General features: G+C 33.5%; 4 protein-coding genes across 5 annotated transcripts; 1 reads left to right on the top strand and 3 right to left on the bottom strand.

Moving 5' to 3' along the window:
* Window positions 1-9,030: 9,030 nt before the first annotated feature.
* Window positions 9,031-10,233, top strand: LOC140956072 (uncharacterized). Its single transcript, XM_073412243.1, has 2 exons — window positions 9,031-9,822; window positions 9,912-10,233. The coding sequence occupies exons 1-2, from the start codon at window positions 9,224-9,226 to the stop codon at window positions 10,231-10,233; spliced, it is 921 nt and encodes a 306-aa protein (XP_073268344.1). The 5' UTR covers window positions 9,031-9,223.
* Window positions 10,234-17,288: 7,055 nt separating this feature from the next.
* LOC118048645 (probable LRR receptor-like serine/threonine-protein kinase At1g29720) lies at window positions 17,289-28,614 on the bottom strand. Its single transcript, XM_073412670.1, has 25 exons — window positions 28,428-28,614; window positions 26,858-27,050; window positions 26,582-26,653; window positions 26,381-26,452; window positions 26,225-26,296; window positions 26,013-26,084; window positions 25,850-25,918; window positions 25,690-25,761; window positions 25,518-25,589; window positions 25,340-25,405; window positions 25,170-25,242; window positions 23,542-23,546; window positions 22,509-22,571; window positions 22,357-22,422; window positions 21,988-22,038; window positions 21,870-21,911; window positions 20,761-20,801; window positions 19,857-20,227; window positions 19,583-19,778; window positions 19,030-19,158; window positions 18,762-18,880; window positions 18,457-18,667; window positions 18,096-18,339; window positions 17,850-18,000; window positions 17,289-17,758 (listed from the first exon to the last, which is right to left on the bottom strand). Exons 1-25 carry the CDS (start codon window positions 28,597-28,599, stop codon window positions 17,345-17,347), a joined length of 3,108 nt encoding a protein of 1,035 aa, XP_073268771.1. The 5' UTR covers window positions 28,600-28,614; the 3' UTR covers window positions 17,289-17,344.
* A 3,555-nt stretch (window positions 28,615-32,169) lies between these two features.
* On the bottom strand, window positions 32,170-47,414 carry LOC118048646 (probable LRR receptor-like serine/threonine-protein kinase RFK1). 2 transcript variants are annotated; one of them, XM_035058416.2, is made up of 24 exons: window positions 46,961-47,414; window positions 46,087-46,261; window positions 45,658-45,729; window positions 45,481-45,549; window positions 45,322-45,393; window positions 44,984-45,055; window positions 44,787-44,858; window positions 44,626-44,697; window positions 44,446-44,517; window positions 44,266-44,337; window positions 44,093-44,164; window positions 43,086-43,154; window positions 42,523-42,588; window positions 42,326-42,388; window positions 42,181-42,228; window positions 41,926-41,969; window positions 35,360-35,748; window positions 35,083-35,281; window positions 34,413-34,556; window positions 33,741-33,859; window positions 33,422-33,632; window positions 33,080-33,317; window positions 32,836-32,989; window positions 32,170-32,749 (listed from the first exon to the last, which is right to left on the bottom strand). In XM_035058416.2, exons 1-24 carry the CDS (start codon window positions 47,055-47,057, stop codon window positions 32,372-32,374), a joined length of 3,039 nt encoding a protein of 1,012 aa, XP_034914307.1. In that variant the 5' UTR covers window positions 47,058-47,414; the 3' UTR covers window positions 32,170-32,371. The 2 variants fall into 2 exon arrangements, with proteins under 2 accessions (XP_034914307.1, XP_073268770.1); XM_073412669.1 differs by lacking the exons at window positions 33,422-33,632; window positions 33,741-33,859 and having other exon boundaries at window positions 46,961-47,413.
* Window positions 47,415-55,217: 7,803 nt separating this feature from the next.
* Window positions 55,218-59,131, bottom strand: LOC118048647 (large ribosomal subunit protein eL20). The gene is made up of 4 exons (XM_035058417.1): window positions 58,974-59,131; window positions 58,759-58,874; window positions 58,591-58,654; window positions 55,218-55,731 (listed from the first exon to the last, which is right to left on the bottom strand). Exons 1-4 carry the CDS (start codon window positions 58,986-58,988, stop codon window positions 55,390-55,392), a joined length of 537 nt encoding a protein of 178 aa, XP_034914308.1. The 5' UTR covers window positions 58,989-59,131; the 3' UTR covers window positions 55,218-55,389.
* Between the last annotated feature and the right edge of the window lie 3,899 nt (window positions 59,132-63,030).

Raw genomic sequence — 63,030 nt, 5'->3', positions numbered from 1 at the left:
GAATATGAATGATTTTTTTTTCAGGAGACCTATAATAATCGGTTGAGGGAAGAGATACGGGGACGATCCTTCAACCCATCTGGAATTCGATCCGGATTTGTGGATGGAGGCTGGATCGTCAGGTGGACCGATAAAAATCGGGTTTACGGGCTTCTCCAACACTACCGCCGCCAACTTTGCGGTCGACCGGTACTGCTTCAACCATTGGGAGCTCCCAATCTGTATTGAGCTCCCAATCTAAGGAGTTCGTGGCCTTGCCAGCAAAGTGCGCGACCAACCTATCAGAGGCGTACACACAACTCAAAAGAAAGAGCAAAGATTGGCAAACGACGAACAACACAAGAAGCAGAGTCTGAACAACAAAGAGTGGCCTATGAAGAGCTTCGTCAAATGGTCATGAACATGACACAAGGTGGAACATGTGCGCCTAATCCTTTTTGGCCGCCTAACCCCTAGCCTCCTCCTCCTCCTCCTCCACCTTTATATTAATTTTTAATAAAACATTATTTTACATTTAAAATTTGATTTAATGTTTTTTTGAAACACATTCATTTTGTAATGAATATTATTTAACTTTGAGTTTTTGTTGCTTAATTATAAATTTTATTTGCATAATTGGTTTTGTATTACCATTAATTTATATTATTTTTTCTAAATAATTAAAAAAATTAAAAAATAATTACACAGGGATTATCGACGGAATGACTCCGTCGGCATTGGACAGTGTCTGCCACCATCACCCGACGAATATTCAGACGGACAGATTTGGTCGGTTATTTCCATCCCATCACCGACATATTCACCGACGGAAATAATCCGTCGTATAAACTTACCGACGAATTTACAGATGGAAATATTCGGTCGGTATGAAATATCACCGACACTTTTTACCGACGGATTTAGTCCGTCGGTATATTCCAAGCGGAAAACTTTTTTTTTTTTGGTGTGTATTATAGAATAAGATTCTAATATAGGATATTGTAATCATTACAGTTACTCATGTATCTATCAGAATAGGATTCTAATATAGGATATTGTAATCTTTACAGTTACTGCAGTTCTTCTACTGCCTCTATATAAATAGGAAGGGCTAGCTAAGCACAACCCTAAACACCATTCCATTATTCTCAACTGCTATCAGAGCTATAAAACCCCTAAAATAATTAAACCTAATTTTCTCACAGCCTCCCAACCTCCCTTCTTCAATGGAACAGCCACCACATACATCTTCAAATTCTGCAGCACCAGCAGTCCAGCTTTCTTCTTCTCCGACAGTGCAGCCCTCTTCTCTTGCAGTGCCTCCTCTGCTTTCCTCTACTACGTCACCGCCTGGATTCTCCTCTGCCATGGCTGGTGAATGCCTCCTCTTGCAGCCCACGTTTGCTGCCTCTACTGCCGCAAGCATTATCTCCCTTTCTCATACTCATCAAGTCATCTCCCTCAAATTAACAAACACCAATTATTTATATTGGCGTATGCAAATGCTGCCTTATCTCTTAGGCCAAGGAGTTTTTGGTTTTGTTGATGGCTCCTACACATGTCCATCAACACATGTTCTTGCCCATGATGGTATCTCTCTTCAGGTAAATCCGCTTTTTCAAACCTGGAAACAACAGGACCTACTCATTCTAAGTGCTCTTCTTTCCTCCCTATCTATGGAAGTTTTGCATCTTGTTGTTGGCTGTCAAAGTTCTTGTTCAGCTTGGGGCACTCTTGAGCGAGCTCTCGCTTCCACCTCCAACTCTCGTATTATGCAACTTCACGGCTCTCTTCAGGATCTTCGATAGGGTGATGAATCAGTAACTCAATTTATGCAAAAAGCGAAGGCCTTATTTGATGAATTGGCCGCTGCTGGTCGGCCAGTTTCACTTGAAGATTTCAATTTATATGTGTTTCGTGGTCTTCAAGGAGAGTTTAAAGACTTAGTTACCAGTCTTATTACCAAAGCTGAACCTTTATCATATGCAGATCTTCACAGCCATCTCCTCACACATGAATTTCTTCACAAATCTTCGGCTGCCATACATGCTCCTCTGCTGCCCACACCCAGCATTCCATCTTCTGCTCTTGTTGCATAGCGCCAGACTTTTGGCAATTCTAGCCGTAGTAGGGGCCGCTTCAACGGTGGCTGGCGTCCTAACCAGTCCAACAACAGAGGTAATCGATTTGCTGGCTCCAGACCTGATCACCGTAGCTTCCAAAACTCCTCCTTCGGTGACAATAGGCAGGGCTCTTGGCAGCGTAATAGGGGGCAGAATCCACGCTGCCAACTGTGTCAGAATTTCGGCCATACAGCTCCCCATTGCCCTCAATTCCAGCAGCGAGGTTATGGCCAACAACCTACTGCCAACCTGGTGCAGCGCAATCTCTCCTCAACCGGTTCTGTTGATTGGTTTCCAGATACCGGTGCCAATCAACACGTCACACCTGATCTTACCACCTTGACCGCTTCAGAACCGTACCTTGGTAATGATAATTTGCATGTTGGTGATGGTAAGGGCCTTCCTATATCTCATCTTGGTCATACAAAAATATATACACCACATCGTTCTTTCACCTTATCTAATGTTCTCCATGTTCCTGCAATCACAAAACCTCTGCTCTCTGTTCAGAAATTTTGTCTTGATAATAATGTTTATTTTGAATTTCATCCTCGTGTGTTTTATGTCAAGGATTTCAACACCCATGAAGTCCTTCTCTCAGGTCAGAGTAAAGATGATCTCTATGCCCTGACCAAGTCTTCCGTCACGTCAGTTCCTCAAGCCTATTGGTCTCCCTGCACTTATGCCTCTGCCGATTTATGGCATCGTCGACTAGGTCATCCTACTTCACGTATCTTTCAATTGTTAATCTCGAAAAATAAGATTATTTGTAACAACAAACGTCTTAATTTTCAATGTCAAAGTTGTCCTTTAGGAAAATCATCGCGTTTGTCTTTAGGACCTACTAGTCACAAAACTTCTGCTCCACAAAATTTTTAGTGATGTATGGGGCCCTGCTCCTTTTTTTTTTTTCTTCAGATGGCTATCGTTATTTTGTTATCTTCGTTGATGCTTATACTAAATATGTATGGTATTATCCTCTAGTTGCCAAGTCTGATGTTTACTCTGTTTTTCATCAATTTCAGACTCTTGTCGAACGTCAATTTTCCTTAAAAAATAAAAATCTGTTCAAAACTGATTGGGGCGGTGAATACCGAAAACTATCCACATTTTTTCAGACCATTGGTATTCATCATCGTCTGATTTGTCCCCACACTCATGAACTAAATGGAACAGTAGAGCGTCGTCATAGGCATATTGTGGAAACAGGTCTTATTCTTTTAGGGCAATGTAAAGCACCTTTTCGATTCTGGAATTATGCTTTTGAAACCTCTGTTTATCTTATAAATCGCATGCCTACTCCTATTCTTGCCCATCGCTCTTCGTTTGATTGTTTATTTCAACGGTCTCCTGATTATCATTTTTTACGTACCTTTGGGTGTCTCTGTTTTCCTTTTCTGCATCCATATAATAATCATAAATTGGATTTTTGTTCCTCTCCATGTGTGTTTTTTGGATATAGTTCCTCGCATCTTGGTTATCGATGTCTTGACATTGCATCTCACCGCATTTATATTTCCTGTCATGTTCGCTTCTATGAACATGTGTTTCCATTTGATAATTCTGAACAGATTGCAAAGGTCTCCACCACAACCCCCACCCCACCCGCTACTGTCACCCTCCCAAATTTGCTAAACCACCCACCGCTGCCGCTACTTCTACCTCCACACGGGTATTGTATTCTCCCTCTTCTGAGCCTTTTGCATTCTCTGATGCTGACCGGTATGCAGTTTGGCATAATGTGTGATGAGATCGCCGCTTTACGCGAAAATCACACTTGGTCTTTGGTTCCATTTCATCCTTCGATGAACGTTGTTGGCAGTAGATGGGTATATCGGATCAAACGTCGTGTTGATGGTAGTATTGAGCGCTATAAAGCGCGCCTTGTTGCTAGAGGTTTTACCCAGCAGGAAGGTATTGATTATTCTGAAACCTTCAGTCCAGTTATTAAGCAGGCCACTGTCTGATTGGTTTTCTCTATTGTGGTTTCGCGAAATTGGAAGATTCATCAGCTTGATATTCATAATGCCTTCCTCAATGGTGTTCTTACTGAAGAGGTCTACATGAAACAGCCTCCAGGTTTCGTTGACTCTTCTCTTCCATCTCATGTGTGCAGATTGCAGAAATCATTGTATGGTTTGAAACAGGCACTGAGAGCATGGTACACTCGTCTAAGTGATTTTTTGCTCTCCATCGGTTTCCGAGCTTCCAAGGTTGACACCTCCCTGTTTATCTTATCTGATGGTACTAATATCTTTTATCTCCTGGTGTATGTTGATGATATTCTGCTCACGGGTAGTAACTCTGCTATGCTCCATCATCTTATACAGTTACTCAGCTCTGAGTTCAAGCTTCGTGACTTAGGTGCTGTTCACTATTTTCTGGGTATTGAAGTTCAGTCTACCAGTATGGGTTTAATGCTGCGTCAACATAAATATATTCTTGACATCCTCACCCGAGCTGGTATGACTTCCTGCAAACCAGTTGATACTCCAGTCTCCCCTTCGAAAGTCATTTTATTACCGGATCGTTCATTCTCTGATCCTACACGATTTCGTCAAATCGTGGGTGCTCTTCAATATCTTACCTTCACCCGTCCAGATATATGTTTTGCTGTTAACAGAGTCTGTCAGTTTATGCATGCTCCTACAGATTCTCATTGGGCCGCTGTCAAACGTATTTTACGCTATCTTAAAGGTACAACATCTTATGGTTTCCATATCACTCGAGGCACCTCTTTTGCTCTACATGGCTTTACAGATGCAGATTGGGCTGGTAGTATTGATGATCGCAAGTCTACGGGCGGTTATCTTGTCTTTTTTGGTCAGACGCCGATTTCTTGGAAATCCGGCAAGTAACGCACTGTTGCTCGCTCCTCTACTGAGGCTGAGTATAAAGCCCTTACTGATGGTACCGCTGAAGTCATTTGGCTTCAATACTTGTTAACAGATTTGCAGGTTCCCTCAGTCTCTACCCCTACCATTTGGTGTGATAATCTTGGTGCTACTTATCTCTCAGCATATCCTATCTTCCATGCTCGTACTAAGCATGTTGAAGTGGATTATCACTTTGTCCGTGACCGTGTTGCCAAGAAAGAAATTCAGATTCGTTTTATTCCCTCTCGAGATCAACTTGCTGATGTCTTCACTAAACCGCTTCCTGTTGCATCCTTTACTGCTTTTCGATTCAAGCTTCGGGTTGATCCCCCACCCTTAGCTTGAGGGGGCATATTATAGAATAGGATTCTAATATAGGATATTGTAATCATTACAGTTACTCATGTATCTATCAGAATAGGATTCTAATATAGGATATTGTAATCATTACAGTTACTGCAGTCTTCTACTGCCTCTATATAAATAGGAAGGCTGGCTAAGGCACAACCTAACACATTCCATTATTCTCAACTGTGTGCACGGTCCGTTGGTAAAAACCGTCGTAAATGTTTTTTTTTGTATTTCCGACCGATATAAGCGACGGAATGTGGAATCACCGACAAAAGGTATTCCAACGGGCGTATTCCGTCGGTAATATAGTCGGTAAATAATTTACCGACGAACTTTCTGTCACACACCGACGGAATATTTCCGTCGGTAAAACTGTGAAATCTTGTAGTGATATATATATATATATATATATATATATATATATATATATATATATATATATATATATATATTATCTTGGCTTGTATGTTTTGTTTGTAAAACAATTGGTTTTTTATTTTTATTTTTATCAACAGAATTAACAATAAATAATAAAATTACTAATGAATGTTTATTCCATCAAAGAATTAATCAGTAAACTTTTCACCAACAGAATAATAATCTTATGCCTACAAAAAATTATATCTGTAAAATTATTAAATATTGTAGTGATTGATTGCTTATGTATAAATATTATTTTATTGTTATTTGTACCGTTCAGATGCCTTTAAATGAACCTAATTATATAAAACAAATTAATATCGCATAGATGCTATTTTATATTAACCTACAGGAGATGAATTTTATTGATTTTGTTTGTGTAAAGTCAAAAATATTCCTGGTTAGCAGAGTTTAAATTTTATTGATCCTAGAAGTTAAATAGTATTTTTACTGTATAAAATAATTTTGCAACTTTTCCATGGTTAATAAATCAGCGTAAAAAGATCAATTTAGCATTATCTCGTAATCTTCAAACCTTTCATCAAGAGACATAAAGACAAATTTATTATAGCAATTTACAGTAAATTGAGTCTATTACTACAGTGAAGAATTCACTATGCATTTTAAAATCTTGGTTAATGTTGTTTAATTGGGCGACAGGCTACTCTCTTCAAGTTTAATGCAAGAAATACACAATCAGTAAACTTTATTTGTAAAAGTTATATATTCATATTATTTTATATACTAATAATTAACAAGAACTAAAAAATAAAAGGGTACTTCACTAACCCCTCCTTATATAGTTCATTGTTAATTGGAATAATACACTACCAGAAAATCGCTAAATACCAACGGACATACCGACGGAATTTTTTCTGTCGGTATTTTGCGGCCGAAATCACCGACGGAAAATATTCGTCGGTAATTACCGACGGACTATTTCCACCGGTAATTACCGACCGAATTACCGACCGAAAATTCAGAAATAATGAAAAAAGGGCGGGCAGTAGCGCGGAGGTTTTGGCGGGTGATTTTTCCGACGGAATCACCGACGGAATTAAAAACTGGGGCCCGTACGCGTGATGGGACCTATTCACCGTCAAAAAATACCGACGGAATCACCGACGGATTTGAAATGCCAGATCCGTACCAGTGAACGGAATCACCGATGGATTTGAACAGCAGGTCCGTGCGGTGACGTGTCGATTGCCCGTCAGAATTACCGACGGTTTTGCCGACGGATTCACCGACGGTATTAATGTCCGTCGGTAAGTCCGTCGGCAAAAGTTAATATATGGCTCCTCTGCCGACACTCTCTCCCCCATTTCTCCTTCTTCTTCCTAATCCTAACCCTCCCCATCTGCAAAATAACCAGCCCCCCCTCACCCCAAAACAAGAATTTTTCTCATCTCAGCACAACAAGTTGTATTTGTTTTGTGGTCACAGCATCCGTGTTCTGATTTACCGACGGATTTTATCATTTTTTGTAAGTAATTCTATCTTTTAAAATTTTAACATTTAAATGTTAATTTTATTGTTTTTTTAGTATATGTATTATTTTTTTTTAGTAGATGTACATGTTTTATTGTTATTTCTCAAACAAACTTGTAGTATATGAATGTATAATTTTATACTTGTTATGGTTTGTTTTTAGATTTTGTAAGATTGTATTTGTTTGAAAATTGTTAAAATTTAATTTGTAGAATTACCGAATTACATGTTGTGTTTTGAAATAATTAAGAGCTTGCTTAATTAATGGGTCCTTTTTATAGAGGTTCGATAGAAGTCATGGATGATCGTTCATGGATGTATCTAGATTCACCCCAAGGATTGCGGAGGATGGATTATTGTAACGGGGTTCAGGGTTTTATTAATTTCGCAACATCTATTCCCAGAAATTTTACTGGAGGCGGTATTAGGTGTCCATGCAGGAAGTGTCAAAATAAAAAGTATCTGCATCCAGATGTTGTAATGATGCATCTTCTACACAAAGGGTTTGTGGAGGATTACGAGTGTTGGTATGCACATGGAGAGGTATTTGTTAGTAATAGGAGAATGGGAGAAACGGTGGTTGGGTCAACTTCTAGTGCTAGCAACGTGCATGAAGCGGCAAATGACAACACTAATCCTTACAGAAACATGGTTTATGGATGCAATGAGAATGAATCAAGATAATGTCAATCAATGTCCAATCGTAGAAGAAGAACCTAATGCAGAGGCAGCTAGGTTTTTTGATTTGTTGAAAGATTCTGACGAACCATTATGGGATGGCTGCACAAACCACAGTAAATTATCGGCTGTGGCACAGGTGTTCACCATCAAGTCAAATCACGGGTTGAGTGAGCCGGGTATGACAAAATTATTGATTGGGCAAGAAGCATTTTACCAGAAGGGAACAGGCTCAAAGAGAACTTCTATGCTGCGAAGTCCATGATGAAACCCCTCGGTTTAGGATACCAGAAAATTGACATGTGCCCTAACTTCTGCATGTTATACTACCTTTGAAAATGCTGTGATGACCGAGTGCATGACATGCGGGCATTCCCGTTACAAACCCAGAACTGGCAGGGGAAGACTCTAGTGGCATATAAAAAACTTAGATATTTCCCGATCACACCTAGACTGCAGAGGTTATTTATGTCACCAAGGACTGCTGAGCACATGACATGGCACCAAACACACGATGTCGTTGATGGTGTGATGGTGCATCCTTCTGATGGCGAAGCGTGGAAACGCTTTAACAGTGTTCATCCTGACTTTTCTGCTGAATCAAGGAATGTTCGACTTGGGTTGTGTACAGACGGGTTCAACCCATTTGGGTCATTTGCTGCTCCCTATTCTTATTGGCCGGTCATTCTCACAGTTTATAACTTGCCACCGGGAATGTGTATGAGGCCGGAGTTCATGTTTCTATCTACTGTCATACCCGGTCCAAGCAGCCCGGGGCGGAATATAGATGTTTGTCTTCGACCGTTGATAGATGAGCTGGCGCAGTTGTGGTCCTCCGGATCTCTGACTTATGATATATATAGGAAACAAAATTTCCTTATGAGGGCGGCTTTGATGTGGACTATCAGTGATTTTCCAGCTTATGGAATGCTTTCTGGTTGGAGCACGCATGGGAAACTCGCATGTCCATACTGCATGGAAAACAACAAGGCATTCACGCTAGCAAACGGAGGTAAAGCTTCTTTTTTTTAGTGTCACCGTCGCTTCTTGCCACTTAATCACAGGTTCAGAAAGAACAGAAAAGATTTCTTTGTTGGTAGAGTTAAAAAAGATGTTGCATCCCCGCGTCTTTCTGGTGAAGAATTGCATCATGTTGTATCAGAGTACGGTGACATTGTGTTTGGCCTTCAATCAGGTAAGCAAAAGTTTCCTGGTTTTGGTTTGACCCATAATTGGGTAAAGCGAAGTATCTTTTGGGAGCTTCCGTATTGGAAGACTAATCTTCTCTGCCATAACCTTGACGTCATGCACATCGAAAAGAACGTGTTTGAGAATATTTTCAACACCGTCATGGATGTGAAGGGGAAGACAAAGGACAACATGAAGGCTAGATTGGATATAGCTTTATACTGTAACCGTAAAAATATGGAGTTGGTTTATGACGAGTCACGGGTTGCAAAACCAAGGGCAAGCTTCGTGTTAGAGAAAAACGCACAACTGCTAGTCTACAAATGGCTTAAGAGTCTGCATTTCCCGGATGGACATGCATCGAACATATCAAGGCTTGTTAACATAGAGGACTGCAGATTGTATGGAATGAAGAGCCATGACTGCCACGTGTTTATGCAAACACTCATCCCATTAGCTTTTCGTGATTTGTTGCCAAAGGGAATATGGGATGCACTAACGGAGATCAGTCATTTCTTCAGAGATATATGCTCCAGCAAGATGAATGTTGAGCACATTGAGATGCTTCAAACGAATATCATCGAGACACTATGCAAACTTGAGATGATATTCCCTCCTTCATTTTTTGACTCAATGGAGCATCTCCCTATACATCTACCGTTCGAGGCAAAAGCTGGAGGACCGGTCCAGTATAGATGGATGTACCCATTCGAACGGTGAGATATTACAGTTGCAATGGAATTCATATCTTAAAGTATTTTCTATGTTTTTTATTTGAAAATACTTGAATTGTACTTCAATGCAGGTACTTGTTTAATCTAAAAAAAAAGGTTAAGAACAAGGCGCATGTTGAGGCTTCGATATCTGAGGCCTATATTGTTGAAGAGATATCAACATTTATCTCGTACTATTTCGAACCTCATCTGAGAACAAGAATCAATCGCGTTCCACGGCATGACGATGGCGGTGAAGTGCCTTCCAGTGGGAACTTGTCAATATTCTCCAATACTGGACGACCCACACCTAAAAATGCCGTAAGAGGAAGATATTTGTCGGAAATAGAATTCAAACAAGCACACAACTATGTTCTATTTAACTGTGATGAGCTGAGACCATTTATTCAGTAAGTCTATATATGTGTAATAGTAATTAAACTTTGTCAGTAATATACTGTTAATTATATATTGTAATATCATACACTCATTATCACTTGCAGGCAACATCGACAATATTTGCTCTCCAATAAACTCGCAGCTGACCGAATCCCAGATCTTTCAATTACAAGATGAACAATTTGCCACATGGTTCAGAACACATGTAAGCACTATCACAAACTCATTCTAACGTATGCATGTCATTACGAGATTCTCGTTCATTTACCGTGTATTGATGTACATTTAATTACATATATTTACAAGGTTTATCAAATGGGAAGGAGTGCGCCCAAGTCATTGTCTTCATTAAGCCTCGGCCCTGAAAGAAAAGTTAAGTGCTACAACGGGTATTTTGTCAATGGATATGTTTTCCATACTGAAGAATACGGGCAAGGAAGAAAGACATACAACTGCGGTGTTTGTGTTAAGGGATCCACAAGTAGCCAGTTAGAAGTTGACTACTATGGTAGATTAGAAGAGGTCGTCGAACTGCAATATCATAGCGAGCAGAATAAAGTGTTTTTATTCAAATGCTATTGGTATGACACGACGGACAGAGGAATCAGAGTTGATCCGCACCATGGTCTGGTCGAAATCAACTCAAAAGCTAGACTCCGCAACATAAACGATGTCTTTGTTTTCGCAAAGCAATGTCAACAAGTTTATTACACATACACCCCTTCATTTAGAAAGGATCGTTCAAGAGTTGACTGGTTGTCCGTTTTAAAAACGAAACCACGGGGTCGTGTCGAGGTTGTTCAGGATGAGAACGAAGACACAAGTGTGCGAGATGAAGTCTTTCAAGTTCGTGAGTTGGTTGAACCATATCGAGTTGCTCCTTCGATTGAATTGGAAGAAAATTCAAATTTTCGAGTTCTCGATGATAGTCTTGTTGATATTAACGGAGAGGAGTTGAATGTTGTTCTCAGCTCTAGCGGACAACCAAATGTCGATGAAGAAGATGATATCCATATTGAAGATTGCGATGAAGATGATGACAATTCAATTGACGAGGAAGAAGAAGAAAATTCCGACTAATTATGAACATGAAGCCCTATGTAAAAAAATTTGTCTCATGTAATTTAGATTATTGATGATGTATTTTGTAAAACAAAATATTTACTGTTTAAGCAATGTGGTTATTGTGTTTATGTGATGGACAGTTTATCAGTTAAGTTTCTGCAGGAAGGTAAACAGGCAATACAAAGACAAACTTTCCTGCATAATGCCACAATCACCGACGTCCATGCCGACGGACTCACCGTCCGTCGGTATCTCACAGAGAGTTCGAAAATATTTACAACAAAATGCCACAATCACCGACATCCATGTCGACGGACTCACCGTCCGTCGGTATCTCACAGAGAGTTCGAAAATATTTACAACAAAATGCCACAATCACCGACGGCCATGCCGACGGACTCACTGTCCGTCGGTATCTCATAGAGAGTTCGAAAATATTTACAACAAAATGCCACAATCACCGACCGCCATGCCGACGGACTCACCGTCCGTCGATATCTCACGGAGAGTTCGAAAATATTTACAACAAAATGCCACAATCACCGACGGCCATGCCGACGGAATAACATCCGTCGGCATCTCACAGTAAGCTCGAAAACATAAAACCACCATCGACGGTATTACCGACGGCGTAGCTCCGTCGGTAATTTGTCGGTTACCCATTTTACCGACAGAATTACCGACGGACCGCGCGTTTCCCAAAGTGCGTTAATTAATGCGCCCCTGAACTTGTCAGATTATCGACGGAATCACTGACGGACTTCGAAAATTTTGGAGGGCTTTTAAAAATTCGGGGCGAAATTCGAAAAATACCGACGAAATTTTGACCTTTTACCGACGGATTTGTAACCTGTTACCGACGGATGTTAATTCCGTCGGGGAGTCCGTCGGTAAAATTGACCTATAAGTTCCACCCCCGCCGCTTCGCCTCATTTTTTCTTCTTCTCCCCGCCGCTTCTTCTCTTCTCCTACGTTTTTCAGCCTAGATTTTTCATTTTTTTCCCCCTCAATCCTTAAACACTTTCACCTTTAATCTCTAGCAAGATTTGGTGTTGTAAATCTTCATTATATTAAAAGGTATGTGTTTTTTTTCTAATTTATTTTATTTTATTTTATTTTATTTTTAGTTGTTTTTATTTTTGTTGTGTTGGTGTTTTTTGTTGCAATGTAGATAAAGTTTTGAATTTGACACATTATTAAGGTATGTATATTTCGTTCCTTTTTTTTTGAATATTTTTTTGAATTTGTTGAATATTTGTTAATTTAATTGTTGAATAATTGAATTTAATTGTTGGATTTATTGAATATTTTTTGTTGTTGTGTTGTTAGAATTTTTATTAGGTAATTTAACTTAGAATTAGTTAAAGTTGAATTTTTTGAATATTTTTTGAATTTTTTGAATTTGTTGAATATTTGTTAATTTAATTGTTGAATAATTGAATTTAATTGTTGGATTTATTGAATATTTTTTGTTGTTGTGTTGTTAGAATTGTTATTAGGTAATTTAACTTAGAATTAGTTAAAGTTGAATTTTTTGAATATTTTTTGAATTTTTTGAATTTGTTGAATATTTGTTAATTTAATTGTTGAATAATTGAATTTAATTGTTGGATTTATTGAATATTTTTTGTTGTTGTGTTTGTTAGAATTGTTATTAGGTAATTTAACTTAGAATTAGTTAAAGTTGAATTTTTTGAATATTTTTTGAATTTGTTGAATATTTGTTAATTTAATTGTTGAATAATTGAATTTAATTGTTGGATTTATTGAATATTTTTTGTTGTTGTGTTGTTAGAATTGTTATTAGTTAATTTAACTTAGAATTAGTTAAAGTTGAATTTTTGATTTTTTTTGAATTTTTTGAATTTGTTGAATTGTAATTGTTAATTTGTTGAAGTATAATTTGTTGAATTTATTGAATTTATTTTTTGTTATATTTTTTATTGTTTTGAATATAATTATTGATTAATTTGTGAATTGTAATTGTTAACGTTGAATTTATCTTAGGATTAATAGTTGAATATGTTGGAATAATTAGTATAGATTGGTTCGATTGGTTGTGGCTATTGTTAATATTTGCAGGTTTGTGGATTTGGGTAGTATCTTTTTTAACTTTTGAATTTTATTTTACAATTATTAATATAAAATTGTTTAGATGCGCAAAATGAAAACCAGAGCTGGTCGTCAAGTCGAATCAAGTTCGTCTAGCAGCGATGATGATGTTTCCTTAGGTGCCTCTCAAGAAGAGGCACCTACACCACCTGCGCCGTCAACCGATGCTGCCTCTTCCAGCGATGTTTCACATCGCAGACGCGGCATGCCTTTGAAGCGGAATCAATTTACCCGCCAGTTCGAGGCACAGTGGAAGGACGATCTTTCAATGTAAGTTTGTTAATGTTTTAGTTTTTTTTTATATAAAAAAAACAAATTTAAAACATAATTTATGAAGTAATCACAAATTAATTTCATTTCTTTTCAGGTTCACAAACATTGAGGCCGCCCGATTAATATCATCGGCGTTTAAAGCGTCGATGGAGATTCCATTGTTTCAATGGAGTCAGATATCCAGACATCCTGAATGGATGCCTCAAATCAATGCATGGTTTCGTAGATTTGAGGTTCGTGTTAATATATAATTTTCAGCTTATTTCTAATTATAAATTCATGTTATAATTGTAAATAAATTATTAACATTTTAAAAATTATTTTTTTATATACAGCATCGATTCTGCTGGGACGATGAACATGACAGTGTTGTGAGGAGGGTGAGGGAAAATCACGCGGCAATTAGGTAACATCGAAAACAATACGACTTTTTTTTACATAATTATTTATGTTTTGAAATGTAATTTTTTCGTGCGTGAATTAGGTTGCGTGATTTTTGGTATGACGCCCAGAAAAAAGCAAAAAAAAACAGCGAGGGATAAGGGGTTACAAGGCTGGAACGATGTTGCGGTTTGGAGGGATTTCAAACCAATATACATTCCGGAAGATATATGGCCGCACTATCTTCAGCACGTGATGTCTGAGCGGTTCACTCGAAGCTCACAGTCCGGTGCCGGCAACCGGAATCGGCAAATTCATGGCTCGCTTACAACGCACACCGGCGGCTCCGTTCCGTTTGTTGCACATGCGAAACGGATGGTAAGATTAATTTAAATGAAATATATCGTTCAATTAATTTGTTGTTAATACATTTTTTTCATTATATATAGGCTACGTCTCTTGGACGTGAGCCGAGCCCTATGGAGCTATTTGTGGAGACGCACGTGCGGAGTCATGACCGCCAAAAGGGGACGCAACAGTTCGTTGACAACCGTGCTCAACAGTTTGTGGTGTGTTTGTTTAACCATTTTATTTTGTAAGTTATTATTATGTTTATTGAATTGAATATGATTATTTTTTTTTTCAGGAGACCTATAATAATCGGTTGAGGGAGAGATACGGATTTATTCGGTCGGTATGAAATATCACCGACACTTTTGCCGACGGAGTTAGTCCGTCGGTATTTACATAACACCGACGGAATGTATTCCGTCGGTATATTCCAAGCGGGAAACTTTTTTTTTTTTGGCGCGCACAGGCCGTCGGTAAATGTGTTTTTTTTTTATTACCGACGGATTTCGCGACGGAATGTGGAATCACCGACAAAAGGTATTCTGACGGGAGTATTCCGTCGGTAATATAGTCGGTAAATAATTTACCGACGAACGTTCTGTCACACACCGACGGAATATTTCCGTCGGTAAAACTGTGAAATCTTGTAGTGATAATTTTTTTTATTTATTTAATTTTAATTTTTTTTCAATATTAGATTTATTAGATGTTTAGTTTTAAATCTTATAGTAAAATTTTGTTAATAAGGTTATTTATTCTAATGACCTGAATCATGAGTTTTGCATATTAATTTGATTTTTGTTTTGTCATTATTTTAATTGAATATTTTTTCAGTTTCTCCTTCGACATTGGGTTAATTGAAATTAAATTTTATAATTTGATTTTTTTATGGAGTTATTCTAACCTTGTAACACAAGTTTGGAAGGTTAATTCGAGTTGATTCAAGTTGTTTTTTTAATTGATTTTTTTTTTAATTTTATCATTTAGCATTGAATTTATTACAAATTGGGATTCATCAACTTTAATATGAAAATATTATAATTATAATTTTTCTGAATGCTTTTATTTTAAGAAAAAATTCAAGAGAAAAAAAAATAAAAATCTTAATTTAAAGTAAAGAAAAAAATAATATTTTATTTTATTTTTAGAAACATTTTTGAAAGGCAAAAACAAACATGCTTCAATAACAAAATTCAACCAAACTTCAAATGAAAAAAAATATCATCTATTTATTTTTTCTTTACCGTATGAGAAAATAAAAATAATAATTAAAGTCCTGGTGGCAGCAAGACCCAATGTCATCGGTCATGGTGCAACAACCCAATAACCCTTCTAATTTACAAATATAAAAAACAACGCTGCCCTCATGTTAAAATGTAGTCTATAATACAAACACTTTATGTCTATAATATTGTCTAGTGCAATAAATTTATGTCCACAGTAAATACACATTATTTTTCCCTCGTGTTTTAATATATATATATATATATATAACTTGAAAGAAAAAGAAGAGCAACAATAAAAACAGTAAAAATAAACTGTACAAGTCCGACTACAGGCTATGTTGAATGATTCACATCACTAGCGTCGGCTGCTAAAAAGCATTTTCATGGAAAAACTCTCAGATATGTAAACCCGACTTAGACCAATCAGAAAAGAAAGAAGGAAAAAGGATTTATCAATTGTTCACTAATTCAAAGTAGAATTTTCTGCTGTTTTTTTTTTTTTTTTTTTGCAAATACTGATTGATGTAGACATAGACCAATCTCTTTTCCACCTGGTCCTAAAGAACGACAAGCTATTTGAAGTTTATGATATACTCAATTATATAGCTCGTTGGTGCATGATTGACAGTTTCATACTTGCAATTATTTTTTTGTTTGAAGAATGGTTTTAGAAAAAAATTAAAATTTTATTTATTTATTTATTTATTTTAAATTAATTTTTTAATGTTTTTATATTATTTTAATATATTTATATCAAAAATAGTTTTTTTAAAAATAAAAAACAATATTACTTTAATATATTTTTAACAAAATAAAAAAACTTTAAAAAACACCTATTAGTATATCTTATAAAGCCGCCCTCGATTTTAATGCTTCTGTTAGCCATCATTTGCTTTGAATATTATTTCTACACTATCACCGTGAGCAAATTTATTTCCCAAACAAACACTCTTGTTATATCAGAAAAATAGTCTCGTGACACGTGGATTGTGCATTTATTATAAAAAATAATAATTATAATTGTCTACGTACCTACCTGTGGGTTGTGCATGTATTATAAAAAATAGTCTCGTTATTCTTCAGAGAATACTTTGTGAAAGTAAATTTTTTATCAGATGAACACACTCAATAAATTTTTTCAATTTCAATGTCGATGTCGCACCCGACATTACGAATGAAGTTTAGAACGTAAAAATGGATAAGAAATCACCATTTATGAAGGAGATGAGTTTATAGTGTGGGTTAATGGCTGGCTAAGGGATGATGGTGCCGGTGGAGAGGGCTGATTCGGCAAGAAAGGGGCTGGAATTTTTGGGTATGATTCTAGTTAAATGCTGGACACAATTTATGCCTTGTGTCTTGTTTATTTCTTTCTGGCCACCAAGCTTTATACACAGGTCTATATTTATAATTCAAGAGTCCGTAGTCATATGAAATTAAAGAATCTCATACAAAAACAAGCTGATTCCTTCTTTAAATTTAAATTTTATTAAAAATATTCATAATATCCATCCCCATAAATCGGAAGTAATAATCATTGGCCAGGAAAAGTGTCTGGGGCTCTGATTTCTCACAACCACGGAGATAGCTTCCATAGACCGTTTACATATATAGAATTATAAATCCATAAGCATACCAAGATGTGTAGACGTCTAAATATCGATCCTCAGTATCATCATTATATGATTACAAACGAAGCTCCAAGCATGTCTGTGGCTTTATTCAATTAAAGACGAGGTTTCACTGATGTTTAAATTTATGGACTCGGGATTGATGGGGTAAAGATCATGGGCAGATGTAGAGGAATTTCCAATCCATGATTTTTCAGATCGAGGAAAGAGGTCTTGTGTGCTGTTTAAACTCTGGTCCATGACCTGCTGATAGTGGCCTTTGAGATGTTTGGAGTGTAAATCATCACCATAAATGCTAGGATCTGAGATCATCTCCTGGATGCTGGTCTGTCCTTCAAGCATGCTCACCACTTCTGACATTGCAGGCCTTAGAGATGGAGATGCATTGGTGCATAAGAGAGCCAATTTGATCATCCTCTCAGCCTCTTCCTTGTTGAATTCAGACTGCAGCTTTGGGTCCACTATCTCCATTAAATTTCCCTTTTTTTGCAGTACATGGGCCTGTGAAAGCAAAGAGTAAAGTATATTGCAGAGAGTAGTGCCTAATGCATCATGGATTCAAGATAGCAACAAGAACAGACTCGTAACTTACCCAGTCAAGAAGACATACGAATTCATTTGTTGTCCTGTAGCTCGAATTGCTTCTTCCACTGACAATTTCTAAAGCAACAACTCCAAAACTATAAACATCTGCTTTGTCTGTTAAATAACCCCACAGCGCATATTCTGGAGCCATATATCCTCTGAAATCAGAACCATGCCAGATTAGTGACTCTACCGGAGTATATTGCGAACACTGAATAAAGGAAGCTGCAAACTAAGTCTGATTAAAACTTACATGGTTCCAGCAACACGAGTGCTGATGTGAGTGTTCTCCTCTTCATTGAGCTTAGCTAGTCCAAAGTCTGATATCTTGGCACTTAGATCTTTGTCCAGTAATACATTTGTACCTTTGATGTCTCTGTGAACAATCCTGATTGCAGATTCTTCATGGAGAAATGCTAAACCTCTGGCTATTCCAACACATATCTTATATCTTGTTGGCCAATCCAGCATCAGAAAACTTGTTTCTGAACCTGTAGCTAATCCAGTAAAGCAGGTTCACTAAATAAAATGACTTCAACTTTGCTAGTCGATGCTATTATTCAAAAAAAAAAAAAAGATTTTACTGGAAAGTAATCAGATGCCATTATGGTTACCAAAAAGTGCTTTGGCGAGGGAGTTGTTTTCCATGTATTCGTACACCAGAAGCAACTGATCTCCTTCAATACAGCATCCATAAAGCTTTACAAGATTGGGATGCTGTAAACCAGATATCATGCCTATTTCATTCACAAATTCTCGGTTTCCTTGCCTGGATTTAGGAGATAGCTGCTTAACAGCAATGAGAGTTCCATCTGACAATTGACCCTGCATTGAATTTATCGTAGACATTTTGCATGATCAAACAGAAGGTCCAATGATCAACTGGGATAATATGCAAGAGAATATTAGAGTGACAGACCTTGTATACGGAGCCAAATCCACCTTCTCCAATTTTTCCAGCAGAATCAAAATTGTTAGTGGCAGCTCTCAGCTGCCTCAAAGTGAAGGAACCAGTTTTCAGATCTAGCCCCTTGAGATCTGCACATAATTGTTGGTGACACAAGGGAAATGCTTCAACATCATCAATGCGCGGATGTGTTATATTCTAGATGTTTGCGTGTGTAATAGCTGCTAATTAACTAATTAAGGAAAAGGCTTTAGCACGCAGATGATTGATTTCAATGTACCTCGTTCTCTCATGAACTTGTCTCTAAAATAGAATTTCCAACAAATGACACCCATTACCAAGAAAACAAGGAGTAATGCTGAAGTGACAACTCCAACCACGATAGGTATTTTACTTGCTTCTCCAGGTTCTGAAATTAAACAAAGTTACACGTACAAACACAGAAAGCCAATGGGACAATAAATCACTGTAGGGCAGCAGTTCACTTCTCACCTGGACAATAAGTACTCCGGCCTGAAAACCACAAACCATAAAATGCTTCTTAGATGGTATAATTAATGAACCGAGTAGAAGCTTACATACGGTTATGATGAAAATCTAAGCCAGGTTCATAAGAAAGAATTTGTTTGGTAATCATGCAACCGGTGGGGGAAATGACCACGTTTAAAGGATAATGAGATTTAGACTCCTAACTATTTGGTCAACAAAGTTATGATATTATTGCTCGGTTTTCATTTTAACTTAATTGATAAAGGTTATTGTATATGAATGAAATCGCAAAGTCAGTGACTTTCAAATGAAATGCTGGGAATATATATATATATAAAACATGCCTGAGCATACAGTTATTGCAGAAATAAGAGGACCGTAATTTCCTCTTTCTGGAATGCAAGTAGTCCCTTTTCCATTCCAGTATAAACGGATCTCCAAAGTATTGTCTGTCACAGTGGCATTGAATTCTTTAGAATAAGCTTTGTTGGATCCATTAGCAGCCTCCTCAATATTAAAATTTTTTCTCTCTAGTTTCCCCTGGAAAACAAATCCCAAGTTCAAAGGATCTTTTTGAAAGAAAAAAAAAATCGTTTTGGATAATTTAATCTCAATTACCTGAATATAAATGTCAAAAAAGCGTTTTCCAACTCTTTTGTACAATTCGTCACCTGTGAATTGTATCTCAGCAAAGTGGAGTTTAACAGTGTACATCCCATTTTCTAGACAATAACCATAATAAGTGAGAGAGATGGCAGCTCTGCGTGCTGTAGAAAACAACGGTTCATTCGAGTAGGTTGAACGAAGTCTATATTCGGGGCTTTTAGCTTTATCATCCATAAAATCTCCAGTGTTGCTGAATCCCCAGTTTGATCTTTTATTGGAATAAATCGTAGCAGCATCACCTATAATGCTATCGTCGCCTTCATACAAGATACCCCCACTGGTTTCATCCGGTCCACCACAGTTTACATGGAAGGAACGATAACCTGCAATACGTCAAATTAGTACACCATTAGAACAGTTGCAAATATTCTTCTCATATCGTAGGGGCGTGTAAGTGTTTAGATTTTTGAATCCCTTTGCTCTACAACTAGAGCTATTACTCTACTATATAGCTTCAAATCGATTAGTCATTGGCTAGTACTTTTCCAAGTGGCTTGTCACAATCATTGTTCAACTCGAATCGATGGAGGTTGTTCTATCAACCTTTGGTTTCCGATTAGTGATATTGATGGTGAAAACGTGAGGTGCTCAAGTTCTGCTTGAGGCCATGTTTTGGTTACAGATAAATCCTTACTTGTCCAACGAAACTGAGAATGAATACATCCTTAATAGATCTGTGTGCAAATAAGGCAAAAAAAGATTTCGGTATGCTGATAAATACACAGACACTGATATTATAGTAGATGACTGATTTCGGTATGCTGATAAATTTGAAAAGATTATAGTAAGAATTAGTACTCTTTGATTTTAAAGAACTTCGTTACTTCTCATTTAAGGAGGGAAAAGAATATCATACTTTTGGGGCACTCATGTTTGCTTAAGCATGGAAGAAGTCCGCTTCTGTAAGACATGGAAATTATAGTAAGAATTTCAAATGGTTCTGCAAACTGCAATATAAGAATCAGTTATCGAAACCATGCTGTTCATTATAGTAAGAATTAGCATTATTTCACCCCCAAAAAAAAAATCATATTATTGAAGTAAAATATGATCATTTTATGTTTGCTCATTGAGAAAATCGGTGCATTGCCGTTCCCTCTTCATGAGTGTTTGTGCTTATATCTTGGGGTAAATGAATAATAAAGCATGTCACATTCTTATGTTCTTCATTCATTCATTCATTCAGCATTAATCAACAACATATATAATTGATGATTTCTATTGGTATTTTTGCAAGCACTTTACATAACATGATCTAAATTAAAAAGTTCAAAATGCACAAGATAGCCTATATATGTTTAACTCCTACGTACATGCATTTAAAAACATATAAAATTTGCGTAACTGATTTGAAATAGTAAAAATATTTTGAGCATAAAAGCTACAAGGACATGGCCTGGTATATCTGATCCTAGGATACCAAGTTTGTGCTGAGAAAGAAAATCAGGATAGGATTTAAAGATATAAATATAAATTGTAGATTTAACTCCAAAGATATTCAGTTAAAATCCTGCTTAGCATCTGATATATAATGTATTTTTGCCCCCCTGAAAACCATATATGAACATGATATGGTTTATATGTTTAGCAGCATATTCTGTTAACGCAGGTTCCATCATTGCAAAGATGTTTTTAGTTTACGGGAGTGAGTTTTTAGAAGGGATATTTACCTGCCTGTCTGCATTTAAGAAATCCCTCTAAAATATCCCAAAAGGGAATTTTGAAATTCTATCCTGTAACGGCTCCATTTCCAAATTAAGGTTATCCATAGGGACCTCGTTTCATCCTAGATTTCTGCTAAGCATATATGAGTTTTATATGTACCAACATATATACGCCTCTCTTACGTTGTATCAGTTGTGGTTCTTAATTTTTCCTTGGTATCATGACAACTACCAGATTGGATCTTCAACAACATGAAATACCAAAAATATCGCTCTCCAGAGTGTATAAGAGGAGCCTTACAAGTTATTCTTGATGAGTGAACTCCTGTACGTGTTTATATCCCTGGTTTATAGATTCAAATCATTAAGTTTCGCAGCAACCAGGAGTATCCCAAATTTAAGAAAATAGATATCCTTACTGGGCATCTTGACAGCTTGGCAGCCGTGAAAAGTTATTGTAGGAAACATCACTGCAAGAAGCCAAGGGAATCATAAATATGAATATGAACCTCAACAAAATTAATAATAAGTAGTGGAACAAATGAAATGCTAAGCAAGATTAAAAAAAAAGAAAACCCCACATATTTTCAGAGAAACTAGGCTTTTGTTGAGGCCCTATATATGGCTTGAAAATATATGTAGCCTTAGATTCACTCAGAAGACCACTTTATAAAATATTAATGGTTTGATCAATCATCAGCAGTTATATCTTCACAAGAGAGCAGAGAACTTGAACAGAATATCTAAACTGAAATAATTGAAACCTGTGATACATCTCAGAAACATACATTTTGTTGCCTGAGTTGATAAATGATTCTGGGACAATTCCAGTCAGCTTGTTTCCACTCAAAAACCTGGTTTTCAAAAGCCAGATTGATTCTTTCAGCATAATTCACTCTATCCATGGTCAGATTTCAAATATTCAAATTTAAATACTTACATAAAATCATATATTTTTGCATCTGGAGGAATTTCTCCTTCCAACTTGTTGAAAGTTAAATCCCTGCAAAAGATTACATTAAAAGATTTTCCAACTTTAGTTTTCGGAATATTCCTTGCGCCTTTGTAAGTAGTTTAGCAATAGACAAGCTGGAGCTTCTGCGAAATGCAAATACCTGCATTATTTTTACTTATGTTTCATTTGGTTCATGGTTAAACACAAACCAAGTTAAATGTCGAGGATGTAAAAGTGTTTAGAATGTGTGGAAGAAAGTTTAGAAATAAGGTTCTAAATGTTATTGATTTCTAGAAATTAGTGGAATCGGTCGACTGGTTGATAATAAGTCAATCAGTTGAGACAAAGCGATTGGTTGGATTAAGAAACGGTCGACTGGTTCAGTCATCATAATACAATTCTTGTTTAGATTAGGATTTCCTTGTATTAGTTTAATTTCTTAATTATTTAGGACTTTATGTTTATAAAAAAGCTTGTAATTCAACATTACTATAAATACAAAAGGAGAGAAAATAGCTAAGGAGGCTTAAAGAGAAACACTTAACAAAAGTATTCATTTCTCTCAACGTACTTCTTCTTGTTCTTCAGTTTTTCACCTTACATTATTGTGTTGATCTTATACCACACTTGTTTTACTTTCAACAAGTGGTATTAGAACTTAGGTTTGATTATTTGATATGGTCAATCCAAACTTCTCACTTCAATGTCATAGATTGACAAAGGACAACTATGAAATTTAGTGTATTTGAGTAAAAGCTTAACTAAGTTTCCAAATATATATGGGAGACATTTGAAAAAAGCTTTGAGAAGCCTATAGATGAAGCAACATTAACTTCAGCCCAAAAGGAGGTCGTGCAAAAGGCATGAAGGAAGAATCAACAAGCACTCACAATCATCTATCAATGTCTAAATGATGCCACTTTTGAGATAGTGGCTAATGCAGTCGCCGCCAAACATGCATGAGAAATTTTGGAAGAATCAAATCAAGGAGTTGACAATGTGATAAAGGTATGTTTACAAAAGCTATGTAATAACTTTGAAAAGGTACATTTGCTTGAATCAAAGAATATTTCAAAAATACTTTGCAAGAGTATTAGTCATATACAATCAAATGAGGAGATATGAAGAAAAGATGGAAGAGACATGTGTGGTACAAAAAAAAGTTTCATTATATGGTTATCATGGTAGAGGAATCACAAAATATAAATGTTCTCTCAATATAAAGTCTCATGGGAAAATTACAAGTTCATAAAAAAAAATGTCAATGAGATTCAAAAGGATGTGGATGCACAAGCACTTATTTCAAAGAAAGATGGTTTTGGATATTCCTAAATGGGTAGAGGACATGGACAAAACAAATAAAGAGGAGTAAGAGGCAGATTTGAAAAAGGAGGTCAAGACAACCTTAATAGATCAATCAGTCGATCGCATAAAACAAACTGGTCAATCGGTTACACCGAAAATGACAATCTAAGATCCAGGTTTGACAAATCAAAAGTTAAATGTTATAACTGTCAAAAGATAGGTCATTATGCTAGGGATTGCTAGATTCCAACCAAGAGGTTTGAGTAGAATGAAAATATTATAATATAAGAAGAGAAAGAAGCCACCTTACTATAAGTGCATAATAAAAGAATGCAAGACAAAGAGAATTGATGGTATCTAGAAAATTGAGCTAGCAACCACATGTGTGGAGATAAAAACAAGTTCATAGAGCTTGATAAAGCAATTAAAAGCAATGTCACCTTTGCAGATCATTCAAAAGTTATCATCAAAGAAAAATAAATGATTTTGATTAAATTAAAAGATGGAATTCATCAATGTATTGGTGATATCTATTATATACTAACAGTGAAAAGCAACATAGTGAGCTAAGGACATCTGTTGTAGAAGGGATATGAGATTAAGATGAAATATCATACTTTAACATTACTTGACACTAAAAGTGTTATGATTGCAAAGGTAACCATGGCAAAGAATATAATATTGTTGTTAAATGTCATAACTTATTTTTGGATTATTTTCCAAGTTTACTTTTTTTTCTTTCAAAACAAAAATAAAAAAAATAAAATGAAGACCGGTGACGCGGAGAAAGAAGGTCGAGGAGGTTCTCAAACATATAGGAAAATCAAGCTGTAATTTTGAATGAAATTCAAAGCTTAATTGTACTCATTATACCCAAGACTGAGGCAACAATGTAGATTCAATGTCAAATTAAATGATTATTGAACGAATCTGTATAGAAATTGTTAGAGGATAATAATATTAATTATATCTTGAGATCTCACCTAAAAGTTTAAACTATTGGGTTGAGATGGTTCTTTGACATGGTATTAGAACCTTGATAACCAAGCGGTCACGAGTTAAATTAGGGGCTTAACAAGTGGAAAATTAAATTTGAAAGCTCAATTTAGGTTTATTTAAGATTGAAATTTTAAGAAACTAAATTTAATTTTTACCAAGTTAGTTGATTGAAATTAGAGACAAAATTACAAGAAAATCAAAATTTTATAATAAATTAAAAATTAAATTAAAAAAATTCACAATTAATGACCATTTTGCTGTGTTATTAAAATATATTCATGTTTTTAACTTCTATAACATTACAGCACATATAAGGTGATGAGTGAAGGTGTTACGACTTACAGCGTTTTTCAGAGAATCCGATGTCCACACAGCTGTTGGGATCACTCCAGTTAAATTGATGTTTCGCAAAACCCTTCAAAGAAATTAAAGATAGGCTTAATTAGTTCTCAATAGAACATGTTAATTCTCAAGTTTATTTATTTTAGACATTTTACGGACAGTTGACGAACAATTTTTTCACTATGGGGGGGATGTTGGTTAAATTAAACTCTGGTCCAGACATATCAGTGATCCTCCTGCAGGTACATTAAAAAGAAAAAAATGTTATAGTTCCCTTTATTCTTTCTGTCTTCTTCACAGAAATTATTGTATTTATTGCTGTGCATCCCAGGAAGTAGTTTGACTCACAAGTCTCTCAACTTCTCTAAAGAAAGAATGGCACGAGGTATGGGCCCTTGTAGTCCACTTGCGTATAATTCACTTCGTAATTAGTCCAAAGAGGAAAAACAAAATATCAGAATAATGTGCAACATGTAGCAGAGAAATGAAATGAAAATCCCATGCAGATAGAGATCCTCACAGTCTATCAAGATTCCTCCAGTTCCCAATGAAATCAGGTATTCTGCCACTAAGATTATTATCACTTGCACGACTGCACATTGCAAAACCGAATTAAGGAAACCAGATGCTATTGCATTATCAAAAACTGTGTTTAAAGAAGAAAGGAATTGATTGCTTACAAATCAGTCAAGTTTAGCTTAGCAAGAGTCTTTGGCAAGGTTCCCTCCAACTGATTGGAGGAAAGTATCCTGCAACCATTAACTCATAGCACAGCATCAAAGATTGCAGCTAAAATGTCTAGCTTGCGTTGGTTTAATAATGATGAGCAGTTAAACGCCTTACAGGTCTGTTAAGTTGACAAGATCACCAAGCTGAGAAGGAATAGTACCAGAAAACTGATTTGCTTCAAGGGACCTTCATGTATTTGTTTTTTATTAATTGACAAAAAAATTAATAATTAGTGAACAAAGTAAGCTAGCATTGTCAAAAACAGAAACAGAAAACAAAACAAATGATAAATCGGCAGAACATATATTTATGACTTCAATACATACAAGTAAGTCAGGCTACGAAAACTTCCCAGGTACCCAGGAATATTTCCTGACAAGCGATTGGATGTAAGTGAGCTGCATGCATAAAATGTTATCTAGTTATGGTGAATTCTGCCTTGAGTATGAACTGGTAAGCAAAGATGAGTTGAATGAACTTACAGGTATGTCAAATGTTTCATTGAAGCCCATTCCTCGGGAATATTGCCAGAAACGTAGTTGCGAGTTAGGTCACTGTAACAGATAATGTAGCATCAATACTTGAGAATTTAACTTGTTCAACTTATAAATTAGTCGATAAAAGTTACTTTGAGATTCTAAAATGAATATGCAAGGTAAATTATATCCTGAAAAGGTTCTTACAGAATTTCAAGATATGCAAGGTTGGCTATTTCAGGCGGGAGCTTGCCTGGAAGACTGAGCGTTTTTATATATCTGTTATTGAAAGAGAAAAACACCATCAGTATATAAACTCAACTTTAAGACTAGATGATTGAAAAACAAACTCAAAAATTTACTTGTGCTAATTTACATCCAATTCCAAACACAACTTTAAGATTAGAGATATTTTCAGATAATTAATTTAAACATTGGAGCAAAGTATCAAATAAATATAGAAGGCAAAAAAAAAAATCTTACAATGACGTGATATGACAATAACTGTCATTATTGAGGTTGAGGGTGCAATTGCATACGAGGGTGCTATTGGCTTCTGAATCTTGTTCCGACAGATTCATATCATGCAGAGTTCCTGATTGGTTGCAAGCATCGCCCACGTCGAAGGGTTGCCCACCCAGCGTCAGTGTCTCGCCAATTTGTTTTAACGCCGTCACTAGTTCAAGGATCATGCATCCACGGAAAATTTTATCAAAATATATCCATATCCATAACATCGGTTAATATTAACTCTTATCACCGGAAAAAGAAAAAAATAATAATAATAGTTTTCGAGTGGTATTCTAACACAATAAAATGGTCGGAATCTAGAGTACAAATCCAGTAAAAATAGAAATGAATAGTGAAAATATATAAATATAATACAAATCCTTTTCAATTTGTTGCATGTATTTTAGGATAATTGAAAATCAAAAAAAACACTTTTTTATTAACTCATTTATATGTTTTAATTTTTTTACTCAATATATTTTAAAAATCATGTCCCATTTTCTTATATTCTTTTTCTTCATGTATTCTTTTTTAGTTCTTGATTTAAATATCTTTTTTTAATAATAATTAAGGGCATTTTTTTGGTATAAAAAAGGTTTCTGTAATATTTTCTTAAAAGTTAGAGAGGTTTTATTAAAACTTCAAACTTTTTTTCATACTCTTTGTAGTTTCCAAATACCTCGAGAATTGCTGTAATTTGTAGATAAAAGAAATCTGATACAAATAAAATAATTTATGCATCTTTAATACCATCCCCACATGAGCTACTTCCTGTTGGATGCACAGTTGACAGTTAATATGTACGGATTTGAGCCTTTTTTTCAGAATTTCCTTTTATGTTCTTACCCCATGAGTTGTTTTTCTGTAGCTGTACTGTAAAGTGATGACATGATTCTCCAATAAAGTAATTAATAAGCAATAATTAAGGGCATTTTCATATATTAATATAATTCATATATTGAAAAATCATGCCCCATTTTCTTATATTCTTTTTATCTAAGTCTTTTTTTTAGTTCTCGATTTAAATATCTCTTAAAAGTAATAATTAAGGGCATTTTTTTTGGTATAAAAAAGGTTTTATTAATTAGTTACTCAAACTTCTTTTCATACTCTTTGTAGTTCCAAATACCTCGAGAATTATTGTAATTTGTAGAAAAAAGAAATCTGATACACATTAAATAATTTATTCATCTTTAATATCATCCCCACATGAGCTACTTCCCGTTAGATGCACAGCTGAGAGTGAATGTACGGATTCGGGCCCTTTTTTTTCAGAATTTCCTTTTATGTTCTTACCCCATTAGTTATTTTTCTGTAGCTGCAGTGTAAAGTGAAGAAATGATTCTCCAATAAAGTAATTAATGAACTATAAATTTATATTAATGAATTTCTTAATCTTAAAGTATGAGGTTGTAGTTGTAAGCAAATATATCTGTGGATATGTGACTTAGCACACCAATGGAATGGAAAGTCGTGGAAATTAGTTAGCTCAGATTATTACAACAATCCATTATTGCAATAAAAACAAAGCTTAGTCTCTTACCTTCGTCTGGATGTAACTGATATGGTATAGCTGAACTGAAAGTAGCAGAGCTGAAAAGAGTGATCACGACCACCATAACTCGGCAAAACTGAAGAAGTCCATGCGGAGGCTGAAGCGTCGTGAACATGTTGGGTGCAGGAGTAGGGAAGAAGATTGAATAAGTACTTTTCATTTTATGAGGAACGTACTTGATTTATAGCCATTTGATTTGATTCCTTTTCATTTCTATCTCTCCAAAGCGACAAGGGTTGATTACAAGTTACCAACTGGTAAGTATCGCAACAGGTAATTAATTATAAGTTGGACAAATTTAAGCTGGTCATCTCTCCAGCTGATCAGCCTAAATTATTAATAAAATTAACTACACTGTAATACTAATTCTTTGGCCGAGTCCAATCAGACTTGTGGTATATACTTTATACAATATCTATACTTTCATAAATATTTCTATAAATATCTAGGATATTTTTAATGTATTTATATTAAATATTTTATAATTATAAAATATTTATCTTAAAAAAGTTTATATAAACAAATATCTCTTGGAGCAGAAAGAAAAAGGCTAGAAGGCCAGAGCCAATCTCTCTCAACAACATAATTCTAATATAAAACTTAAATAAAATTTAAGGAATATTGAAGTCTAGAGAACACAAAGGTTTTATTACTCTTTAGATAATAATATAAATCATATCTTTAGATCTCATCTAAAAATTTAAGCTATTGGGTTAAGATGGTTTATTGATATAGTATCAGAGTTTTAATAACTAAATGGTCACGAGTTTTAATCTTACTATCTTTATTTATTTGATAAAAATTAAGCACAATATAGTGTTGATCCGTGCAAATTTAAGTCTAAAGAATTTTCACTTAAAAAATTATTTTAAAAAATAATATAAATCATATCTTTAAAAAATAATATAAAGTGTGAATCTTAACCTCGTATTTTCCTTGGTTCTTCTAGTTGCAGGTTAGAAGATGTTGAAATTTAAAAGATAAGGAGGTTGTCACAAAATTAATGACTACAAGCTATGATGTTGAATGATTCACATCACCAGGGCCGTCGGCTGCTAAAAGGCATTTTCATGGAAACCTCTCAGATATTTAAACCCGACTTGTCAGTTTATTCACTTGAAACTTGCTAAGAACGTACTGAAAAGGAGAGAGATTCCAATCAGAAAAGAGAGAAGGAAAAGGATTTATCCTTGTATACATTGCTTGAAGTTCATTCCATACTGCTGTAAAAGTGCAAGCTAAGAACTTCATCATCACTTGGGGGTTAAATGCCCCCAAGCTCTATACACAGGTCTATATTTATAATTCAAAAATCTCATACAAAAACAAGCTCTGATTCCTTCTTTAAATTTAAATTTTATTAAAAATATTCATAATATCCATCCCCATAAAAAATTAAAATATTATAGGTTAGTTATTGTTTTTCTTTTTTTTAATATCCTAAGTGTCGTTATAATTTGTGCTTCTTCTGCCACCATTCACAATCTCAAGATTCTAAACAATAATATATGTTAAAAAAAAAAATCATAACCCATTTAACAGAATGAAAACCACGAAAAGTATTTATTGGCCTTTTAACAAAACAGCAACCACCAACCCAGAAAAGTATTATTCTACATGCAACAAGTAAAGTGTAATGTATTAAAATATAATTGCTTTCAACAGGTACAAGTAATCTTTCCTTCTTTTTACTTTTGATATATCTAACTGTTCGAGCAGCAAAACGAAAGGGCGTAGAATTTTCCGCAAAGACTTTTCACAACTTCAATGCATTCTTGAAAGTTGCAATGTGAACTCAAGTTATCTCATGGATGCATGGATCAATCAATATTGATGCTAGTCTTTCTCTCTCTGCAATAAAGACATAGGTAGAAAGAACTTGCTGCTTTTAAATGCTGATAGGTTGATTGATGCAGACATGACTTCTTTTTTCCACGTTGGGTCCTGTTAACCTCATGGACTTGATCAAAAAGATGCATGGATCGATCAATCAATATAGATAGTACGTGAAGTGTTGATTAATTTTAGTAATTCCCATTCCTGTTTTTCTTCTTCTTCTTTTATAAACATAGGTTCTTTAAATCTAGGTTAATTTGGTTCAAACCTGGTTATTAAACTTGGCTCGTCTGGTAGGTCACTCTAGAACTTAGTTGACCTAATGGCTAGATCAATCTAGGTTTAATCTATTCTTTTATCATAGTATTTTCATGAAAACTAAAAAAAATACTCCAAGTCAAGTAACACGCAACAAAGAATTTAAGATAATTTATTTTAATTTTTTGACTCTTTTAATAGCTAAATAGGAATGATTTTTCTTTGAAAAAAAAGTCATTTTGGCTCATGATTTGGTTTTCCCTGCAAAATCAATAAAGAACTGAAAAAATAGTTTTTATTTCTTTACAAAGAAAGTGAAGTAGATATGAAATTGCTTGCAAAATTGTGTGATGCTGCTGAGGTGTTTTGTTACTTGCAGTTGTTGTATGATTGTTAATAAAAAAAAGATCTAATTAATTAAAATTTAATAATAAAAAGATGTTGGATATAATTAACCCGGTTGTGCCACTTACATTATATAAGCTCTTTGTATTTAGATTAAAGGATGTTTTTTTTACAAATCAATTCAGAAGAATTTTAGTCTTTCCTCTCTTTTGTATTCGTATTTATTTTATGTTAATTAAATTGTTTTAACAGCATGAATCCAAAAAACAAATCTCACCTTTTTTCACCTAGTCGCTCTACTGGGACTGACAAAAATAATCAATGAATAATTTATGTGCAAGATACTAACCCAGAAAGACTCTAGGAATTTTATTTTTTATTTTTTATTTTTTATGTTGTACCATTCTTCTACGGTTATAAGTATCATGTGCTGTTTACCTTTGCCTCCTGGAGTCTATTTGTTCTCCTTATAATTTACAAGGAAAAAAAAATAGACAAAAGGTTGATTGGAGTAGACATTACTCACTCTTTCCACTTGATTCCTATCTTTATCATAGACTCAATTAAATGTGTGAAGTTGAAATGTTGATCATCTCGTACATGATTTTTAATGCTTGTCATTTCTGTCTTCCTGATTTACTGCATTTGTGTTGTATATAGGTACTTTAAACTATTTGATCAATATGGTTGGAACAAAATTGACCAAGCTACGAGACTAAATTCATTTGGTTTTGACCGAGTAGTTAAAAATGAAGAAGAATTATGGAGGGGAGGTGGTTCTGAAAAACACAAACAGAAAAGAATGAGGCAAGTTGGCAATTGGCAGGTCCTGAGACGATAAGCCAAAAGGTGAGGCTTGAATGCAGCACCGCTGCTGTAGAGGCCATATATGTTTACGATGGTGTAAAACAATATTTATATCTTAAGCTGTTCTTCGGTAATAAAGTTGCCTGGCGAATGTATAGAAACTCTTAATTTTGTCGGGTTTTTTCTTCCTCTAGTCCTTTCAATTTTTTACTTACTAATAAATACACCTAACAGAGAAGTCATTAAGAGGTCGGTGGTGGCAACGTCAATGCTATTCATCAAAGGAATTGCCATCATATGGAACCATTAATGGCGGCAAGACTTCAGCCGCTTATCTTTGATGCATCCCACCAGTTCTGTTCAAAGTCATCTTGGAAAATGGAACAAAACATGATCTTTACAAAGTTTTCCCATTGAACTGGACAGCAAAAAAACAATCAGGAATGAGATTCGAAATTTCCAGTGTACATACAGATCCGTCTGATAAACTTGAAATTTGCAGTTTTATATAAAAAATAATTAAGCCTCTCCCTCTCAGAACTTGGAAGAAGAAAAAAACTGTAGTCACGCTGAGTTAAATTTCAAATAAATAGCAGAAACCCAACATCACAACAGTGAGAGAGCCAGTGCATCGTTTCCTCATGTCAAGGACTCTTTGAGAACCCCATATGATCTGGGGTACATGATTAGAGCTTTGGTTCCGAGCTTATCTCATAACTGCTGTTCTCAGATATAGATGAAGAGCTTAAAGTTTGAATAGAGGTTGACTTTTGTGTTTGTCTCCCACTGAATCTATGACTTTGCTCGTGCTGACGGAGGTCTCTCATGGCTTTGAACCTCAAATCTTCAGTATATGAACTCTGTTCTGGAAGCGTGTCAGGAACAGCCATTCGTCCTTCAAGCATGCTCACTACCTCAGACATTGTAGGTCTAAGTGTAGGGGACGCATTTGTACACAAGAGAGCTACTTTAACCATAGTTTCTGCTTCTTCTATGTTAACTTCAGATCCTAACGTCTCATCAACAAGCTCTATAAAACTCCCACTTTGTTGCAAATGGCAGGCCTGCGATGAAGTAATTTAAAACTTCAGCACTAGGACTTGCAACCAACAATATGAGTGTAACGTATCAAGCACAGAAAGAAGATTACCCAATCTAAGAGACAAACACAACTGCTGTTGCTTGGCATGTAGTTATTGTTGTTCTTCCCACTAATAATTTCCAAAGCAACAACCCCAAAACTGTAAACATCTGCTTTGTCAGTCAAGTAACCCCATAGTGCATATTCTGGTGCCATATATCCTCTGCATGTCAAGATAAAGAACACTTGTAATTTAACATTGAAAAGTAATACCAAAAATCGCAGCTTTTATTAAAAGCATGTGGTGACTAACATGGTTCCAGCAACTCGGGTGCTGATGTGGCTCTTCTCTTCTTCATCAAGCCTAGCCAATCCAAAATCAGATATTTTAGGATTCAGATTCCCATCAAGTAGCACATTTGTAGCTTTGATGTCTCTGTGAACGATCTTAAGTCTTGATTCTTCATGGAGAAAAGCTAGACCTCTAGCTATCCCAATACAGATCTTAAGCCTTGTAGGCCAATCCAGATTAAGCTGAATGTTTTCATGACCTACAAATCATCCGATAAGAAAACAGTGTTATACATATGATCATTTCAATTAGCATTATAATATTTTAGGTGAATATTCTCATTTAATATTGATGAACACTCACGAAACAGAGCACGTGCAAGGCTATTATTTTCCATGTACTCATAAACCAATAATAACTGGTCACTTTCAATGCAACATCCATGCAGCTTGACAAGATTCGGATGCTGCAAACATGAAATCATGCCCATCTCATTTAAGAATTCACGATTTCCTTGCCGTGATTTTGATGAAAGTTGCTTCACTGCTATAACAGTACCATCAGGTAATTGACCCTGCACGCTGATCTCTGTTAAGAATTTCACATAGTTGTGACATAAAAGAGAAAGAGGAGGGGGCAGAGGATACTCCAAACAGGATAGTTGAGATCTTTTGCAACGTACCTTGTATACAGGACCAAAACCACCTTCTCCAATCTTATTAGAAGCATCAAAGTCATTAGTGGCAGCTCTAATTTGCTTCAGAGAAAATGTTCCCTTCGGAAAATCAAGTTCTTTAACATCTGTTCAAGTAGGAGACAGGACATAAAGTGCCAACAAATTGTCAGTCTTTTGATATATTTACGAGTCAAAATCAGTTCTGGAGAAAAGTAGACCATGAAACTCTATTGAAAAGAGGCATTTTTCATTCTCCAACATAAGCATGTCTACCCTGAACTTTCCTCCTCCTCAGGAAAGCACCCTTACTACATACAATGTCAATCAAACTTGTACAATTAATAATTGTGTGTAATCATCTTGAGGTGAAATATCGCAGCCACTTGTATCAGAATAAAAGATAAGCCCATGAAACTTGATGCTTCTTTTGCTTTTCTTTTCCCTAAATGTCCATGCATAATTTTAGCAAAGAAATCTCAAGTTGTTTCCATCTAGTTCATAATCTCATACTAGAAACAAAACCAAATCCATAGGATGCTGTTTGAGGCTGCAGTGTTTGGGCAGCTATGTAAATTATACCCACATACAATTTTTCCTACATCTGGCAAACATGGATGCAGCGTGGAATTTTATTAGACTACTAACACAAACATGGGTAAATAATATATATGGCGTTACCTCTTTTCCTGTACAATTTTCCTGGCAAGTTTCCTTTCCACCAAAGAATTACCAGTATAATGGCAACCAGGCATAATGCTCCAACAGCTCCAACAACCACATAAACAGTTCCCTTCTTTTTCCCACTAGCACAAACTTTCAAATCTGCCCATTAAACACAAAAATTAGTCACAATCACACACACAGATTGGATATTTAAACTAAAATGACACTTCATTAAATTACATGAGTTTCTCTGTAATAATTTACCCAAATGGGACTTAGATGCCAGAATCTGAATAATACTCACTTGAGGTACCAAACTATTTTATCATAATATTGGAGAACTTATAAATAAAATAGTTGTTTCATACTATCCACGCCTTCCTGAGTCTCTGTTACCCTACACTACATTTACATTTACAGGGGAAGGAGAGGAGAGGATAAGTGACCAGGAGAGAGGAGAGGAGAGGAGAGGTAGGCATATTGTTGTGGATCTCAACCCATAATTTAAACAGAGACCAAGTGCTATCCAGCAAGGGAAGGTCAAATATAAGAAACATATCAAAATTTGTTATGCAGCCCTAAAATCTTCTTCTTTAGCACAGTGGTGCTGATTTTAAATCAATCATATGTACATGCACTGCTGATAATTGTATGATCGAGAATAAATGTCAAACAGACAACTTACCAGAAAATACAGAGATGGCTGATATGATGGGACCATAAACTCCCCTATCAGGAATCCTTGTTGTCCCTTTTCCGGCAAAATAGAATCTGATCTCCAACATATTATTGGTCACATTGACATTCAATACTTGCTTAACTAAAGGCTTTTCAGCACTGCCAACCTCATCTTCAATATTGAAATCTTTCGAAACCAATCTTTCCTGTGACACAGTAGTCCAGCTAAGTCCTTGCTTCCAACTTCAAAAAAAATTAAGTTTCAAATTAGAGTGACTACTTACCTGAACATAAATGTCAAAAACACGCCTGCCTAAGCTGTTATATGTATGGTCATTAGTGAACTGTATCTCTGCAAAGTGAAGGTTTACTGTGTAGTTCCCATTTTGTAAGCAATAATGGAAATAGGTAAGAGAAATTGGGGATATGCGAGCTGTTTGGTATAATTCAGGGATGGTTGATGATTGCAGAGATACAGTATAACGAGTATTTTGGTAATCATAATCATCCATAAAGTCCCCAGTGCTACTGAAACCCCAGAAGCTTTGGTCATTTACAAAATATTTAGCTGCACCACCTTCTACTTGTCCATCTCCTTCATATGACAAGGTTGTTTTGTTTTCATTGATAGTTATGTCCTTTCCACCACTGTTAACATGTAAACAGTTTGAATCTGCCCACAAAGAAATAAAATGAGAGCAGATAAAAGACATTTGAGCATTTTATTTAGTCCAATGTTCCAGTCTATGTTAGTTGATTGAAGTACATTGTTTACTTATTACAGCCGCATGTGTTATTACACCTGTGCAGGCTGAAACAGTAACTATTATACCCAGTTTATTAATGAAAAAGCGACCATTTTTTGCAGTTGTGGTTAGGACATAGACAATCCTATATGTCATTGTAGCTTTTCTGCATGAGATATAACACTTTTAAAGGAAAAACACTGCATTTACTATGAATATAGAATCATTGCACTATGGATCACACTATAGACATAGTGTGTTTGCACTATAGACGACACTGTAGTGTCATGAAAGCATTGTCTTTGCTGTTTTATAGTCAAAAAATATTGTTAAGAGCGTTGTCTTTTTTGTTTTCTGTGCCAAAAGTTGTTGGGTCTAGCTAGCTAGACCCAACGCTATTGGGTCCGACTTTTAGCAACACCCACCAATCTTAGGTCTGGCTGGGCAGCCAGATATTTTCAATTTTCAAATGTTTTTGTATTATTTTGATGTGATGATATAAAAAATTAAGTTAAAAAAAAAAATATCTCAATACATTTAAAAAAATACATATATTTTAAAAAATAACCTTTAAGTAATAATATGATAGCTAGCATATTGGCTCATGCTCCGTAACGAGTCAATAACAATTTCTTTTTCAAATGTAAAAATATTTAAGTTAAAAGCACATAAAGTAATTGCACCATCACCATCTTCAAAAAAAATATTTTCTACAATAGCACCATGAATAGCACATAGCAGAGCAACGCCTAATATTCAGGCAACTAATTTCTTTCCCTTTAATTTTTTTTTCCTTTTCAAGATATTTCCAATTTCATTTTTTCCCTCTTAAATTTTTTTTCTTCTCTCATTGAATTCTTTTTCATACTGTAAAGAGAAGATAAATTGATGTGACTTTTTTTATAATGTACAAAAGTTGGGTGATGATAATTTTGTCATTTAAGGTTGGGTTGAATTTTCTTAATAAAACATGTTAGTTTTTGCATTTCAAAAATGCTTTTAAAAAAAATTTAAAAAAAAAATTTTCTTTACTTCAAATTAATATATTTTGATGTTTTTGTATTATTTTGAGATGATGACTGACCAAAGGAGCCAGACCAGCACAGCAGTGTCCAATACACTGGCAATTAATTTCTTTCCCTCTCCTTTTTTTTTCCTTTTATGATATTTCCAATTTTAGTTTTTTCTCTTTAAATTTTTTTCTTCTCTTATTGAATTTTTTTTTTTTTTCATATTATAAAGATGAAATAAATTGATGTCAACTTTTTTATATTGTACAAAAGTTAGGTGGTGATAATATTTTTTTCATTACAGGTTGGGTTGAATTTTCTTATTAAAACAAGTTTGTTTTAGCCTTTCAAAAATGTTTTTAAAAAAACTTGAAATTTTTTATTTTTTTTCTTTACTTTAAAATAATATTTTTTTTATTTTTTTGTATTATTTTGATGTGATGATATAAAAAGTAAATTTTAAAAAATCAAAAAATATTATCTCAATTTATTTTTTAAAAACAATATTTAAAAAAATAATGTTGTTGACATAGACTTATTGCACTGCAGACCACACTATGGACATAGAGTGAATGCACTATAGAAAACAATGTACACCTAGGTCTAGCTTGGCAGCGGGTCAATAACATAGTTTAAAAGAAAAATATTTGAAAATAATCATTACATAATAATATGATAGCTAGAATATTGGCCCATGCTCCACAACGAGTCAATAACAATTTTTTTTTCAAATGTAAAAATGTTTAAGTTGGGTTAAAAGCACAGAATGTATTTGTACCATCACTATTTTCAAATAAAGTACTTTCTCCAGTAGCACCATGAATAACGCATAGCAGAGCAGCGCCCAATACATCAACAATTCATTTCTTTCCCTTTAATTTTTTTCTTTTAAGATATTTCCAATTTTATTTTTTTTCCTCTTTAAATTTTTTTTTTCTCTTATTGATTTTTTTTTTTCATACTGTAAGAGTTATATTGTGCGAAAAATGGGTGATAATAATCTTTTTTCATTTTAGATTGGATTGAATTTTCTTATTAAAACATGATTGTTTTAGCATTCCAAAAATGCTTTTAAAAAGAATTTGAAATTTTTTTATTGTTTTCTTAACTTCAAATTAATATTTTTTTATTTTTTGTATTGTTTTGATATGATGATAGACCCAAGGAGCCAGACCAGCACCTAATACATCGGCAACTAATTCCTTTCCCTTTTATTTTTTCCCTGTTAAGATGTTTCCATTTTGTTTTTGTTTTTTTTTTGCTCTTGAATTTTTTTTTCTTCTTTTATTGAATTTTTTATTCATGCTATAAAGAAGATATAAATTGATGTAACTTTTTTTATATTGTATAAAAGTTCGAAGATAATTTTTTTTCATTTCAAGTTGGATTGAATTTTTTTATTAAAGCATGTTTGTAGCGTCATGGGGGCATTGTCTTTGTTGTTTTTCATTCAAAAAATATTGCTAAGGGGTGTTGTCTTTTTTGTTTTCTATGTCAAAAGCTGCTGGGTTTGGCTTGGTAGCAGACCCAACGCTATTGGGTATGGCTAGGCAGGCATACCCAAATCTTTTCCAAAAGGTGATGGGTCTCGCTTGGCAGCCAAACCCTACGTTATTGGGTTTGACTCGCAATCACACCCATCGATCTTGGATCTAGCTGAGCATGCTGATCCAACACTATTGGATCTGGTTGGACTACTAGATATTTTCAATTTTATTTATTTGCCTCTTTAGATTTTTTTTTTCTTCTCTTAATTAATTTTTTTTTCATACTATAAAGAGAAAATACATTCATGGGACTTTTTTAATAGTGTACAAAAGTTGGGTGGTGATATTTTTTTTTTCATTTGAAGTTGGGTTGAATTTAATTATTAAAGCATGTTTTTTTTTTGTGTTTCAAAAATGCTTTAAAAAACAAAGAAATTTTTTTTTTAATTCAAAATAATAGTTTTTGATGTGATTATATGAAAAATGAATTTTCAAAAACAAAAAAAATATTATCTTAATATATTTTTAAAAAATATTTTAAAAAATAACCTTATGTAATAATATGATAGCTAGCATATTGGCCAGCGCTCCACGGAGAATCAATAACAATTTTTTTTTTACATGTAAAAATGCTTAAGTTGGGTTAAAAGCATGGAATGTATTTGCACGATCACCATCTTCAAATAAAGTATTTTCTACAGTAGCACCATGAATAGTTCATAGCGGAACAGCACCCAATACTCCGACAACTAATTTCTTTCCCTTTAATTTTTTTTCCTTTTCAAGATATTTCCAATTTTATTTTTTCCCTCTTTTAATTTTTTTTTTCTTCTCTTATTAAATTTTTTTTTTCATACTGTAAAGCGAAAATATATTGATGTGACTTTTTTATATTGTGCAAAAGTTTAAGTGATTATAATTTTTTTTTCATTCAGGTTGGGTTGAATTTTTTTATTAAAGCATGTTTATTTTTGTGTTTTAAAAATACTTTTAAAAAAATAAAATAAAAAATTATTTTTTTCTTCACTTCAAATTAATATTTTTTGATGTTTTTGTATTATTCTGATATGATGACAAACCCACGTAGCAGAGTAGCGCCAATACAGTGGCAACTAATTTCTTTCCCATTAATTTTTTCTCCTTTCAAGATATTTTCAATTTTATTTTTTTTCCTCTTTAATTTCTTTTATTTTCTTTTATTGATTTTTTTTAATACTACAAAATAAATTAATTTGACTTTTTTTATATTGTATAAAAATTGAGTGATGATAATTTTATTTTTTTTCATTTCAGGTTGAGTTGAATTTTATTATTAAAATATGTTTGTTTTTGCGTTTCAAGAACGCTTTTAAAAAAACTTTAAAAAAAAATATTTTTTTCTTAAATTCAAATTAATATTTTTTTTTATTATTTTGATGTGATAATATAAAAAATAAAATTTTAAAAATCAAAAAATATTATCTCATATATATATATATATATATATATATATATAATAGTACCATTGACAGACTCATTACACTGTGAACCACACTATAGACATAGAGTGTTTGCACTGTGGACTACACTGTAATACTTGGGTCTGCCTCTGGCTGGGTAGCCTAACCCAATGATATTGGGTCTGTTTGGCAGCCGAACCCAAAACATGACTGTAGACCTCATATAAAGGAGAGGCAGTGATTAATGAAGTGATTAATGAAGAACAGTGAGAGAAGATTATTGGGTCCTGCTCCAGCAAATGAACATTAACTTTTTGTGCTTCCATTGGAGGGCCCTTCGTTTTATATTCTAAGTAGATCTCCCTAACAAGTGTTTTAATTAGGTTTTTTACGGGGTAGTACAGGGAGCAATATAATAGCATTTATGGTTACTTGTGGGAGGGGCTAAGTGGGTGGAGGTTTAAACTTCCTCAAAAATAGGAGGTTTGAGCAAACACTTGTTTCAACAGTCATTGCAAGTGGTTTTCTGTCCATTACGTATAGTATTATGGAGAATGGTTACTGTTGCTAAATAGGTTATAGAATCAATAATTCACTTTACTGGCATGATTGAGTGCAAGTTTTTATGGAAGCCCTGACTTTCCTTGGAATGTTGTACTGACAATGAGAGATTTATCCAAAGTCATGTTTTCCTCCTTTTTTTTTTTATCAATAATTTTTATTGTGTTTCAATAGAGATTTTAAAACCATTCTAAAAATAACCAATTAAGAAAAAATTAAAAGTCATCTCTAAGTTATTTTGTGTTAAATTTTGTACCATCTATAAGATAATACATAAAACAAGCAGGTACATTAGTTTAATTAAGGTCAAATCAAGTAAATAATAGCTATGGTAAAAAAAAGTAATAAATAGCAAATCTTTTATTAGAAACATAGACCAGTCATATTTACTGTCCAAATAAAATTACATTATTCTTTACTCTTAATGATAGGAGTCAACATATGTTAATTAGGAAGTTTTTTTTTCAAAAAAAAAAATCTTTGAGATTCCAATTAATAAAAGAAAAAAGAAATTTCCTAACCACCTCCTTAACTAAAGGATCTCCCACTTTCCCTTTACAAGTCAAGTGTTTTATTATAAATATGGAGCAATCAAAACAAAAATTTAAATAATAAATTATTTTAATTTTTCAACAATCAATCAACGATGATTTTAATTATGAACATATTGGGAAATAGAACCAAACCCAAACCCTTTTTTCATCCTCACAAAAGTTTCAACGCCCAAAAATTTATTCTACTGTATATATACCTCTAATAGATTTCTACTTACAACTCTTTTGAAGATTTTGAGTTAAGACCATGCATGTCGGAAAATTGGAACTTTTTTATAATGACATGGATTTCTTAATATAGTAAATTATTTATTTTGAATCTAATTATGAGTTCTAGTCAAAAGTCAGGTGAAGTTTGTAGCTTCTTTGGTCTATAAATGGCACCCCCTGTGGTGCCTACTGCTTGCACTTACAGAATCTATTCTTATCTAAATACTTACCAATCCACTAGTGAAATAACGAAAAGAAACCTCAGGTTACCAAGAGACAGGCCAAAGAAATATATCTAAATAGCTTCGGAAAATAGTCTTAAATCAGGATGCTTCTACTTCTTGTTTTTTTTCTTCTTTTTGTTCTGTTGGCAAGGGATGTCAGCTCTGCTGGACCATTCGGACCCAACCCAGACTTTTTTTTTTTTTTGGATTCGAGGAAACCCCATCCCCCGAAAAGCGCACTTTGTGGGCCCAGGTGAGGGAGTAAAACCCTGGCTATTCCAGGCTCTTACAAAAGGTGCACGCCCTGACTCGAACTCGAGACCTGCTGTGCAGGTCTCCAGCCCTAGTCTGAAAGATCTGGTGTTTGAACCCTGGTTGTCTACAAGTAAACCAAAACCTAAACCAATCAAGCCACCTTGTGGGGTTCTAAATCAAAATGTTTCCTCTGAAGCGAAAGGGCAATTTTGGTTTACAATCTCTATTATTTATATAAAGATTTTCAGTAAGGAAGCACCTTATGGTAGTCAAAATTTTCTTGTATGTAGTTTATAGAATTCAGAAGGAAATTTAGAGCAATAAAAATCAACGGTTTGCAAACTTCATAATAACATGTACTTACATTTAGGGCAGCGGAAAGTCTTCATGCATGGAAGAACTCGCCTTCTATTAAAGATAGGGACAAAAATAATTTAGCACAACATATGCACAGTTCTTCTGAAAAATCTATATGGAAGAGCAAGCATGAAAATAACTTAGCATAACATATGCACAGTGGATTCTGTAATATCTATGCTAGCTTCTGGAATTTCTCCTTCATTTTCATTTTGCTAGCAAACAGAAAAAAAACTAAACAAAACTGGAGAGAGCATCTTACGAGCTGTTTCCCATTGAAGAGCTACGGAACAAGTTCAGGTTTAGATTCCTAGTAAGATCAAAAGAACATGAGAAGAAGAAAAATCAAATTCTAGATTACATCAAACTGGAAGTATTTAGTACAACTTTTAGAAGAGTATTCTCACATATTTTCTCGACAAACAGGTTGCCCAGGGCTTTGCAATGCAAAGTTATTATATGACAGATCACTGCACACATGCATTGCAGTCAATCTAGATTGTAAGAGCTTAGAGCAATAAAATGCTAAGCACCTTGATCAAAAACTGAACAAGTGATAAATGATAAAGAATAATCTGTAACAAGCATCAGATAAGATACATACACGTTGCTTCCATCCTTCAAGATTGACTCTGATATATCTCCACTTAGCAAGTTTCTAGTTAAAAAGCTGATAAAGTAACAGCCAATATTAGTATGCTATAACTCTACTAGAATGTGGAAGTAATTAGAAAAGATTCAATATAAAAGTCTAACTGTTGCATTCTCTGGACTATCATGACATGTTACTATTATTTTTTGTTTCATGCTAACATTTTTGAGCTTGCAACTACAATGGTGGATATTTCACACGTAAGTGTATCTATTTCATGTGAAAACCGCTGAAGAGAAAGGATTGACTCCCAATCTCCCTTGACAAAGTCGTTATTCGTGGGAACATAATTAGGTAAGGGGCTCCTTTTTTAAATAAAGGATCCAGCCTCCGTTATCAGAGAGCAGATATGATCATGAAACTTTGTTAGATATGTTTGATTGTGTGGGCATTTCTGAGTGTATGTACATCAGCTTTGTACTTCTCCTATCAAGGGACAAGTTCGACTCATTCTTTCATTAATGAAATTCATTCCTTAAAATTTCAATGAAACCTGAAATTTGAACCTGACTTACATGAATCGCAGGCGATCTGCACTTATGCTGGCAGGAATTTTTCCAACTAACTTATTGAAACTGACATCCCTATAATGATCATAACATTAATAGGTCAAAAATTTTCATTATGGAAAAGAGCAGCCAGAAGTAATCCAAGAACAAACCAAACATTTTATTTATTTATTTGTTTGCATTATGTTAGCAGTTTTCCTGCTCCTTACAACAAACATCAACTCTTTCAGCCATATATAATATTAAACAAACAATAAAAAGAAGAAAATGTTGCGATGATATCATGTGCGATGTCTTAAACCAATTCATAACCATATGCAAATAGAAACAAACAACAAGAAAACATCAATATGCTATCTGGCCTATTGAATTCAATGAAGAAAACACGCACACAGATACCAGGTTCATACTAACATTTTTTTCAATTGACAACGACAATAATTTAGACCTTCAGTCTTCTCATAGTTCTAAGTTCTGAAAGTCAAACTAACTATAAGCACCCATTGTTTTAATGCTTAAAATACAAATAAACTTTACATGAAACAGATATGTATGACATACATGAGTGCTTGTATGCACCATTTTTGTGATCATATTAAAAGCTTATGGCACCACTCGCTCATTTATCTTACTATTAAGTTTGCAAGCACCACTCCATGCTGTCTATTTTCCTTCCACCGAAACATTTAGAACAATTTTCCCATCATAATTCCAACCAATCTCCCTGTTTTCTTGCTATTAAGTTCCAAAATTGATAACACTTGAAAAGATTTACACAGGAGTACATGAAACAATAATTGAAATAGTCAATCCTGCTTTAATTTTCGAACTAAAAGGGTTATCTAGTTGGCAGGTTTTCTTTGTGAAGCATATTGATAGATTCAAAAACTCAAACAATTATGGACAATCAGAGGAACCTTGTGTGCATACGTAGTTGACAATATAGAAGAAGACGATGCAAAAACTGCAAGTTTAAGAAACTTCATGCACCAAACTTCCCATGGGTTACTTACAATAATTCCAAACTCTTCATTGTCCACAGGTATGCAGGGATCTCCCCCGAAATGTTACAACTCCTCAGAGTTCTAGTATACAAACAAAAAACAATGTTAAATAGACATACTTCAATGAATAAAGGTAGAGTTCACCCCTTCAATTTCATTGATGATATGATCAGTCAACATACAATCTGATCATGCCTGTCATATTCTTGAGCATGGGGAAACTCTGGGTTGGTCCATTTATATCACTTATTCTCCTGCATATTGGCATCCCACCATGAATATAACTGTTAATCGATTCAATAGACAAAACATATTAAGTCACCTAAGACAAATGGATGAAAGCAAGTAGACCTTATACTTACAACTCAACTAAATTATTCAAAAGATAAATGTTCAATGGAATAGGTCCCTCCAGTCCAGTTGCATGCATTTCTCTTCAATCATTCAAATTCAAAAGAACAGCAATTAGAAAATGAGCATGTATTTATGGTTATCTTTTTCAAAACTAAAAATTGAAAGTTATAATAAATTATGTATCTTACAATCTTTCAAGCTTTTTCCAATTCTGTATGAAGATAGGAATGGTTCCACTGAAGTTGTTATCGTTTATCCTACTGCATTATACAATCAGAAGCTGTTTAACTAGCACAAATACCGCGTGAATGTTTAAGTTTAAACTAAAGGAAAAAATTACAAAGCTTACAAATCTGTTAGATTTATTAGTCCAGAAAATGACACTGGCAAGTTTCCTGTAAAACGATTGGAGGACAGCATCCTGAAAGTACAATATTAGAGAAACAAACCATCAGGATGCATGCTCTTTCATCCTTGAGCAACCTTTTAGAATCTAAATAAAAAGGATGAAAGAAGTAACATAACAAGGGAAGAAATGAAGTGTACAGTGTCTGCAAGTTGATCAATTTTCCAAGGTCAGGGGGGATTATGCCAGAAATTTGGTTCGCTTCAAGGGACCTGAATTAAAAATAAAGATTATACCCAAAATCAAACTGAAGCTCTTGAGATTTCTAAGCCAATGTAACAGAAATACATTATTACATCTTTCTATTAATCTCTATGAAATAAAGATTACTAAGCCTGGATGGTGTATCAAATAATCCAACAACAGATAAAAACATCAAAGCTATTGCAAATTTCATGGAAATGCATGTAACTCTAGTCTGTATAATAATGTCCAGATAATGAATAACAAAAAATATCAACACAAGTTTGCAACTTACAGGTAGGTGAGAGTGGTAATATTTCCCAATTCCTTTGGAATCTCCCCTAACAAACGATTTACGAGAAGAGTGCTGCATGATTATATGTTAGTGATGTTTATGGAGGAGACTATAATTGATTCCAAAGGAGAGAGATTGTGTGAGTTGACCATAGCTTACATTGAGGTTAACTGCATTGAGGCCCATTCACGTGGTATCGTACCACTCAGGTAATTGTACGCAAAATCACTGCACTTGAAATGAAGGTTACTTGAAATGTAGCATTGTCAAGTATAAAGAACTGTGTGGGAATACTAACATCAAAGAGAATAGGGAAGAACTTTAAGGGGCGCTTACACTACTTGGAGGTGGGGAAGCTTAACAAGTTGAGGTGGAAGCGCTCCAGGAAGATTATAATTTTTGAGCTCCCTGAAGTATATGAATAATTGATACTAAAATCAGGATAATGGCAATCAAGAAAGTACATTACTTATAATGTCATTCTAACAGTTGTATATGTGATGTGTGTAACAGTCATAATATCAACAGCAGTACCATGTTAAATACATCAAATAAACAATGCTGCATAATAAAGCATACTTCTCATTTGCAACCTTTCCATAAAGTAAGTCTGGACTTGGCAAAGAACATGTAATCAATAATGCATACGTCTTCTAACCATAGCAACAACAGAACAGAATATGTATTTGAATAAAACCAAACCCTACTATCAAAAAGAGGACCATTCAAGTAATATTTCTTCTGAAGTGAGAGAGAGAATTATACATCCATGTGACGTGACAATCAGTATTGTTCCCATTCTTGCATTCACAATCTATCCTTTGCTCTGCGTTCTTTGGTGGGACTTGAGTTACTCCAACCGATTCAATCTTGCAAGTGTCAGCATTGAACTTCCAGTATTTAGAGCCCAATGTTCGTGCAATTTCTTCAAGTGCATCAACTACTTATCAACCATAGACCGATAAGCATCATATGAGCAGTTAATGTTGTAAGAATTAAAATACAAGCTGACTGAAAGTAAAAGCTATGCATTCATTAATTCCTATATTTACGAAGTTCTGCAATGCAAAAGTGCATTGAGATCCAATGCACTCCCAAATTCATCCCGTTTTTATTTGTTCACTTTAAGAGACATTAGGTTCAGTTTTCAGGCTACATTTTTGCATGAGGATTGTTTCCAGCGTTCTCATGTATGTATGCACATTTAATTGCCGAGAAAAAATTTAGTTAAAAAAATAAAACAGAAAACTTTACTAAAAATGAAAAAAGGACAATAAGCTTAGGCTTAGCCAAGCAGTCTAAGCGATTCAAGTGATTGAAGAAGCGACTCTCGGTTTACATGAAAAAACCCAAAGATCAAATTTCCAATTTCCTTCACTTTCCCATATTTTCTCAGTAACCATCAGAAAGCAGCCTATATATCACAAAGAGCCCAATACCCAAGATTCAAAGTTGTACTCTTTTTTTAATTATTATTTTTTCTATACCGTTTTTCCCCACATCTTCTCCAAAATACCAAGCAAGTGGTTCCATCAATAAATCCCAGAGATCAACAAAAGAACCCAGAATCCAAAAGGTCCCATTTCAATTAAAAAGAAAGAGCACTGCAACAAACTTAATGAAGGAAATTGTGACTTACCTTCTTCTTGAACCAGCTTTGCCTCAAAAAACGCCAGCAACCCTAAGCAACTAGTAAGACTAACAGTCAAGAAAACAAAGAACTTCCCAGCAAGCATTATCAAGAGTAGAGATAATTTGGATTTTCTAATTCTAAAGCAACTAAGATACACAGTTGGGTTTGCAGTACCAAGCAGCTAATAATAGTGTCTGGTTTTCAAGATGAGGTAACAAAATTCTGGCTCCGTGGATCAAAAAAAAATCGAGGGAAAAGAAACGCATGCAGTGGACAAATCAAGAAGGACCAAAGACAGGTGAATCTGGGTGGAAAGTTTTGCCTGTCCCAGTTGTGTGCGGAAGGTGCAGCAGCAGATAATTTAATACAATGTAACAATGGTATGATATTGACACTGTGTACTCTGACTCTTAATAATTAAAAGCAACTGTTTGAAATACTTTCAACTTGTCGTGAACTTGGTTTTGAATTTTTTAATTTAATATTCATAGCTTCCTTCCTTTTTGATTTTCCAATTTATATTTTACATTCTTCCAAGTATAAAACACGCACATTTGAGGTGAAACTAGTTTTCCACATTCCCGTTCCACCATGAACCCAAAATAACAACAAAGTTAACAATAACAACAAGCTTAATCCTCACATATTTGATATCATTAACAATAACATATGACGTGGCAAGATGTTATTGATTGGAAGACGTGGCCTTTGACAGAGGTTACGCCTGCTAGGGGGTGTAGAAAAACACACCGGGGTTGAGATATTTGCTTGGTGACGAAGCGATGTTTATCGGAGTAAGACTAGCGTATTAGCCCGGGATATTTTTTATATATATTAGCAGGGATACGCAGCGGTTTAATATTAATTTTTTTCTAATATAAAATTTTTTTAAAGATATGAGAATATTTTAATAGTATTATTAAATTTAATTAAGTGGGTTAATTTTTAAATTGTTACTCAGTTTTTTATCAGACCCAAGAGTGTTATATCTGGCAACCATATTAACCCACGCAACCTGGATCTGGCATATCTTGGCTACTAAACCAGACCTAAAAGTCTTGGGTATGGTAGGCAGTCACGCCAATCCAGGCAACTTGGACCTGGCATGACCTGGCAACAATGTCAAGCTCAGGTGTCTGGTCATGGAAAACATACCAGATCTAGGTGTCTGGGCTTGACAACCATGTCAGACCCAACCATGCTAGACCATAGTTATCAAATTTGGTCTAGAGTTGACCTGACAAAGGGATCGGGTCCTAGGTCACACATGTTGGACCCGGGTCAGCACAGAAAAATTTTAAAAAAAAATATTTGAGATTTTAATATTTCATATGAAAAAATTAAGAAACAATCCATATGAATATAAGATAAAAGATTATTTCAAAAAGTTTTTTATCCCACATTGAAAAAATATTATATTATCCTATTAAATTGAAGTATTTAAACCAAAAATATTTTTTGTTATCTCACATTGAAAGAACACAATTTTTTTCTTGTAAACATAATATATATATATATATGAACATCAAATCTAACATTGAAAAAAGAAAATATTTTTTCTAGTATTTATCTATATAGTGAAACTTTATATGGGTTAGTAACCAATTGAAAATGATAAAAAGGGGGGGTGTCTCTGGGTAGGATGAAAAACACATTTGAAAGAGAGAAAAACGAGTCTCTATTAGGTTCTATTAGGTCACCAAAGTCTCGGGTTGACCTGTCAGGCCGGGTCGAATCTGATAACTATACTTAAACAACAAAAAGTGAGCTTGATAGTGTTAATTATAACTTATTCCCTTCTTCTCTTGTTTAACAAAACCAATTAATTGATCCTCGAAATTTTAAAATATAGATTTACGTTCGCTTCTGCACTATTTTTGAATATTTTTAATTTTATTTTTAACCCAAACATCTAGCCTTGGCAATCATGTCAGACCCATGCATCTTTTTTTGAATGTCAAACTCAAAGCGTTTAGGTCTGGCATGGTTGCCAAATCTAAAGCTCTTGGGTCTGGAATGGTTGTTAAACCTAAGTATCTTAAATCTATTGCGATTTTCAAATCCAAATATCTTGGATCTAGTGCCTTGGATTTACATAATTTTCGTGTGCAAGGCAAAGATAATGGTTTTTTTTAGTACCAAAATACTCATGCAAATGTATTGAATGGTCTTAGGACATCTAACTAATAATTCATTGTGAACTTCTAATGTATTGTTAAGAAAAAAGCAACATATACCTTTGCCAAACACTACTAAATTTCAATAAATATATACAAAATTTAAGCTAAATTATGCTATGTTGATACCAATTGCTAGATACATGCATGTGCTCTTACAACTTTAAGAAACTTCGATCAAGAACAAAGAAAAATTACTCTTGCAAGCTTCTCTTGTTAACAATGCAAGGATATACTTACTATCCTCCAATAAAAATGTTGATTCAACATACTCAAAGTTCCCATGTTCTGTCCATTAATTTGTTGTCCAAACTTTCTGTTACCCATCTCTAATCATACTTGGGTTTGACGTGGTTGTCGGGCCCAAGTAGCGTGGGTCTGGCGTGGTTTCCATACCCAAGTAGCTTGAGTCTAGCAACCATGCCAGATTCATGTGCCTTTTTAAAAAAAATATAGGAATTTGCTTATAATTGTTTTAAAAATATATTTATTTTTTATTTTTCATCTTTTTTTTAACCAAATATATTTTTATCTTTTCTATTTTTGGAACATTAATCATGCGCATCCCTAAAATTCGCTCAATATTTTTTATTAATATCTAATTTTAGTAAACAAACCATCTATAAAATTGCACAAATTAAGATGGTCAAAAGGACAATAAGTCTTTTACATATACAGTATTTCCCTTTTAAAAATTGTTCAACACTTGTATATAAACATAAAATTAATATTTTCATCCACAATGCATACAAAAAAGGAAAGTTTATTTTTGAAGACTTGAAATAAATCACTTAAAACTCAACATGTTTTCCATTTTTTCCTCTTCAAATATAACAAATTTATAATAAATTGCGCAAACAAAAAAGAGTTTGTAATTAAGTTATACTGCATATAAATTAAAAATCATGCTTGAATGAGACAATGTTTATTTTTGCAGTCCAATCATGCTTTTGAAATTTTTTTTAATTTTTTGACCTAGACGCGCGAGGCTGGCAACCATGCCAAACCCATATGTCTTAGGTCTGGCAAACCATGCGAGACCCAATGTGCGTGGGCATGGTAACCATGCCAGACCCGCGCGCCTGGGTTTGCCAGACCAGCACCTAGGTTTGGTAACCATGTCATACTTGCGCCTGGGTTTGCCAAACCTGCACTTGAATCTGACAACCATGTCAGCTTGCACCTAGGTATGATAAACATGTATAATATGACAAACAACAAACAAAAAGGATAATTATGCGCTTTAGTTGTCAAGAGAGAGAAAAAAGAAGAAGAAGAAACACAAATAATCAATCATTGGCAACAATCCAACCATTATTTGTCTATATGCGTCACACCATGGAGAAAAGGGCATGGCTGCGTAGCTAGTTAGATGACGAATGGCCAGATTTAGTCGCCAGGAAGCATCATACACGCCTTTTTAATGTCGCAGGTGCCACCCACTCCTTGGAGCGTGAGAATCACGCGTCCATAGCTTTTCGATTAAAAATAACAAATACATCATGAAAATACTAAAACACCTCCTCATAGTCCTTTTAATTACACAAAATGCCCATGTAAAAATATTAAAATACCCTCAAAGGCAAAGTTTTTTTTTTTTTTTTTTTTGCCTTTTCTGAGGCTAAAAACGTTATTTGACTATACTTGAAAATTGAAAAAACCCAAATAGCCTTGTGGAAGAAAACCAAAGAAATGTTTATCCACTAGCGAAAAGATGAGAGATTAAAAGTGAAACTACTATTATAATCCATAGTAAATTGTCTCTTAATCTATAATGATTTCCCACACCATTTAACTTTTGTTATAATTTGTTATTTTTAAAGTTAAAATTTTATTTAAAATAAAAAAAAATTAACATGAAATATTAGTATAATTAAAACAAATTATATATAAATAAGAAATTGATGTCAAATAATCTATGTGTGGCATATTATCGTGAAATCCAAAAATAAAATTGTCCCATATAAAAAATTAAACTTTATTATAGTTTATATAGTGAAAAGTTGAATGATCATAAATAAATGTTTTAAAATAATAGTATGAGTTTAACTTACATGTAACGATGGAGCTATTGGGAGCAAGAGAAGAGAGGGCAATTGCCCCCTTAATTATTTTTTAAAATATTTTTTTTATATTAAAATATTAATATAACATCCTATATCTTGCAAAAATAAATAAACATAAAAAGAAAGAAATAGAAAATGGCGTGGCTAGAAAAAAGACTATAACTTATGGGTTTATATCTCAACAATTTCTATCTTCTCGTTATTTTTTTCTTATCAGTTTAGTTGTCTTCTTTCATAAAGATTGGTCTCTCTTTGTTTTGTCTTTTTCTTTCTTCATTTATTTGTATTAACTGAATATTTATCATACCTACCTTTTGAAATTTCAGAATTGTTATGATTCTTGAATTTTTAGTGTTAGTTTCTTTCCTAAATCTCTAAATAACAAATTTAGTTTGAGTTATTTTACTTTTTTTTTTCTTTTTCAAGAAAGTTTGAGAATTTTGGATTTAAGTTTTAATGGATACCTAACAAAAATCAAATTTATAGGGCTTATATGTTTTAGCTAAGAGACTAAGTAGTCTGCCAAATAAAAATTATATGGATGACTTGATATTTTTTTAGACACATATGTGCTTCAATATATTATGTTAGCAATTCTAAAATTACTTAATCACTTATTATTTCATTATTCATTAATTAGGGACCGAAAAAGTAATTGCCAAGTTTATAAATAGAATTCAATAACTTGGATCTGAAAAAAAAATTTGATTAATCTCTACTTTTTGCATATTATCGTTGCCAATTATTTATAAAAAAAAGTTACTAATTTGAAAATATAACCTCAAAAAAATAATTAATGATCTAAAAAATATTGGTTACATATTTTAATTTACATTGCTACTAATTTTTTATATAAAAAAATACTACTAAATAGGAAATTTGTGTAAAAATATTATAGTAAAATATTAATTATCATAATTTTTCTATAAGAACAAACCCTTCATGCAATATATTTCACCACATTAGATGAAAACAACTCCATGCTTATCACATGTTTGGTATATAATTTACCTTATTATCATCAAATAAAATAAATTGTACTTAGATAAAAATATAACGCTGCCATATATATATATATATATATATATATATATATATATATATATATATATATATAATATGAGGGGTTAATACTTTTATAATTAAATATGATTGAGATTGTTTAAAAGTCAAGTCGAATCCATGTAATGTCCTAATAATTATCATGTAACTCAATTGATTTTTGTTTAAGAACAAATTATTGTTTAGTTATGTTAATTATTTAACAATGTCATTGACATGCAACCTAATGAGTTAAGATCAAAGACAACTTAATTATGTTAATTATCACTTAGGTGAGTACGAAGTTACTATTAACAATCATACAACAACTACAATAAGCAACAACATTATTTCTCCTTCATCCTCATACGACTCCATAACACCGCTGCAGCAGCAACAGAAGAAGATAGCAGTAACATTACAACACCTTCATCCTTGTCAACAACCAATCTTAATTAAATCATATCACGCCAACATTCAGGATTGTTGGGACAATTACTCCAACAACTACTATTCAGAATAATAACCAATTATACATGGAAACTATAGTTGTGGCAGATCAAAGACAAATCAATAAGGAATCAACAATTATCTCAAAGAAACCAACGAGTACTTATCATACAAAAAAACTATAGTTGTGGCAGAACATAAATAAATCAATCTATATAAATAAGGAACCCTGTAATTATAGAAAGAAATAAAGTTATGAAAAGGTAATTGTTACTACTTACTTCTATATATATATAAAGCGCATCATGTACAAGTAGTAGAGTGTGCTCATGTTTGTATTTTATTGTAATAGCAGTAAATCTATCTTTTTCATCTACTATCAACTCTTCATTTTTCTCTTGCTATCAGAGTCTGAGTGAGCACACACAAAACAAACACAATCATATATTCCCATAATGACTTCATTGTCTCTCAATGTTGGCAACTTTATTACTCTTAAACTTAATCAAACAAACTACCAATTATGGAAAGAACAAACTCTAGCTCTTGTAGAAAGTTAGGAGCTAGTTGAGCATATCACCAATGAAGATCCTACACCAACAAAATACATCACACAAAATCCAATCAATAACCCACACATAGAAAATACAGTACTAGTCCTAACAGAAGCCTTCCTCACTTGGAGAAAATCTGACCAACTCTTTTAAGGTTGGATTATTGGAACCTTGTTTGAAGAAGCACTCAGTCTTGTTGTTGGATTGGAAACAACATCCCTTATTTGGGAAGCACTAAAGAATACTTATACTAAAGATTCACAAGAACGTGAATTTACACTTCATCAACAGGTTACTTACTTTTGTAAACATGAAAATCAATTTATAAAAAACTACATCCACACCTTCAAAAGCTTGTTTGACAGCTTTGCAGCAATTGAAAAACCAATTTCAGACAATGAAAAGGTTTTTTTATCTTCTCACCAGCTTTGGTCCACAATATGAAAACTTCACAATAACCATGTTGAAGCCTCTAAGACAATTCAGAGTTGGTTTCTCAGCTCCAAAATTTTGATCAACGCTATAACTGGTTCTTCTCTCACACAGACATGACAAACATAATTATCAACCATAAGAATAAAATTTTGATAGGATTAATTCAATTGAGAAGTTCATATAGGAATAGTTACACTGAATCCAAAATCCTAGGATCTACTTTATCTTGATTTCAACTTATTTTTTTAATCACTTGTTTGCTTTCATATAATTTTTTATTCTAGCAATCTTTCATATTTGATTTGTCAAATAAATTGTGATTTAATAAATTTTAGTATTTATTGATAATTTTTGCCAAAATGATTGAGTTATAATGCTCTACGCATTCACTTTATTATTTATTATAATTCATGCATTTGTGATTTTGACCAATAAAAATACAGAGATCTTCTAACTCATTACCTAAAAAAATTAACCTATCTACTCTGCATTCACATGATTGTTAAGAATGTGAATAAATTTGTAAAAAGTATCATCAAACTCAAGACTAAATTGTATCTAGACAATTTTAAAGTCATGTCCTCACATTCATCCAAGTCTATTCAAAAGAATAGATTCTCTTAAAGTTAAAGCTCAATAACCAAGGGAATAAACAAATCTTTGGAATGAGTACAAATCAATTTGTAATGGCTCCATGTTTAAAATTTAAACTTTATATAATGTTATCAATCAAATTTTCGAAGGTCTTCATCAATTTGATAACTTATCGATTGTTTTATTGCAAAAGTAAAGATGAGAACGCAAAGTTATTGAGAGATCTACCCCTGTAAGTATTTTAAAATCTTGTATAGATACATTCCGTATGAATGGATAGATTAATTGACCAAATTCATGGATTGCCGCCTGCTATAAAGGTGCCGGATGAGTGGGCATCAATATTTTTATTTAAAAATATATTAAAATATTTTTTATATAATTTTAAAATTATTTTTAATATTAATATATTAAAATAATCTAAAAACATTTTAAAAAAATTAAAATAATATAATTATAATTATTTTTCAAAGCAACACATCAAAATAATATAAAAACATTAAAAAATAATTTAAAATATATAAAAAATATTCTTTTTTTAAATACTAGCCATAATACAGTTCACGGATAAGGGTTCAACAATCCATAGCCTTCATCTACAATCGGTTTGGGTTCTACTACCTAGCGACCACTGACAAACTCTGAACTTTTGAGACCAACCATGTTCAGAGAATTGCTTACAATGCCTCACCACAAGTGTCTGCATCACCATCTTAATCCCAAACTGTTTGATAGAACATGTTTTCACGTAAATATGCTTTGGTTAGGTTTCTCTTTCTTCTGTACAACATTTGAAAATCACATCATAAGGCGGAAGGCCAGCCGCCAGCCGCCAGCCGCCAGCTCTCTATAATTGGCGAAGCCAAAATAAGGCTCCTCAAAGCTTTCATCGTGACATCAAATACATACACGATGATTCACCAAGAACATAGAGCTCACACGCAACTTAACAAATCACGTAATCTTTAAAACTTGAAAGAGTGAACAAAAGCAATATAATCTCTCACCAGAAGCAATTAATTCGAACAAGAAATCTAGCATCAAATTTGCTCTAGTTCAACAAACTAGTAAAGCTAACAAGCTCGGAAATAGAAGAACCAGCAACACAACCAACCATATCACATAAACAGGTTGGGCCTGGATGCCTTGTATGTTGTCTTGAGCTTCCTGGATGGGGGTCTGACCTTCTTGAATACCAATGGGAATTTGATTTTGGAGTTGTGGAACTGCTTGGTGCTCTCTCTCTTGCAAAGCTTAGCTGGTATGGTAGCTGTCTTGATGATTTGGATGCATGGAAACCTCACCCTATGGCGAGATGCCATCTCAGTGTACATTTGTTCAACAGCACCATTAAGGGTTGTGTCTCGGTATTCCTTGTGCATGTTGTGATAACCAGTTCGGCTCTGGTATCGCAGCCATATTCCATAATTCTTGATCGTGGTAGGATTCTTCTCAAAAATCTACAATCAGAAAATTATTAGAAGATGCCACAACTGTCCTTCCACATGGTCATTTATTTACAAATACCACAACTTTTGCTAATAAGCAAATGCATCTAAATCCAAGCAAAAGAACTATGATTCCAAGCAACTAGCAACATTGGATGGACAGGTACCACAATGACACATTTCCTGTTAAAGGATTTAACTAGCTTATTCATCAAATTAGTATTATCCTTCCCTTAATTAATATGAAATTTTGGCCCACAAAGGTATCAAGCAAAAGAGCTATACAAGATTCATCAATGTAACATCAAAATCTCAATTATCCAGATGCATTATGCAGAAACTATTAGTCAAAATTATTCTTTTGAAGTTATCCTCTCATAGACTTTACATATCACAAGAATACTGGTAAATTTAAGTTCTAACAAACTAATACCAGTAGTTAAAGAAACAAGATAAAAAATCACAGGCTTATTTCCATGCACCCACCTGAATAACCAGGTCAAGTTAATGTGATCAACCAACACATGTTTGCATTGGTGGGAACCCACAACACCACATAAAAACTGAGGTATTTTATGCCATAGAGCATGTGAATAAAATTGGCCTTGGCCCGGATATTTATTTCCAGGGAAGTAAATTTAGGTGTTCCTTAAAAAGCCACAGGCTTATTTCATGTACCCATGATATTGGGATGGTATGAATCGCAAAGCACCAAGTGATTCACACAAATTATAATTTTCGCTCACCACTCTAAGGTACAAAACCAAAGAGATACAGATACAAAATGAAGAACTCACCACTCTAAAGTTACATATCACTCACCACTTTATTTAGAGATACAAAGTTACAGGAATAAATTCCCCACTTACAAAGGAGATACAAAACTTGATAGATTGCCAAAAGACCAAGTCAAAGACTTTTCAATTCATATTTTTCAACAAGATTCGAATATATGGTCTGAGTTGTTATTATATAGTTGGCACAACTCTCCAAGACTAGGGGAAACACTAAAATGACATAATTGAGACCCAAATAAATGACTTGAACAGAAAACTAGACATATATTAACTAGCACAAGTTTTTGACTTTCTAAAAACACACACACATAGAAACTAAAACAACCATAACTTTATGTAGAAAATCCCAATGTATGCATGGTTGGACAATTTGCAAAGATCACACTTTGAACCTGAAAACCACATATAATAGGCTTATTCTCCCATGCAATGAAGACATGCAAATCCAGGTTCAAAGTTGGCCCATGGGCTGATCGTAAACATCATCAAGGATTTCATTCATTTGAATTGCCAATCCAAACTCAAGCAACTCAACATTAGTAGGACCATTAAAGACAACCCACCTCAAGCAACACCCCAAGTAGTGATCAACCAACACATTTTTGCACGTTGGTGGGATCCACTTACACACAAAAATGTACGTATTTTATTCCATAGAGCATGTGAATAGAATTGTCCCTAGCCCCGAGAATTATTTCTAGGGAAAGTAATTTTGTAATTTAAGGAAATCGGTAGCTTGATTTTATAGTTAGAAAAAAAGAATGCTTGATTATGAATTAAGCCAATCAAATTGTTACTAAAACCTACTTTACAAGCAATTTGAAACCAATTCTATGCTAAAATTGATTTCATTTCTAGAAATAAAGTTGAATTCATCTGATTTCTAATTCAACTTCTATGTTTGTAACAAATCTGAAATGGTTGAATTCAATCCTAACAGTCTATTACAAACAAAATAACAAAATAAACAAAACTTTGTGATGTTACCATATTAACCTCAGAAATCTCATCACATAAAAATAGAATAAGAGTTTTAAAAAGCTGATCCATCCCAATTGTAGGAACCCATTTTTTGAATCAAATGATTGTCCCACATAGTGTGAACTTTTAAAAACTAGAGTATGGTCTTACTATACTGAAACTGTTGTTTTATAGCCCATTTTAATATTTTTCATTGTTCAGTGTCTTTGGCACTATAAATAACCACTCTGAGGCTTTGCACAGTAGCTTCAGACCTTAATAGGGAAAAAATAATCATAGATAGATCTCAAACCAATAATTGAGGACGATGCAACCATTTCAAAAAACAACATTCCTACCCCTCAACACCAGGAGCTTAGCACATAAGAAATTATGAAATTCATAACCTCAAATGAAGATAAATAGTTATTGGACCATAAATCTTAATGGGGAATCCTAAAAGGTAAACAATTTTTTTTCACATACATGCCCATAGGAACCTATATATAAGAGAAATTAGTGTACAGCTTCTCTAGACTACTAAGTTGCTCCAAACAAGGGAAATTTGAAAAAATTTATGCTTCTCTTGTTTTAATTTTTCCACTGCTAGCTTTAAAACACAAAACACTTTTACTAGCAAAAAACAAAGACAAAGATTTAATCTAGAAGCCCAATTAAAGATTGAAGAAGGAGAAAAACATCAAGCAAAAATAGCAAGGACACCTAAAAGCCACAAATCTTATTGTCGTAGTTAATAAATCAAGTTATCCAACATGCCATAGGCAATGTAACAAAATCCAAGAAACTGTGCAATAAGATTTCAAATAGGTCATATTCTTCATTCCACTTGTCAGAATATGCTTCATGTAACAATTAAAAGAATAAACAGCAAACAATGAACGGAAACATTCATCACAGCCTTTGTTTCAAGCAAGCCAAAACTGGGAAATTCAACACCACAAGTACACATGAATTACAAAGCAAGCAACAGCTCCCACTCACCACCACTTCATTTGTCAATACCATCAGGGAGACCAGTCAATTAAACAGTAAAAATTACAAAAAAAAATGATAAATACTTCAAAACAAGAGAGGCCCAAATAAGCTCTCATACCTCATTGATGGCAAGAACTTGTCCATTGCTCTTCTTGACTTTCTTAAGCTTCCTCAAGAAGTACCTATAATCAACAAGAGGCATCGCAGAGTTAGCGAAATATTAGAGAGCAGCAAAGACAGATATTATGGCAAACAAAAATAGAGAGAAGTGAAAATAGATACATACCAGAACTTGGATTTGGCACGGACCTCGTTAGTTGCCCAAAGCTTCATGCGGTAGATCTTAGGATGCTCATCGCTCTGTGTTGGAAGTGCTCTCCCGACCACCTGGTACTGGTGAAACTGTTTTCCCCCACAAAAAAACAATCAACCATCTTTCTGTTTAGATCCATGAATGAAGAAACACAACATAATATAATTAAGGATGTTAATGTCACATACCCTGAAGGTAACCATTTTTAAAAAAATTTCTTTGCTTGGGAGAGAAGCCGGCGGACACCACCAGTCACGTTTCCTCTTTCTCTCTCTCTTTTTAAGCTTCACAGAAATAGCATCCGAGTGAGCGTTTGAAACCCTAGCTTCCTTCCCGGATAGTTTTGTTAGACTGAACCCTAATTGTTATAGCTAGGCTCAGCCCAAGTACTTGTTTACTGTGGGCTAAACATCAGACAAGCCCAGCTCCTCGTCTCCTTGGTCCTTAGGATAATTACTGTGGGCTAAACACCAGACAAGCCCAGCTCCTCGTCTCCTTGGTCCTTAGGATAATTACTGTGGGCTAAACAAATATCCCGCAGAAATCATTAGTAAATAATTATTTTAGAGAAAGTGGGTCTCTCAAATAAGAATTTAGGATTTTATATTTCCTTAATTATATATAAAGCTAAAAAGCATTAATCTTTTACCGTATAAAAAAAATACTATACTCTTTCAAAGTTTACTAATTGAAGCCGTGTATGTTTTAATAATTTTACTTTGGTTTTTTAACATTTTATTTTGTGTGATTTGGTCTTTTTGAGCATAAATTAGCCCCCAAGTGTATAGAAAAGAGGATTGAATTGAAAGTTAAGGGACCGAACTGAAAATTTCAGGTAACATGGGGCGGATTGAAAGTTTCGTTAAAATTTTCATTTTAATCCCTCATATTTTTTAGATATTAGGTGATCAATCTCTTGAATTTCAAGACAACACATTTTGATACCCAACTTTATTTATTTTTTTCGGTCCTTTTTATGTCGAGAGAAAAGAAAGAAAATCGCCAAATTCCAACCTAAATAGAGAAAGTGATTGTTGGAGAAAATTATGGCCACTAAAACAATTAATTTTTTTGTTAAAAGATTTCATATAATGACGGGGTTATGTTTAGAATATTTTTTTTTTATCTTGAAAATACCTAAAACAATAGATCTGAACTCAAGAAGAATTTTTTTGTTTATGGTGGATTTTGGGTTTTAGAGCAGTTTTTTGTCTTTTTGATGACTATAAATTAGTTTAACAAGGTCTCTATAATGTTTTCTAAGTTTTTTCGAGTAAAAAATGGGTTAAAAATGAATTTTAGATGAAAAAACAAATCATCCTATTTCTATGGCCACCACAGTAGGTGGATTCTTGGTTTCCCAAGCGATGCGTCATTTGCTAACGTTGTCAATGCGTCATTTTTTTTTAACTCTTTAGGGTGGACGTCATTAAATGTATTTTTTTAAAAGGCTCGTGCTAGGGCCTGTCATTGCAGGCCCGTGCACAAGCCGTTGTTTTATTAGGACGAGCATGGGGCTGGTAAGCCAGACCCAACAACGCCTAACCTGGTTTTTTAAAAAAAAAAATTAATTTTTTTTTTAAAAAAATAATGCATCATTTGTTTATATTTTTTTCAAATAAATTTTTGGTTTATGTTTTAATTAGATTGTGATTATTTTTAAATGATATTGAGTGTGTTTAATTTTTAGAAATGTACATATGATTCACCTGAAGTTTTTTTTTATTAATTTTATATAGATTGTTTTTTTTTTAATATTGATTTTTTATAAAAAAATTTATATGTGTAGTCTTGCATTGTTTTTTTTTATATAATTATTGTTCAATAAATTTTAAGTGTATTGATTTTTATTATAAATTTTATATGTTTTTCCACTGCAAAATTTATTTTAATAAAACATTAAATATAATCAAATAAATTACTGATACTGTAAACATCCAAGACATCTCTTGCAAAATATTAACCCAAGCTAATTTCATAATTTATTTCAATAACATCGTTCCTGAACAAAACTATTTACAACAAAATACTTGCATAGGAACTTTAAGTACAGTACTAGGGCATTAATCTTGACAGAAATTTATGTGCAACAGGACATCATCATTTGCGTAATTGTGCTACTTAAATCATCATCTTCATCATTTTCTTAAAAAAATTGAGATTTCTCAATCAATAATTTCACAATAATGTCCTTTCCATATATTCATTCTTGTTCTGAGGAAGCATATTCAATCCAACTAATCTGACAAATTTTATCCATTGCTAAAATCATCAATAATTCCTTTCGATTACTCAATCTCTTTGTCTAACAACTTAACTAGGTGTTTATCAACCAACAATTTCTAACAGAAATCTACAAGTCCTCACATGGGATACTAATAAAACGTAATATCCTTACAAGGATACACATCAATTCGATATTCTCATTTTAGAAACCAATCAATTTGGTATTATCTTCCAAATACCACATAAATTCTAGTATTTTCATGTAAATACCCATTAATTCAACATTTTTTATTTTTAAAAGCTAATCAATCCGGTATTTTTTTTTTTTGAATACCACATAAATTTTAGTATTTTCACATAGATACCCATTAACTTGACATTTCTATTTTGGAAACTAATCAATTTGGTATTTTCTTTTGAATACAACATGAATTCTAGTATCATCACATGGATACTCGTTAATCTAGCATTCTCATTTTGCAAGCCAATCAATATGGTATTTTCTTTTAAATACAAAATGAATTCTAATATCATCACATGAACACTCATTATTTCAGCATTCCATTCTAGAAGCCAATTAATTTGGTATTCTCTTTCAAATACCACATGGATTCTAATATCATCACATGGATAATCATTATTCTATCATTCTCATTTTTAAAGCCAATTAATTTAGTATTCTTTTTTAAATACCACATAAACTCTGTATCCTCACATAGATACTCATTATTCCAATATTTCCATTTCAGAAGCCAATCAATCCAGTATTCTTTTCCGAATACCACATCTTCTAGGAATCCCTTTTTGAATACTAATTATCTTACATATTAAATCACCTAGATTTGTCGCATGACGATCACAACTAAATAATGAAATTAAGCATTTTAGTAACTATAAATTCTAACATTCTAAAAATTCAAATAAACTTTATTTGAGATTAATACTTTTCACCTACTTGTGAGTGTCCGCGTCCTATGGTTTTTTGAGTTTGCATCCCTCCTATAGCTTCTCTTGCTTCATCGAATCAAATTTATTTTAGGTTCATGAAATATCTTTTTCCAAGAAATTTTGTCTTCTTCTTTTTATTACATTATTCTCATCTATATATTCTTTAGTCAAAATTCTTACTTAACATGTTCATCAATCATTTTCTTTTATTAATTAACTCAATTTTTTCCCTTTCATCTTCTTATAAAAATAAAACTTCATTTCATGATATACATGTGTATCTTTATGCTTTTCTCTTCTCACAATTAATATATCTTCCTTCATTTGAATTCATTTGGCTTAACTCTATATAATTTTTATTTAAATCTATATACAATCAATTTCTATTCTAATTAACACACTTGCTTTCATAATTACTCATATCAAAATCAAATAACCATAACATCCCATATATATAATTTTCCTAGTTAGGAATTTAATATACTCATTCAAAAAGTCCTTTCAATTTTAAGATACGCAATTACCTAAATAGTTTTCTCATGAATATCAACATTAATCTATCACAAGAACAATGATTTAAGCATTAAATTATTATAAACACAATTCTACATAATTGTTTTTCATGCAAAATTCATCAACACATCATTAGGAGTGCATGTAAATCATAAACCAAGGCACCTTACCACATACTCACAAATGATTTTGAGATTTTATAAATAAGGGTAGGTTCTTTTTTTATTTTAAATTTAAATATTGTGTTGGCTAAGAATGTAAAATGTAATTTTTTAAATATAGAGACAAAGTGATAAAATGACTAAACTACAGGAGGGTCAATGTAATTTTTTCTATTTATACTTATTTTTAGAGGGTTCATTTGAAAACTTTACTTCATTTTCAATACATTATCGTATGTATTAAAAAAAACAAAATGAAGTGAATTCTCTTTTAAATAGATTTAAAACATGACAATTTATCTTGGTTAATATATATTTCAAGATTAATTATAATTTCAAAAATAAGTAATATTTGTTGAAATATCTCAACAAATTAAAATTAATAAGACAATCATTT

This window comes from Populus alba, chromosome 11 (genome assembly GCF_005239225.2).
Source record: "Populus alba chromosome 11, ASM523922v2, whole genome shotgun sequence".
Lineage (NCBI taxonomy): Eukaryota > Viridiplantae > Streptophyta > Magnoliopsida > Malpighiales > Salicaceae > Populus > Populus alba.
The sequence above is the reverse complement of the archived record's forward strand: the minus strand, read 5'-3'. Positions and strand labels throughout refer to the sequence as shown.

Bases quoted from the DNA above. Each gene is read 5' to 3' on its own strand.
- LOC118048646 (XM_035058416.2), bottom strand. From the start codon at position 47,057: ATGCTTGCTGGGAAGTTCTTTGTTTTCTTGACTGTTAGTCTTACTAGT. The intron at 44,698-44,786 runs GTAAGCTTTGTA...TGTATAATGCAG, and splicing joins CTAATAAATCTAACAGATTT to TAGGATAAACGATAACAACT. The intron at 43,155-44,092 runs GTAAGTAACCCA...TGATCATTATAG, and splicing joins ATGAAGAGTTTGGAATTATT to GGATGTCAGTTTCAATAAGT.
- LOC118048647 (XM_035058417.1), bottom strand. The intron at 58,655-58,758 runs GTATGTATCTAT...TGTTGATTATAG, and splicing joins CGTGCCAAATCCAAGTTCTG to GTACTTCTTGAGGAAGCTTA. The intron at 55,732-58,590 runs GTATGAGAGCTT...TTCTGATTGTAG, and splicing joins AAGTTCTTGCCATCAATGAG to ATTTTTGAGAAGAATCCTAC.
- LOC140956072 (XM_073412243.1), top strand. From the start codon at position 9,224: ATGCACATCGAAAAGAACGTGTTTGAGAATATTTTCAACACCGTCATG. The intron at 9,823-9,911 runs GTGAGATATTAC...ACTTCAATGCAG, and splicing joins TGGATGTACCCATTCGAACG to GTACTTGTTTAATCTAAAAA.
- LOC118048645 (XM_073412670.1), bottom strand. From the start codon at position 28,599: ATGAAAAGTACTTATTCAATCTTCTTCCCTACTCCTGCACCCAACATG. The intron at 26,297-26,380 runs GTAAGTTCATTC...TTATGCATGCAG, and splicing joins ATGAAACATTTGACATACCT to CTCACTTACATCCAATCGCT. The intron at 25,919-26,012 runs GTAAGGCGTTTA...TAATGGTTGCAG, and splicing joins CTTGTCAACTTAACAGACCT to GATACTTTCCTCCAATCAGT.